This window comes from Rutilus rutilus (assembly GCF_951802725.1).
Source record: "Rutilus rutilus genome assembly, chromosome: 1".
Classification (NCBI taxonomy): Eukaryota; Metazoa; Chordata; class Actinopteri; order Cypriniformes; family Leuciscidae; genus Rutilus; species Rutilus rutilus.
In genome coordinates, this window is record NC_140209.1 from 15,575,773 (window position 1) to 15,645,930 (window position 70,158).

A 70,158-nucleotide genomic window follows, 5' to 3' on the forward strand; every position below is an offset into this window, starting at 1 on the left:
GAGATGAGATGTTGAATGTTCTTTATAAAACATTCTTGTAATGTTATCTGTTAACACAATTTGAACATTTTACTTGCAACATTTTGAAAAAAATTAAATAAACCTCAGCATATAGGAGCTTTACAATGAGTGAACTGAGAACATTGTGTCTTTATACATAACATAAATGTCCTTTCAAAATGAAATTATTTTCAAACCTGTATGACTTGCTTCTGTGAAACACAAGAATGTTGGGAATAAAACAACATTGGAACCCGTTTTATGGAAAAAAACAAAACAGTGAAGTAATTTCTCAAGATATCTTAATTAAGGTTATACAAAATAAATTCATACAGTTTTGGAACAACATGGAGTACCGGTAAATAACGAGATAACTTTTTAGGACATGTTCCCAGGGTCCTTTGCTAAATTAACCAGATTTATATAGCCTAACACTTAAGGAAAACATAAAAAATGGTCCTATGTCACCCAGATCATTAGTCTGTTAACACACATTAACACACTTTTTAAATTTTATTTAGGTCAAGCATTGGAACAATGTTCACGGAGCAGAACAGGCACCAACAGAGAAACAAGTCCATCACTAGTAAGTATCCACTGCATTTTATAAAACCGTAGTCAATTTTAAAGGCACAATGCACTCCAAAATAAAAATGATATATTTTTTTCTCCCTCGTGCCAGATTTATATCTGACTTTCTTTCCACAGAGATTTTTAGAAAAAATTATTATTAAAGAGAATCATATAAAGAGAAATGTGGGAGGAGCTTGAATTTATTGCCTAGCCCTGTTTGTTTGAACCGCGAAAGCCATCAAAGCTTATGCTACTCCTACGTCATACATCGACAAGAGCCTTTTATAGTCTACATGTCGGACGCAAGCAACTTGTAGTTTTGCCCCCACCAACAACGCATAGTATTGCATACAATGGTGTGTCGCGTATAAAAAACTGGGACGACACCTTTTGCTACGCATAGATGCATAATGGCGGCCGAAGTGTAGCGATGCGTAGCCTTGCAGGCGCGTATGCGTATCGATGCGTTGACTATGTAACTCTTTTGGCGTAATTTGACTTGCATATGGATGTCTGCTGGAAGCTAGTTATTTAAGTCGATAAAGTTATAAATATGGTAGGGCTGGGGGAATTAACACATTAATCTTTGCGATTAATTTGAAATGCATAACGAGTAAAAAAAAAAATTACGCAATTAACGCAGCACTTTTTTTTGCCTCGGTTTAATGACTTCCTGTTGCGGAAAAGGCTGCAAAATATGCCGTCCCGCCCCGCAGTGTTCGGCGATCAGGTTTTATTCTCGCGCAGCTTTCATGAGCGGGTCTTTTTCGCGCCGCGCTCTCCATTCCGTGTGTGTGTGTGTCGGCGCACTGACACACACACACAACACTGAGCAAACATTGAGCTCTTTGCTCAATGTTCTGCTCTGTGTTTGCGCTGCGCGTTCTGCTCTGTCGTTAACGGCCCAAACGCTCCAATCATGTACCGATCACGCACTGGAAAAGCAAAGTCAAATAACGTGAATTTTCTCAATAGTAGACTTCTGTGAAATAGCCCTACTGAGCTGGTATAGTCATGCTGGCAACAATGGTAGAATTACCTGCTCTGATCACATGCTCTTGTAATAATAGCTTTGTAGGACTGTTTTATTTTGATAATTAGTAAAAAAAAAATATATAATAATAAATTGTTAAATTGATTATGTTGATTGATTATTGAAAAATAATAATATATTGATATATTGATGTTTAATATTATTTTAATACAGGGCTATTTTCTGTTCCTTTTTTCCTGTGTTGTTTAATTAGGTTATTCTAAGTTTAAATATTGATGATTACAAGCTTGGGGGAAATGCAATTAATTGCATTTAATTACAGCAAATTGTGTAAATAATCAGTTACTTTTTTTTAATCAATTCCCAGCCCTAAAATATGGATATGTTTCTTACACGAACGCATCACTTCGCTTCACCTTTCGCCTTTATTAACCTGCCAGAGCTGTGTGGAGTACTTATATCATGGATGGATGCATTTTTATGGACTTGTCAAAAAAATCCCACAGGGAGCTACAGAATAAGAAATCTTTGAAGTCCTCTTTTTTACTGTCTGTTTCCATCAGTAAAATTACAGTTGTTTTTTTTTCAGAATTGTGAGGCAGGAACACACAAGTGCAAGAAAATTGTGAGCTGTCTTTTTTACTCCCCTCAGAATTCACCCTTCGAGGGAGTTTGATTGACAGGTATTTATTTTTTACATTTCTATTCTACAAAAATTATTTATTTATTTTCTACAAAAATTACACAAATTAAACGTTGAGACTTTGTTTCATATCAAAAGTAACCTGCTCTGTCTTGTCTCGGCATTTAGACGTTTCAGCGTTTTTTCTTTGATCCGCAATGTATTTTTCATTGCGTGACAACATGATGTGTGGCGTGAGAGCGCCATGGCTTGTTGGACATAGCAACAGTAACTAAAGGGGGCGGGTCTTTGCAAATTGCATTAACCATGGCTGCCTGTTAATTATCACTGGACTACTTCACTCTCGCATCTCCCAAAAGTTTTTTTTTGTTTGTTTTCTTGATTCCATTTTAATGGTTTAATTAAATTGCTATAACCAATTATTTAAAATGTAATGATTTAAGCAAAACTTTCTTCAAAGGTTAAACCAAACTTTTATTTGACGGATTGCCGTGTAGACGTGTTTTATGATATGATGATAGTTTTTCTCAAATGAAGCTAAAATGCTGCTGAAGTGACTCTCAGAGCGGCTGTATGAAGTGCATTAATGTGCTCATATAGAAAAGACAGGAAAAACAAAATAAGCCAGAATTGCTTTTTTTTCTCAGGTTTTACTAATTTATCCTGTGATTCTGACTTTCAAACAGCCAATTGCGAGTTTATATCTCGCACTTCTGAGAAAAAAAAGTTTGAATTGTGAGTCGCAATTACCTTTTTTAAAAATTGTATTCCATGGCGGAAACAAGCTTTCATATGCACAGACAGTAGCTCACATTTAACATGCAGATTGTGCGCACACAGAAACCTACTGGAGCACAGAAGGTTAGTGTCAACACTGTCCTGTGATTTCTCAATAAGAAACTGCGTAGAAACAGAAGTTATAGCATATATTTCTTTCTGCTTTTGAAGTAACTAAAACTTACAGCTTAGCTAATAGCAAAGAGACGATACACAGGTATGATTAAATCACACTAGAAATTGTTCCATCGCCAATGCATTCAAATGCAGTTCTACTTTATCTGTATCTGATTTAAAACAAGCAGAAATCTGTAAGAAATGTTACAATCCATAGACAATATAACTGATGAAAATGAGCTGTTACATCAGAGCAAAAGCATCGTGGGCAGTGCTGTGACATGCTGCAGCTGTGCTCAAGGTGACCTGAGTTCAAGGTTCACACTTCTCAAGCCAAGTTTGTAGTTTGTTAAAATAATTTAGCCTCTAGTTGTGTTATTAACATGTATATAATGGATTAAGTATATGTTTTAAATTACAAAAACAAAATAGATACTCATAAGGTATCGTATTTATACTTTTAAATAAACTAATCTAATTTATTTCTGATTAATAATTAGGCTGGCTAATTTTGAAAGTTTTCAAATACTGCTTGTGATCTTAATATGTAATATGTATTTGTATTATTTTTGTTTACACTGTTGCATGATCTTCTTTTATAGGTTATGAGGAAAAACTCTACCATGCACACATAGAATGGAGCTCAATTCTGCTAACTGGGATAGCAGCTGAAAAACAAGAAGTGAAGAACAGTAGAACACCTATTAATGCAGATGACTTTATTCTTTTTCTGCAAGAACCAAGACAACCAAAGACTGATGATGAGCGCTCTGAGCAAACAGCAGTCAAGACGTGTGATTGCACATTGGACTTTACTGAGTTCTTCATGTAATGTTGGGCATCTACTGTACACAGAACTTCTAATAATTTATGTGGATGCCATTCATAATCCTGTTAGATTTTTGTTTTATTTTAGAGATTAATAAAATTGTATGTTTTAACAATGTTATAGCTAAGCATTTTTTATGTTTAAGAGAACATTTTGGGAACAAAAATAAAAACACCCCCTGAAAACTTTCTAAGAACGTTAGAGAATAATGTTGTAAGAATGTTACACCTAAACATTTTAATAATGTTTTTAAATAGGCTAATGTTATCCGAACATTTAAAAGAACATTCTGGGAACAAAAATAAAACTATCTGCTTACAACATTATAAGAACGTTAGAGAATAATGTTATAAGAATGTTACTACTAAACATTTTAAAAATGTTTTAAAAAAAATGTTCTCTAAACATTTAAAAAAACATTCTGGGAACAAAAATAAAACTACCCGCTGAAAACGTTCTATGAACGTTAGAGAATAATGTTATAAGAACGTTATTACTAAACATTTTAATAATGTTTTAAGAAAATGTTCTCTAAACATTTAAAAAAACATTCTGGGAACAAAAATAAAACTACCCGCTGAAAACGTTCTATGAACGTTAGAGAATAATGTTATAAGAACGTTATTACTAAACATTTTAATAATGTTTTTAAAAAATTGTTATCCGAACATTTATAAGAACATTCTGGGAACAAAAATAAAACTACACGTTAAAAACATTATAAGAACGTTAGAGAATAATGTTATAAAAATGTTACTACTACACATTTTAATAATGTTTTTAGAAAATGTTCTCTAAACATTTAAAGAAAAAATTCTGGGAACAAAAATAAAACTACCCGCTGAAAACATTATAAGAACGTTAGAGAATAATGTTATAAGAATGTTATCGCTAAACATTTAAAAAATGTTTTTAAAGAATGTTCTCCAAACTTTTAAAAGAACATTCTAAGAACAAAAATAAAACTAGCCGCTGAAAACATTTATAGAACAATACATGCTAATGTTCTTAGAACATTTTTAGAACAAAAAAAATCTAGCTGGGTCTACCTCCTCACTTTTATTTTAGTAACAATAAGGTAATAAAAGGTATTTTTAGTTGGCTTATGGATATAAGGCCTAAGCTATATTCTTTTAAATTATTTACATCAGTGGTTCTCAACTAAAATTCATTACTAATTATAGCTAATTAACGTTATTCAGTTTCATTTTAATGTCGAGTTAAAATAAAGAAATATATAAAACTAAATTGAAGATTTTAATCAAACTCCCTAGTGTTATTTTTGCGCAATTGCTCAGGGAAAATTTCTCCATAGCGCCATCTAACGTACAACCAGTATAACCGTTTTGAACGCAGAAAACTTAACGGTATAACGTTATACATGTATTGGCTGTATTACACATTTTTTAGGGATAGTTCACCCAAAAATTAACATTCTGTCATCAGTTACGCAAATTGTCTGACCTATATCATTTTCTTTGTTCTGATGAACACTAAGGAAGACATTTTGACGAATATTTGTAAACCAAGCAGGTCTGGGGTAGGGATGGCGAAAACAAAAAATGTTCTTAACCGACCACCGAGCCTCATTAGCCGGTTGAAACCAGTTAACCGATTAGTTTAAAATATGCTACGCGCTATTTGAAATAACAGCCATTTCGCAACTCTGTCGCATCTCTCTGCCGCTCTGCCTCCCGCTCACACACGCGCCCCGGCGCCGCCCTTCCACTCACGTCATTTTTTTTAAATCCCCTACAGCGCGAAACATGAGTCGCGCAAACGCGGCGCCGAGGAGCTTGTGTGTAATCGGAGGACAAATATATGGCAAAAAAAAAAAAAAAAAGATTAAAATCAGTACAAAAATAACAGGCTTGCAGAACCACTGCTATATATCTCATTGACATTCTTCTACCCATATTAGATTCTGATCATGATTAATTGTTTATCCCCATATTAAGAAAATGTATGTGATAGCACATTGTTCTCTAAATTTTAACACCATCTTTTCTGTAAACAAGGATGCCGATTACAACTTATCTGAACTACTTGATCAGCAAAATATGTTTGATGAATGCCTTCAACAGATCAGTAGTGAATGGATGCTTGAGTACTATTGTGAAGATGAACTTGAATACATTGCACCTGTACAAATTCTGCTGGATCAAACAGATAGACATGGTGCGCATTTCCAGTACGTACCTATCAAGGCTCTGCTGAGAAAGACTGCTCATAATGAGGATGTGTGGGCAATGCTTAAAGGAATAGTTCACTTTAAAATGAAAATTCTGTCATCATATACTCACCCTCATGTTGTTTCAAAGCTGTATGAATTTTTTTCTTCTGCTGAACAGAAAGGAAGATATTTAGAAGAATATCAGTAACCAGACAGTTTTTGGGTCCCATTGACTTCCATAGTATATTTTTTTCCTACTATGGAAGTCAATGGGACCTGTCTGGTTACTGACATTCTTCTAAATATCTTCCTTTCTGTTCAGCAGAAGAAAGAAATTCATACAGCTTTGAAACAACATGAGGGTGAGTATATGATGACAGAATTTTCATTTTAAAAGTGAACTTCTCCTTTAACCAAGAGAAAACACCCAAACATCAGGATGTTATGGAGGACTACACTGATGGAGACCAGTTCAAAAGTTGTGAGCTTTCTTCCTTATCCAATGTACGTCTACATTTCTACATCGATGAATTTGAGATCGTCAACCCTTTAGGGTCTAAAAGGGGAAAACATAAACTGACAGCTGTGTATTTTAAACTCGGAAACATCGATAAGAAATATACATCAAAACTTGTATTAATCGGTATATTGAAGAAGATCTTACCAACTATAACAATCTGTTTCAGCCTTTGATTGAAGAAGTGACATCTCTTGAGAAAGAGGGAGTGACTCTGTCATGTAATGGGGAAAGCAGAAGATTCTATGGCACAGTAGTCACCATCTCAGTGGACAATCTTTCAGCTCACTCTTTGATTGGGCTGAAAATAAATTTTTCACATGGGAGAATGTCGTTTTTGCATGGCCATAAAAGAAGACATCATTACCAAATTCAAAGAAGAGGACTTTACTCTAAAAGACAGTGCTAATTACAGATACCACCTGCAGGCTGTCTGTGAAAATCCTGATAATGGGTCCGTTTATGGTGTACATCAGAGAGAGTGCTGTTTCTCATCTCTTAACTATGCTCCTACAACTCACGTTTCCACCTGATGTGATGCATGACATCTTGCAGGGAGTTATTCCTAATGCTCTCAGATGGATTCTACATCAGTTAATCAAGGATAAACACTTCACCCTAGATCAACTGAACTATGAAATTGACAATTTTTCATATTCTGTAAATAATAAAACATCTAAGCCACAAATCTTGACGGAAAGAATGTTGCGAAGCAGAGCTCAAATCTCTGGTAAAGCTTCAAAAACCTGGAAATTGTCTCGACTACTACCACTAACGGTCGGATCTTATGTACCTCCAAACATGCATTGGAATTGCTACATCTTACTGTGTGAAGTGGTAGATTTGATCATGGCCCCAGTGGTTAGAAGATCGTGGATACCCTATCTTGAGGAGAAAATTACAGAGTTTTTGGTAACATTTCATGAGCTTTTCCCTGGTGGTGTCATTCCAAAAATGCATTTTTTAGTGCACTATCCTTCACTTATGCTGAAATGTGGGCCATTAATTCATTTGTCTTGTATGCGTTTTGAGGCAAATCATCAATATTTCATGAAAATGTCCACTGTTGTTTGCAACATCAAGAACACCACCAAATCACTTGCTAGAAGGCATCAGCTGAGACAATGCTGGGAGCAAGCTCAGAAGAAAAGCATTGGATATGAAGTGTGCCATGCCTCAGGAGCTTGTGATGTCCCATCAAACACCCTGCCTTCTTTAGTTTTGGCCAGACTGGAATCACAGATTGGAAGACCTCTGTCAAATGAAGTCCTACAAAAAACAAATTCCATCACAGTTAACAATACAGCTTATAAAACTGAAGAATGCAAAGTGATTAACACTGTACACACTGAAGAGATTCCACTTTTTTTCTCAAGATCAAAGCAATATATGGACACAGTGGTTCGTGGTACATGTTTGGAAAAATACTCTCTCCATTCAAATTTGACAGTCATCTCCATGCATACAAAGTTGGCGAAACATCTTGGTGTGCCCTTACAGTAGTAGGGAAAGAGTTAACTTTCCATGGACTGGACACTTATAAAAACCTGGAAGGAACTCTTTTGATCCCCTTGCGGCATCGGATTACTAAACATTAGGATGTGCATTTATACACAATTCTTAATGCAGTTTTGTGGAAAATGTCAAAGGCCTACTGACTCTTGGTGTTTTTACAGAGAATGAAATTGATGGGGACACTTTTGTAAACCTAACTGAAAATATGATATCAAAAATATTTCCGAAAATGAAGGATCAAGTTAAATTTATAAGATTTCGGCAAAGCCTAAAGACTGAGATGCCTTCTAAGACCACACACACCAATCATGAGTAAGTCTAAATGTACTTTTTTGCACTAGAAGATTGCTAGTAGCTAGGTATGTAATCCTTCTCAGATACTTAGCCAAACAAATGATTGTTAATAATTGATTTTTTTTAACACTTTTTGGAAGGACTTAAAATATTAAAACCACAGATCAGAATCTTGCGATGGCCAGTGTTACACTCACTTATACTTAAAACGCGTCTTAAGCCATATCTTTTTATACAAGCTTTTTTATAACATGTTGTATTGAGTCTTTTAAATGCACTTTATTTGTATATGCGGCTTGTTTGTTGTGTGTATTGTCTTATGCAGTGACCTGTATATTGCTTGTGAGGTGACCGTGGGTGTTATGATAAGCCGCCATTAAATAAAATGCATTATTATTATTACCTACTGGCGTGCATCCGTGCAGCATCATGCAAAAATAACGGTTTACAGTAACGGACGTGACTGTTAAAATGTTATTCGTAGTGACCCATGATAGATTTATTTTGTGTTTTTCATAGAATGGGCAGTTTGTGACTTTTGTCCAGAACTGGGCCCTCATTAAATTATGGAATACTTTAAAAAAAAATAGGCCTATTTGTCACGGTTCATAAATTCATTGCTTCCTTCTTGTCTCGTGTAACTGTTGTTCTGTGTGTGTGTGTGTGTGTGAGTGGGCGTGGCACTCATTCCGGATGATCAGCGATCCAGCTGATCTCATTCAACACTCCAGCTGCAGCTCATTCAACCACCTATAAAACCTCACCGCACTTTTCTCTCATTGTCAGATCGTTGGTTGATGTCTCCCGTGTGTGATCCCAGTTTGTCGACGTTCCTGTTTCATGTTCCCGTTCCTGTTCCTCGTTTCTCGGATTTCGTCTTCACCTGGGTTTCACGGTTTCAGCACTTCACCACGGACATCTCGCTGACCATCCAGTCCTTGTGTCACCAGCTCCTCACTCATCACCGGATCTTCACGTTCATCTTACCAATAAACTGAGTTTACTTGCACTATTGCTTCTGTCGTTTGTTCGCCATGACAGAACGATCTGACCACGTTATGGAAGCAGCAAGTGACCCATCAACTCTCGAGACTTTTGTCAACACAAGTATACAACGTATGGATCAGCAGGAGCAGAATCTCAACGACACAGCTCGGGCAGTTCAAGCGCTGGTGACACAAGTGTCCGAGCTCACCCAGCAATTACAGATCTTGCGAAATCCCACTGCGCCACCCACACCGCCCGTTCCCCCCACACCACCGGAGAGTGCTTCCCAGTCAGAGCCGCGCCTTCCCGTACCTGAGGCTTATGCAGGTGAGCCAAGTTTTTGCAGAGCGTTTTTGACTCGCTGTTCGATGCATTTCTCCCTGCAGCCAAGAACCTTCTCCAGCGAATCGGCCAAGGTGGCCTTCGTTCTCACGCTTTTGACTGGGAAGGCAGCACTCTGGGGAACGGCGGTGTGGGAGAATCAAGATCCATGCTGCACCTCGTTCCAGACACTCTCCGCCGAGATGAAGAGGGTCTTCGACCGCGCCAGCACCGGGAGAGAGGCGGCTCGCATCCTAGCAGAGCTCAAGCAAGGAGAGAGGTCAGTCTCTGATTATTCGATTGAGTTCAGAACCCTGGCGGTAGAGTGTCATTGGAACGAGGAGGCGCAGTGGGACATGTTCCTGCATGGGCTGGCTGACCGCATCCAGAAGGAGATCTACGCCCTGGACCTGCCCACGTCCCTCAATGGACTTATAGAACTGGCACTTCGAGTAGACGCTCGTTTATCCCGTGTGGAACGACGGAGGTTGCCTGGTCGAATGGCGGAAGGAGCCGAGAGTCAACGGTCCAGCGGCGGGGATGCGGTCAGCCCCGTCTACGATCACGAGCCCATGCAGGTTGGGCGGGCTCGGCTTACTCGGGAGGAGAAGGAAAGGCGGAGATCCCAAGGACTCTGCCTTTACTGCGGAGCAGCAGGACACTTCGCCTTCGGATGTCCGGTAAAAGGGCAAGCCCGGCAGTAATTCTGAGGCTACTGTCGGGTGGGATCTCCGCCGAGAAGACCTCATCAACATCTACGCTCCTCCCAGTAAGACTGAGATGGTCAGCTCACGAGCACGACGGGCAAGCACTGGTGGATTCAGGGGCAGAAGGTAATTTTATGGACTACACGTTTGCACACAGATTTCAAGTTCCCCTCTTACCACTCACCCGCAGGATTGAAGTCCGCGCACTCAATGGCCAGGATCTACCCAACATTTCATTCACCACCGGACCCGTCACACTCTACATACTGGACTCCCCTCTCGCACCCATAGTCTTAGGACATCCCTGGCTCATCAAACATAATCCCAAAATAGACTGGCAGCAGCGCACGGTGTTGGAATGGAGTACCAAGTGTCATGAGTCTTGTCTTGTCTCTGCCTGTCCGTCTGTTTCTGTCTCTGTGTTTCAGGAGGAGGCAGGGGATTTATCTAACGTGCCCACGGAGTACCTGGACCTGAAGGAAGTGTTCAGTAAGTCTCGGGCTGCTTCTCTTCCTCCGCACCGTCCCTATGACTGTGCGATAGACTTACTGCCAGGTAAATCTCCGCCTAAGGGCAAGTTATATTCGCTTTCTGTTCCAGAGAGGGGGGCCATGGAGAAATATATTTCTGATTCTCTAGCAACCGGGTTCATCCGTCCTTCCTCTTCTCCAGCGGGGGCGGGGTTCTTTTTTGTGGGGAAGAAGGACGGGTCTCTGCGACCTTGCATTGATTACCGAGGGCTGAACAGCATCACGGTAAAGAATACTTATCCTTTGCCGTTGATGTCTTCTGCCTTCGAGAGGTTGCAGGGAGCGTCCGTCTTCACTAAATTGGACTTACGTAATGCTTATCATTTGGTCCGCATCAGGAAGGGGGATGAGTGGAAGACTGCTTTTAACACCCCCAGGGGGCACTTTGAATACTTGGTCATGCCCTTCGGGCTGTCCAACTCCCCAGCAGTCTTCCAAGCACTCGTCAATGACGTGCTGCGAGATATGGTCGACCAGTTTCTATATGTCTACCTGGATGACATATTGATTTTTTCATCTTCTCTCCAGGAACACGTGCAGCACGTCCGACGAGTGCTTCAGAGGTTGTTAGAGAATGGACTTTTTGTCAAGGCGGAGAAATGCGATTTTCATGCACAGTCTGTTTCTTTTCTAGGGTACATTGTGTCGGCTGAGGGAATTCGGATGGATCCGGAGAAGGTTAAGGCTGTGGTGGAATGGCCAACTCCAGATTCCCGTAAGGCCCTACAGCGGTTTCTGGGGTTCGCCAATTTCTACCGGCGGTTCATTCGCAACTTCAGCCAACTAGCCTCGCCTCTGACCGCCTTGACCTCCCCCAGAACTACGTTCAGGTGGTCAGACGCAGCTAAGGCTGCGTTTGCCAAACTCAAGAGTCGCTTTGTTTCGGCTCCCATCTTGATTACCCCTGATCCATCACGTCAGTTCGTGGTGGAGGTTGACGCGTCAGAGGTGGGGGTAGGTGCAGTGATCTCTCAGCGTTCTCCCTCAGACGATAGAATGCACCCATGCGCGTTTTTGTCCCATCGTTTGTCTCCTGCCGAATGCAATTATGACATTGGTAACAGAGAATTGTTGGCGGTCAAGTTAGCATTGGAAGAATGGCGTCACTGGTTAGAAGGGTCGGGGGTACCTTTTATCGTCTGGACAGACCATAAGAATTTGGAATACATTAAAACTGCCAAAAGATTGAACTCCAGGCAGGCTCGGTGGGCACTTTTTTTCGGACGTTTTGATTTTACACTCTCGTACCGCCCGGGTTCCAAGAACATCAAACCCGATTCTTTATCGCGAATTTTTGATCGTTCCGAACGCCCGTCTACTCCCGAGTGCATTTTACCCGAGAATCTATTTGTCTCCACACTCGTATGGGAGGTCGAATCGAAGGTCAAGAGAGCCTTAGAAGGGGTAACGCCCCCGGCCGGTTGCCCACCGAACCGCTTATTTGTACCGGAGGGATTACGGTCCGACGTTATTCAGTGGGGGCATTGTTCCAATGTGGCTTGTCATCCAGGAGTTAATCGAACCAAGTTTTTGGTCAAGCAACGATTCTGGTGGCCTCTCATGGCTCGTGATGTTCACAGTTTTGTTTTGGCTTGCTCAGTTTGCGCCACTGGTAAGACTTCCAATCGTTCCCCAGATGGGTTACTCCAACCGCTGCCTGTCCCTTCGAGACCCTGGTCCCATATTTCGCTAGATTTTATCACCGCCCTCCCACCCTCTCAAGGGTACACGGTAGTTTTGACTGTGGTGGACCGGTTCTCGAAGGCGGCCCATTTCATTCCCTTGCCCAAATTACCCACAGCCAAGGAGACAGCGTTGACCGTCGTTAATCACGTCTTTCGCTTACATGGCCTCCCGACAGACGTGGTTTCCGACAGGGGACCCCAATTTGTGTCCAAATTTTGGCAAGAGTTTTGTAGATTATTGGGGGCGACGGTAAGTCTGTCCTCAGGGTTTCATCCCCAGAGCAATGGGCAAACTGAGAGAGCCAACCAAGATTTGGAGAGAACGTTGCGATGTCTGGTTTCCAAGAATCCTTCCTCGTGGAGTCAGCAATTGTCTATGGTGGAGTACGCACACAATACGTTACCAGTGTCATCTACGGGCCTATCTCCGTTTGAGTGTAGTGTAGGTTACCAGCCACCAATGTTTCCTAGTCTGGAGTCCGAAGTCGCGGTTCCCTCTGCCCACGCATTTGTCCAGAGGTGTCGTCGCACCTGGACTAGAGCCCGTGAGACTCTACTCCAGGTGGGAGCGCGCACCAAGGCCAAAGCCGATCGCCACCGGTCTAGGCCTCCCGTATACGTCGTTGGTCAAAAAGTGTGGCTTTCTACTAAGAACATTCCGCTCCGCTCCGTTTCTAATAAACTTGCTCCTAAATTTATCGGCCCGTTTACTGTCACCAAGATCATTAGTCCGGTGACAGTCCGCCTCAACCTCCCTCCAGTGTACAGGAGGATTCATCCCGTGTTTCATGTATCCAAAATTAAACCCGTGTTTTATTCCCGTATTAATCCGCCAGCCCCGGTTCCCCCACCGCCGCGTCTCGTAGACGGGGAACCAACCTATTCGGTAAATCGTATTCTGGACATGAGGCGGAGGGGACGCGGATTCCAGTACTTGGTGGACTGGGAAGGTTACGGTCCGGAGGCGAGAAGTTGGGTACCTGCCAGAGACATTCTGGATCACTCCCTTATTGATGATTACAATCGACAGGTAAGGGAGCCTAGGGACGCCAGGAGGCGTTCCTAGGGGGGGGGGTACTGTCACGGTTCATAAATTCATTGCTTCCTTCTTGTCTCGTGTAACTGTTGTTCTGTGTGTGTGTGTGTGTGTGAGTGGGCGTGGCACTCATTCCGGATGATCAGCGATCCAGCTGATCTCATTCAACACTCCAGCTGCAGCTCATTCAACCACCTATAAAACCTCACCGCACTTTTCTCTCATTGTCAGATCGTTGGTTGATGTCTCCCGTGTGTGATCCCAGTTTGTCGACGTTCCTGTTTCATGTTCCCGTTCCTGTTCCTCGTTTCTCGGATTTCGTCTTCACCTGGGTTTCACGGTTTCAGCACTTCACCACGGACATCTCGCTGACCATCCAGTCCTTGTGTCACCAGCTCCTCACTCATCACCGGATCTTCACGTTCATCTTACCAATAAACTGAGTTTACTTGCACTATTGCTTCTGTCGTTTGTTCGCCATGACACTATTTGTGAAAAAAAAAAAAGTGTTATATTTGAGTTACATAAAAGTTTTTGTTTGTTTTCTTCCTAACTGTCCTTGAAATAGTGGTCAAGAACCCCTCCACCCCCCAACAAAAAAATGGTTTGGCCACTGATCAAAATTTGATGTTCAGTACGCTCAAAATGTCCGCTCAGGACAAGTCCGCTGCTCAGAAAAGGAAAGAAAAGAGAAGAAGAGAAGAAGAAAATAGAGCCCTGGGAGATTTTCTAAACAAAAGGTTAAAAAAAGGTGGTGACGGTGAAGCTGTAACTAGTAAAGTCAACGTAGAGCAAGGTAAGAAACAGCGTTTACGAGACTTGTCAGGGGTTTGTTTTCCTGCATTGAATTTTTTTTGGTGGCCTGCCAAAGCAAATTTTTTTGTCCTGCCAAAGCCTTGTTTGATCGGTAAGTGATGTAGGCCTAGAGTAGAATGACTGCTGCGCCTGACAGGGCGATAACGAGCAGAGAGAGCCCCGGCCGCGCGCACGCTCTCTCACGTCTTCAAACAACACGAGCGCTGTCTTGCTCTCTCTCCCTCGTGCATATTAATCAAAGTCAATTGATACGACAGTTAAAGGTCGGAAGACCGCAGTTTCACGTGGAGCATTTGGAGATTTTTTTCTCTTGAATTACCGCGGGGTGTGAATTGTGCCCAAAAAAAGTTGCCTTATCTTCTCTAAATAGCGTTCTGCTATTTTAGCCCATCTAAAATTATCTCATCCCGGACCCAGGCAAGACTGTCAGCTGGCCTGTAACCCACGCCTACTGGGCATACTCAAAAAAATTGCATGGAAGTGGATGCCGGAAAGGGGACATCGATGAAGCACATGCAGAAGGGCTCTCTGTGTCATATAAACGAATCATGGAAGTGAAACAGTCACTGGCACGCACAGTGTTCATTGTTCTTCCTACTAATCTTCGTCGGCATGTCTTTACCACTTATGATGTTGACAACCTTGATGGCCAGAGCAAAGGAAACTTCTCACAGGACGAGTTCCAGGGAACTGCACTGAGTGCTACAAATCAGCTCTCTCGTGATAATCTGGGATTAAGCGTCCTCAAATAAAGGTAGACTCTGAAGATTCATCTACACCCAAACTTCCAGACTCATATACACGCTGCACTTCTCTGTTTAGGATTGACGTTACTCATTGTGCACCGGATAGTTTGTAAACTCTTCCTTAGTTGTTTAATTGGTTTTAAAGTGGCTTTTAAAAGTGAAATTCAATGCAAAAAGTGTGTATGAAAAGGAAAAAATCAGAAGACCGTCCGTTCTGCTGCATTCTCCTACATCGCCACACTGAAAGTCAGGAATCTGTTTTTACCGGTCAAACACAGTAGAATGGGACAACATACTGTATAGGAAAACATTCCTTTTCTTATTATACCCATAGCAAGGGATTGTTAAAGATGATTGCAATATCAACACCGAAACCTAAAGACGGAAGGAGAAGTACATTAACATAATCTCCTCAGCGCATCTTTCAGCAGCTGTGCCTAGACTGTACATTACAATACTTTAATATCTCTAGTTCAACATTCTGTTCAGTTCATAAGCTGTCAGATTAGACCAAGCATGTTAGGACACATCCATAGTAAGTAATGGGAAGAAGCATGTTTGTCCTGTGAAGCAAATGGCACAGATTTGTGTTAGAGGTGTGAGAGACACATCAGTCCTCACTCTGCAATTCCCTCGCATCAGATTCACAGCATTAGCATACTGTGATCATGAGGCCATTGTCCAACATTTAATTCACATGCATACTTTTAAAGTGACAACGGCTGTACTAGGGCAGTAAATGGGCTAGTTATACCCATATTTCACGTCAAAAGTTCCTGTTTTCACCTCATTTATTATGCTGATGTCTTCAGATCTCCTGTAAATGGCCACTTAAAGCTCATTTCATTGGTGTCAACAGGCTGAGGTATTTATTTATTAAAGGGTTAGTTCACCCAAAAATGAAAATTTTGTCAGTAATTACTCTCCCTAATGTTGTTCCAACCCCGTAAGACTTTCGTTCATCTTCGGAACACAAATTAAGATATTTTTTTGAGAGCTGTCTCACTCCTCCATATGCTTCTATTGTAATTGAAACTTGCCGGCCCAGAAAGTTAGTAAAGACATTGTTAATGACTACAGTGGCTCGGCCATAAGTTTAGTGAGTGACGAGAATACTTTTTGTGTGCAAAAAAAACAAAAAAACAGTTGTGTATTAGCATCAGTTACTTTTGAGACAAACAGAAATAAATGCTTATATGTGATATAAGTATAAAAACAAACTCAGTAACTGATATTTTTTATTTTTATTTTGGGCAGATCAGCTCCTCCCACTAAAATTGACTATAATTGAAGCCCCTCCCACAGCAATTACATCATCAGTGAAGCTCCTCCCACTGTAATTCCCCAATAAATGCTGTAAATTCCCATCAGCTACAAGTGAAGACGAGCATCAGAGCATCAGGAAGAGCTGAAATCTGCAAAGACTGAGTTTATTAAAGAGGACAGTGAGAACATGAGTGATCCAGAACCCTGCAGAATGAAACACACTGAAGATCCTGAAGAACAAAGAGGTTGGTGTTTATTCTTCATTCATTCATGATGCTGAAGAACATTCATGTTAGAAATATTCAAGCACTTCATCAGTTTTAGATAAACAGTTACACTATGATATGGGTCAAATGTTATTGTTAGTTTTCAACAAATGGTCAGTAATGGGAAGTTTATACACTTTTATGCTGTTTGTCAACATCAGGTCAAACTAAATATTCTAGCTATGTAACATTTATTGGTAACACTTCATATTACGACCCGCAAACAACTGCGTAAGTAAACTGTATTCTGTTAATATATTCTAGGCAAAAATTGTATGTATGTTGTATATAAAAGTTTTTTATTACATTTCTGGCAAAAATATGTTCTTGTGCAATGTAGTTACAGGGTAATTTTGACATCTGTGGGTTGTAAATTAAACTTTGTTGTTTGAGTATACTGTAGAAAAGACAATGCTTTATTAAGGCGAGACACTACAGGTGAATAGGGTAAAATTTTTAACTAGCAGATATCACCATAAAACTTTCCCAGTTGATTACCTACATTAAGATGAGAAAAAAATGTATTACAAGTTTTCTGTAATTTAATGTTTAAATATGCAAATCAGGCAATATCTAATCAAATATGCACTAATTTGCATATATTTTAAAAAACGATATCTCAGTATTGGATAAAGCCAGGTTAAAAATTATTTTTTCATTGTGTTCACATATTAGATGGGAAAAAAATTACAGAGGGATTTATGGATATCTACTTTTGTTATCCTGTAAATCAGAAAATACTGTCAATAGCCTTAAAAAAAAGATTTTCGCCATGTTTTTTGGAATAAAATGTTATATAAATCAGGCTAGGAATAATATATTTACAAATCCCTCTGTAAATGTCTTCATAATATAACTAGGTACAAGTCTGGAAAGTTTGGTGTATATAGGTGCTACTGAAGTGGAGATTTCGGACTTGGAGAATGAGAGAAAAGTCATTTTGAGAAAACGGGCTTTAAAGATTTTTCATCAGCCAATGAGATTGCGCATTCAGCCCTTTTACTTTCACGATTGGTTGCTGATAAAAAGGAAATGACCATATTTGGATCCGACAGGATTGTACACAACATAGAGAGCTTCCTAACGGTGCTTCTGATGACAGGCTGACGGCAGAGATCGCGGAGCAGCACGTTGATTAAGAACGCGAACTTTTGTTGAATTTATGAGAAATCTACAGACGCAAACAGACAAAGTGTAATAAAATAAAGACCTAAATGTGTATTTCGGACTTTTTTTCAACACAAGTCTGAAAGAAGACATGTTATTGAAGACAAATATCCCCAAATCTCAAAATTGACCAGTAAAAAAAAAACGATGTTTTTGCCTGCCGTGTCTCGCCTTAAGATGAAAAAGTGTTTTGAAATGTTTTTGTAAAATAAAAGTCAGAAATTAAATGGGATCCTTTATTGTATATTTACTGCACTTACCCTGTAACTACACCGAACAAGGGGGTAACAAGCGCCACTTTAATTTACAGCCCGCAGGAGTTAGGGCCTACACTTACCCTGTAAATACACAGTTGAAACGGGTAACAAACACTACTTACTATGTAACAATACGAAACAACACTATTTGCACAGTAATTACAAAAAAAAAAAAAAAAAAACACTTTTAATTACAACAGTATATTTGCCCTGACATTTAAATGTCATTGCAATACAATGTGATAAGGTAAGTACTAAGTACTACATGGTACGTTCTAAATTAAAATCATAGCAGCAACTATTTTTTTTTTGGCTTAACGTTAAGTAGTTTTGTAAGAAAAGCCAATAAATAGCATTGCCAATGTTTTTCGAAATCAGCTGTTTATAAAATTTTATATATATTTTTTTCAAAATACATTTAAAATTCCGTTATTTCAAATGTTGGCGCGTTGCGCGTGGTGAGCGCGCTCATAATCCGCCGGCGCGACCAGGCACGGATTAACTTTGGATATGCATTTATCTAGGCTAAAGTTAGAGCGAGCTGCCATGCCAGACGGATAAGTCCTTTTTATGTTTAACAAATCAAATCAGGCATTTTCTACCTACCGCGAGTAAGCGCTGCACCAGTTTGAAAAAGGTAAAAGCATAACGAGCATAACGAGAGAGCCCCACTAATTAAGGGGGATGCAGAGATCGTGAGCTTAGAATTATAAGGTTCTATCTCCGTTTAGGGTAGTTCCTGAGATATTGAGCATCAAAGTTTTTACATCCCAGCTGGCAATGGAGAGATGGAACCTTTTTATTTTATTAAGAACTACTAACAGAATATTTTTTTACAAAAATAAAATCACACAGGCATTAATAAACACCTAATGGATCAGATTATGTCAAAAACTCAATTTTGACCAAAAGTGGAGATAGAACCTTATAATTCTAAGCTCACGAGATGTTGCTGCGTCTTTATATTAATATTTCTGATTGTTTAAATGATGGCCCTCGGGGGCCCCCTTAAAATGCCTGGCTTGCCTGCCCTATTGCGGAGCCTGTGCATACAGGTGCAACACTGTTGTCCAAAAAATTGGTGAAGGGGGCCTTTGAGACATCCGTGCCCAGGGCACATCATCGCCATAATCCGTCCCTGGGCGCGACCACAACATTGTCCAACATCAAATGGCAAACGTAATGCAAGCGGAACGAAACTGCTCGTTATTGTGTGGTTGACGGACCGTTTATCAGTTTGGACCAGTGCAGCGCGAGCCGATCTTGATCAAGCGACACTGTAATACACAGCGCTAATAAGAGATCCAGTAAAGAAAGCATTTGAATTCGCCACAGAAGTAATAACATCGCTGCGAGATCTAATGAGAAACATTCACATTTCTCCGTTATTAACGGATCAAACAGCGCTGACGTGGAAACCAGGAAGAAATGAATGAACTATCCAGTGTAGATCAGCAACATTCACCATGGCTTTACTGTAGTAACACTAACTGCAACCATGGAAGTTTGGCAGGAATAGTCTGCTATAATGCCTTCAGGTAACATTACGTCGGTTTTATTTTGACATTATGAATACAATTGCTGCCCTCAAATGTTAATCTGAACTAAAATAAACCTTTGTTTATAACTACTACAATATTTTTTCCAAGGAGCTGTTTTGTTTTATATGCTCCTAAGAAGAGTCAGTTATAGCTCCAGAATTGCTCAAAGTAAAAATAAATATCATACTTTATGATGTTAGTTTTAATAAAAAAAAAGAATAAAAAAAAAAGAAATCAAGGAAATTTCTCTGGCATTTCTTTCTTTTTGCTGTATCAAAAATGTACCGAACCGTGACAAGTGTATCGTATCGAACCGAACCGTGAATTTTGTGAACCGTTACTACCCTACTGTTTACACAAGTGAGAGTAAGTGTAACATAAAGCAATTTGGCAAATGTGTTTAAATCTCTTGTTGCATGGGATGCGCCGCATAATCTAAACCGGTTTACTTTCGTTTCGGTTTACTTACGCAGTTGTTTGCGGGTCGCAAAAGTGTTATAAAGTGTTACCCATTTATTTGCAACAATGTTGCCAATATGTTTGACATTTTTCAATATAGTTATCATTATAATTACATTAGCAATTAACAGAGTAAACGACAAACTATAACACGTAAATTAACTTTCCAGAATGGCTGACAGGGTTGTAAGCATAACTTAAGCAAAACTTGACTCATTTTAAAAACAGAGCATTTCTTAAAATTGTGACACAGGAAGTGACATCATCTGGGCTCTTTCTACTGCATGATGGGAGGACTAGAAAATAATCTCAATCCATTGTCTCTGTTTTTACACAAACTGTACAGTGTTGATCACATTCATCAACTCTGTTACCAAAGTTATTATAAGAAGAAATATCTCAATAAATATGACACTTCTATTATTTATAAGAAATACAACCTTATCAGTAACTATAAGGAAAATCATGTCAGGAGTAACAGGGTTGAGTAAAACATGTAGGACACAGATAATGCTAATAAAAATAGCTAATTTAAAACTAGTTAAAGCTGCGGTCACTCTTGACTTTCAGTATGTGGAATTTATATGGACACTGTAAACTTAAAATGATAGTTCACCGATTAGCATTAAGCTTTGTATCAGCAGAAAACCTGCTTATTACCGTGGGATTTTTCTATATTGTTTTAAAAAATAAAAATTTCAAGATGATAATATTATGTAGCAGTTGTCTTACATCATTTTTATGTCCTTTTGATGAATAAAAGTTCAATTTTCTCTTTCATGTCAGACCTGATTGAAGAGAGTGAAGAACTGAGTAAAGTGGAGGAGGAGAGAAAAGAACTGAGTGAAGTGAAGGAGGAGAGTGAAGAACTGAGTGAAGTGAAGGAGGAGAGTGAAGAACTGAGTGAAGTGAAGGAGGAGAGTGAAGAACTGAGTGAAGTGAAGGAGGAGAGTGAAGAACTGAGTGAAGTGAAGGAGGAGAGTGAAGAACTGAGTGAAGTGAAGGAGGAGAGTGAAGAACTGAGTGAAGTGAAGGAGGAGAGTGAAGAACTGAGTGAAGTGAAGGAGGAGAGTGAAGAACTGAGTGAAGTGAAGGAGGAGAGTGAAGAACTGAGAGAAGTGAAGGAGGAGAGTGAAGAACTGAGTGAAGTGAAGGAGGAGAGTGAAGAACTGAGTGAAGTGAGGGAGGAACATCATGTCAAACCTGGAGAAAAACCTTTGAGTTGCTCAAAGACTAAAAATACATTTTTAAAGAAAAGAAGAGCAAAGAAATCTACAACCTGCACTCAGTGTGGAAAGAGTTACACAACCAAACAAAATCTTGAGCGACACATGAGAGTTCACACTGGAGAGAAGCCGTTCACATGTGATCAGTGTGAACAGAGATTTTCAAACAAACAAAATCTTAAGGAACACATAAAGATCCACACAGGAGAGAAGCCGTTCTCATGTGATCAGTGTGGGAAAACATTTATTAGGGCATCAGACCTGAAGAGACACCTGACAGTTCATATGAAGGAGAAGCCGCATTCATGTTCTGTGTGTGGAAAGAGTTTTTCAGGGCTGCAATATTTACTTGCACATCAGAAAATTCACAATGGTGTGAGAGAGTACGTGTGCTTTGAGTGTGAGAAGACTTTTACTACAGCGGAGAATTTAAAAGTGCACCAGAGAATTCACACTGGAGAAAAACCTTACATGTGTTCACACTGTGACAAGAGATTCAGTCAGTCATCAAATCTGAAAAAACACGAGAGGATCCACACTGGAGAGAAGTTGAAGTGTGATCAGTGTGGAATTATTTTCTCTATTAAATGTCACCTGAAGCGACACATGAAGATCCATGTGTAACGTGTGTAACCATCCAACACAATCTGAGATAACGGTAAGTAGTTCATCTTTATGTGCTGAGAAACAATTCTGTGTAAGTTAGTTTCCCAACAGTCATGATGAGCGAGAGCACATTTTGTTCATGTTCACTCATGTTCACACCAACACGAAAGTTCAGTCTGATTTTCACATGCATTTTCTCTGTTCAGACCAATGCAAAAAATAGCAGTAGATGCAAATTCACTCTCTCACTGTAGGTGGCGCTCCTGGAAAAGCAGGAATAAAGCACTATATGAAGCAGCGCAGCGCAACTTTCTGTTTCTGACACCGACTTGTTATGGAGAAGAATGTCAAACAGTGTTTTCATGTTTTCAAACAGCCGTTCAGAATTTTGTATTTGCTATGGGGATTATTAAGATACAGAGATGAGACGCTTCAAGATTATTTCTGTTAATCAAGTGTATATTGGTTTATATGTGTACGCAAGGGTCCGCATACAGTGCATGTGATACAAAATCAATCAGTAAAGAACGTGCGCCACCTGATTTAACGTTGCCACGCAGGTCACACATTGAATTGCATTGTTTTGCAGTAATCAGTTGTTCCACAAGGTGGCAGCACTGGCCTGGCCTGTTTATTCCCAGTATAAAACCAAGGGGGTAATCCAGCATCTGGAAAGCGTACCTTCTATACTATAACTTTACATCTGAGGCATTTAAAGACTCCATTTGTCCATTATTTATTTCTAAAGAAACACGACAATGTATAAAAGGCTCCATTACCTTGTATCTTACGCTATGGCCCCCGTAGAAGCCGTTTTTGTAAAAGTAGGCTAATGATTGCGCCATAACCACGCGACTCTCTGTCACACAGTAGAGAAATGACCGTATAGACAAGAGGAGAAGCGCACAGGCAATCGGGGGGACGTGGAGGCAAAATAATTAATCAGAATACTTAGCAAAAGTAGCTCATGGACAGCTCCTACTCACACTCGCCGTCTCTGCAAGATTCGGAGGGAATGATTCAGATTTCTCTTGGCACAGCTACTAGAAGACTTACAGCTGTCAGACGGGTTGCTCACGTCACATCTACATCATCAAGCTCAGTTTGAGTCTGCGCAGTACGCTAGGCCATCAGGAAGTGAGTGCTTCTAATGGACTTCACTTTTCTCCGTTGAAGTCTGTGGGGTCGCTGTGTCCATTTCTTTTACTGTCTATGTATAAAACCAAACTAAAGGGAAGGAACAACAACAGAGGCCTGCATTGACAAGCGAGGGGGTCAAGAGATAAGTGTAACTTTAGTTTAAAAGATTACAAAACATGGTTTCACTTCATTTTGATGGTCCCTTTAACACATTCTTTTGACTATAAGTAATGTTGTACCTTCATGTCTGACTAACTCTCATTAGAGTGTTAGTAGAGTCAGGAGAATGTCTTGAACGTCACTTTAAACTGCATGAGTAAGCCATGATTAGCTGGTTGTTTGCATAAAATATTCCATAGAAACTCACTTGATTTAATTTGTCTTTTAGACCTGATGGACGTGATCAAGAAAGAAAAATCTGTCTCCTGCAAAGAATCATGCAAAATGGGAGAGGGACGATTTATTGTTAATAAAATTCCCAGTTATTAATTTTATGTGTCAGAATGTGTGTTTCTTGTCTTTAATTTCACCACTGTAAGTTTAACCACCGTGCGCCTCTTCCCTTGATGTGCTGGATCTGTGAAACACGAGTCTGAGGGGATAGAGAAGGGGAGGTGGAAGCAAATGCATAGGCAGAGACATTGGTAAAAGAATTAGCCAATCACCACTGAGTATATGACTTTCAGCAAATAGGAGTATTGAGAAAAAGAAACACGTTATTTACAGAATTTTTGAATTTGTAAAATATATTTATGTTTTACTTTAGTTGGGAATGAGATATTGACAGTCTTTTTTGTGTTATGGTCATTTTATGGTGATTGTTTCTATTATTTATATTTTCAAAATGGTATTTGTTCTTTAAATGTACACATTTCTGAAAGATACATATTTTTCATTGAATAAATTACTTTAATGTTTAAAGGCGTTAAGTTTGTTTTTGCTAGTGACATTTAAGGGATTAAATTCAATAATCACAACAATTTGTATGACAATTCATCGCCAAAGCCCTAAAACAGACAATTAATCGTCACAATCGCAATTATTTATTAGACAATTAATCGTCAGCCAAATGTCATAATCGTGACGGCCCTAGTCCCTGCTTGATATACAACCACTGATGAACATATTTGGCTTTGATTGAAAAAAAAAAAAACCTATACGAGTGCGAATTAGACCCCCGTAACTTCTGACACGCTTGGCAAAAGCTCTAACCACTAGACCAGTGGTTCCCAAACCTGTCCTGGAGTACCCCCAACATTGCACGTTTTCTTTGTCTCCCTAATCAAACACACATGATTCAACTCATCAGCTCATTATCACATGGGTTAATAAGCTGATGAGTTGAATCAGGTGTGTTTGATTAGGGAGACAAAGAAAACGTGCAATGTTGGGGGTACTCCAGGACAGGTTTGGGAACCACTGCACTAGACCATTGAAGAAGCCTATGTAACTATATGTAAGCTATGTAACATAGCCTATGTTAGTAGCAGGGCCGTTTCAAGATATTTGGGGGCCCTAGGCAAAAGAGTGAAGTGAGGTCCCAAGTCCTCCCTCATGAAAATGTTTAAAATTCAGATGGGATTTCTTGTGTTCTGGTGCATTTTAAGAGTCATGAATTACTCTGTAGTACGCTACACAAAGTGGCCACTAGAGTGTAGTAAAGGACACAGTGTCTTCAATGAGGCATTGTTGATGGGAATGACACAATTTGATTAATGTTTATTTTTGTCAACAAGAGGATTTAGTTCAAAGGAAGTTTTCGAACGCTAGTAACTTAGTGATGAGGAGAGAAGTTGTCTTGTGTGTATTTTATGCTTAAATTCTGCAAACAGAACAAAGTTGTGTATGACTATTAGTTTAACTTTTTCACCCTTAAAGCTGGGACAATTTTTGCTTTAGGTCTCCATCCACCTTACCTTCTACTAAGGCTAGCAAGCCTAAGCTGGGCTTACATACTATGTGGATGCCAACTAAATGATATGCATCAGGTGTCATTTGGTTGAGTTTATTTGGGCCCTTCCAGAATCATATGGAGTCAGATGTGCTTCAGGGTTTATTGATGAGCCAGTCTAGTCAAAATACAGCGACCCTTTGGTAGAATGCTGACAAACTGTGAAAGCAGATAGCATTATCCTACCCCAGGCTTATCTTCTCAATCTATACTTTTGCCCACACAACCAGTCTATACAGTACCACTAGCAAAATATAACACAAACTTGAAGCGTGACCTCCAGGACTGAGAGCAAAAACAACTAACTGAGGTTGAACCACAAGTGGCCGGCACTTCCCTCTATTGACTTACATACATGGAGGGCAATAGTCTTGAACCCCAGGTCAGAGCACACCTTTCTTTCTGATCTGTTGGCTTCAGTTCATTACATGCTGCTGTGGTAGATTTTTCCCTAAACCTTACTATCTGGGGCGTCTCCAAATCGATACCCAATTGATCTTACTCTAGCTCCTGCGTCTTCAGTCGACAACTGGCCGAGACCTATTCTAACTAACTTGCTTTCCTGACTTACTTGTTTTGTTGCTGCACAGCATAAATGACAGACAAACTCCAGCAAATGTCCTTTAAATGCTTTAATCACGGCCGGGAGGGTTCTCGAGCAGTTCTCAGAGAATCTCAGTCACATAGAATAATACATCAGGTTTTATAGGATAAAGACATGACACATAGAAACCAAATCACCTGCCTAAACTCATGACTTTAAAATTGTCACCTTTTTCACCCTGTGTTAGTGGCCTATGCAAAAATATCTTGGAACATAGAAGTAAACACAAGTAAGGGGTTAAGAGTTCCGTTGATTACTCAATATGTCATGGGACAAGAGACAGTATATTTTTGATTTTGTTATAGTCAGCATTAGACAATTTTCCATAACTCAAATAGACAAGAACAGAAGGTTTTAGTACAATGTGTTAAAATACAGTTTTATTATTTTGTTCATTAATTTTCCACCACACTGCTGACTGAGCACAGCTGCAGAGAATATAGCTCATAACTGTAATGATATTAGCTCAGAAGGGGGAATATTAATAATAATCCATAATTACCAATTATGATTAATTATTAATATTTGGGTCAGTTAATTAGATTAACTTTGAGGTATGCCAAATTAATATTACAATCAATTTATCAGTTTCAAAGAACTCTTCGATTATTCATTTATTCTAAGAAAAGTGTATCTTTCAGGGTCACTGAAAAATAATTATTTCTTATCATGTACATCAATTAGAGCATGTAACAAGATCAAAATCGTAAAAGGGACTTTGTATGCAAGCAGAGAATCAGAAACCAGATGCATAATTGTGCACAAGTTTTATTAACTAAATCACAAACATGGCTAAACAAACAAACAAACAAACATACATACATTCATCCATACATACATGCATAGGTAAAGGTGTGAGTGTTATGGAACCGGAAACAGGAAGTAGAACTATGGAGCAAGATCTATTTTAGTATGAAAAGAACCATCAGCTGATAATTTTCAGAACACCTCATTAAATTGATTTACTTGCATGATCAGTTGCAACCATGGACAATTCTTGAAGTGGTTGAAAAATTAGTCTGTTGGGGGGTCCGTGAAGGTCAAAAGTCATGGTGCAAGTTGCAATCGTTTCTTCTCCGTTGGATGAAGAAGATAGGATGAACTTGTATTGTCGCTGTTCTCATGGCTGGAGTGCAGATTGTGGCCTACACGCTTAGGGCCGGCAGGACACAAAGAGCACATGGTGAGAGTTGCGAGGCCTGTTGAATGCAGGCCTGATAGCGCTCCCGCGCCACGCCGGATTTCCGGCGTACAGACGTGTCTGCGAGAAAAAATAAAAATAAAAAAATTAATTTCAGTTTAGCGTTCGCGTGATCTGACAATTATCCAAAGATCTGAGAGGCGCTTTCACTAAACCACACCAGTAAGCCTACTTCAGCCAATCGGTAATAGGGTAGGGGCTGGTCTTGGGTTTTGGCCAATCAGATTGATATAGAAGTCACTCCACGTGCAAATTTGTTTGTTTTTCCCATACACTACGATTGTGTTTCCCTCACTGGCAGCGCGAAACGTAGCCAAAGTCATGGAGTGCAACTTTATGAAACCAGGGGAAGACGCCAAACTTGTCGATAAAGGCATAAAGAATAAATGGTCTTGGATAGAGGTGTGGTGGGTAGAGACGAAGTTTCTGCACTTTGTGCGCAAGGAAAATATTATATGGAACTAGCGGGAAAAAAGTGCTGCCATGGCGCGAGTTAGACCCTGGTCATCAAGCAGCTGTAGCTCGTAGCCTGATTTAAGGTCGCTCGCCAACAGGCCGTTCACATATCGCGTCTTTTGCGCGTTCAAGTTCATTCAAATGTAGGCGCGCGGTAAGCGCGCTCATAATTGAAGCGACGCGCTCGTTTTTTTTCCAGGCGTTTTTCGGTGGTGGAAATCCATTAGCCACTAAAACTTTTTTGTCATTGTGGAGAGCGCAGTGCATGGTTGCATAGCAGGGGAAAATCGGACCTAATTTTACTATTAATAATAAAAGATAAGCTAAAGTGCATTGTAAATGTCAGTAATTTATCTTCTTTTTATAAAAATCATTTAAAGTCTGAAATATGTGAGGTTTATCTTTTTATAAACTTTTTTGTCAAAACTTTATTTGAAATTGTACATGTTAGTATATAACATGTTGCAAGACACTTTTAAAATCTGGCTATCATTAATGGTAGGCTATTATTTTAATGTTTATGTAAACAAAAAGTGCATATTGATGCTTATTTGTTATTTGCTGGTTTTCGACATAAAACTTGGTGAATTGATTTCATTGTGTAGTATTAGTACTTTTTGAATAGGATTCTGTGATAACCGTGATAATTTTTGTCACTATAATCATGAAATGAAATGTTCATGCCATTTCATCTCTAGTTATGATCAACTAAAATCAACTAATTATGTGTTTTTTACAGTATAATATGCAAAATGTATATCTGATTCTGTTCTTTTCTCTGACACGCGTTGTTGGGTGTGGAAGGTTACTAATGTGATTGCTTTATCTGTAAATTAAATTAATGCTTTTTCAATTACTGAATTCATTGAAATAAAATTAATTCTTTGATTTGAATATTTTTTGGCAATTTTAAGTAGGTCTTAAATTTCAATCTTTATGGTCTTAAAATGTCTTAAAAAGGTCTTAAATTTGACTTACTGAAACCTGCTACTGTAATATAGGCTTGTATTGGGTTTGTTCATCTCATGTCTGAATGATGTCCATTTATATCCACAAAAGTCACCAGAATCTATCATTTAAGGGACTATTTATCAAAATGTTCTCCAAGGGGAGCACACCCCTGGATCCCGCTTGACAATTATGTTGATCAGGGCATATATCTTGGCTTAGGGGCCGCTTACCTCCCAGGGAAAAAAGTTCAGGCTCAGGATTTTTTTCTACTATCACCCCTGAGAGTGACGTCACTGAACTCCTGAAGTTGTCCTTGATGCTGGAGTGAGCACATGTCCTGGATGCTTCGAAGCCTCCTGCCCTGGGCCTGTTGAGGCCACGCTGGAACACACGGCATCATTAAGGCAAGAGTTGTCCGTTTCCTTCTTGGTTGGATTTAAGAAAGGCAGGCTGACTCGGTCTGCAGAGCCCAGTGGAGTGGGGTGGGGGGTGGGGGATTTCAAAGGGGGGGGGTTCAAGTTTGAACCTGCTACCTATGGATCTGAAATGTAAATATCGTACAGTGAGTTATACCCTATTCCATTAGCCAGACTTAAACCAGTTGACAATGTTTAGACTGTAGCTGAAGATCAACTGCAGATGATGTCCACATACTGCAACAAATACATTCATTGGTTTTAAATTAATCCATTAACTTTTTACACCAGCGATATGCTTACATGTTGTTAGCCTTCCAGAACCGGTAATTACCTTTTTTCCAGGCTTCTTCTTCTTTTTTTTATATTATTGGCGGTTAGCAACTATTTCTTGTGCATTACCGCCACCACTGGACTGGAGTAAGGTACTGGCTATTCTGTACTTTTTAAACAAACAAAAATAAACAAACAAATAAACAAACAAAACAAAAACAAACAAATAAACAAACAAACAAAAACAAACAAATAAACAAACAAAAACAAACAGATAAAGTAGAGTTTACATCCTTTTAAAAATGCCTGTACTTTTCAAAAAAGAAAGTAAGAAACCAAACATTTCCCCTGAACTTCTGTCCAATAATGGCTTATCTAGAGACACTTTCTTTGCTTCCAGCTGAGAAACAAGCCTTTGCCTAGCCTGATTGTATTTATGACAGTAAATTATTATATGCTCTACTGTTTCAGGTGTATGGCTCTGGCAATTCTCACAATTTCCATCACCATGCTTTCTCATTAAGAACAGTGTACTATTCAGCTTTGTATGACCCAACCTCGTCCTAGTCAGCACAATTTCTTCCAGTCTAGATCTGGTTGTGTGTGTGTCTTTTCCCACTTTCCCTTGTATCCTATATAGATGTCTTCCTGTGCACCCATTGTCCCAGATATGTTGCCACTTTTTAATGGTTTTAGCCTTAACTATACTTTTTATCTCTGCTTTACTTCACATTTACAGTGCTATGCATAAGTTTAGACACCCATGCTAAAGTTGACTAAAAAGAGGAATAAAAAATCATCTTTTGGAAATTGAACTTAATGCCTGAATTTAAAAAATTAGGAAAAATCCAACCTTTAAGGACACCAATTTTCTTTGTGAATGAATAATGTATCGTAAATAAATAAATGTTCTTCCTTAAAATACAGGGTGCATAAGTTTGGACACCCCTATGTTAAATTCCCATAGAGGCAGGCAGATTTTTATTTTTAAGTATTTTTTTTATTTTTTGTTTAGGATACTATGCATCCTGATAAAGTTCCCTTGGCCTCTGGAATTAAAATAGCCCCACATCATCACATAGCATTCACCATACCTAGAGATTGGCATGGGGTACTTTAAATAAGATCATCTCTCAATGCAAATCAAACCAGCTATTAGGCTAACTGAAATAAAACCATGCCAATCTCAAGGTATGGTGAAGGCTATGTGATGATGTGGGGCTATTTTAATTCCAAAGGCCAAGGGAACTTTATCAGGATGCATAGTATCCTGGATCCATGAAGTAACTGGCCTTTAAAAATAAAAATCTGCCTGCCTCTATGGGAATTTAACATAGGGGTGTCCAAACTTATGCACCCTGTATTTTAAGGAAGAACATTTATTTATTTACGATACATTATTCATTCACAAAGAAAATTGGTGTCCTTAAAGGTTGGATTTTTCCAAATTTTTTTAATTAAGGCATTAAGTTCAGTTTCCAAAAGATGATTTTTTATTCCTCTTTTTAGTCAACTTTAGTATGGGTGTCTAAACTTATGCATAGCACTGTATATCTATATTGTTTTTCCCTGTTGCTCTCTTTGCATGTTAATGTTTTTCACAATTTTAATCACATTTCCTGCATTTACATACCTTTAGGGACTATGGTGATACAAAATCCAGGATATAATTAAGTTGATTATAATGATAAATTCTGCCAAAAAGAATATAGTAGGCTACTAAACTATGTATAAGAAAAATGTCTTACTTTCTTTATTGTTTAATAGGGGCCAATTGCCAAGACTTGGGAGAATCATTTTATAAAGTCAAAAATGTTCACCATTAATGTTTTGTGTGCAAATAAAATTTAAATAATATGAGACTCAATTTCCACTGCAATATAGAAACAACACAAAGACAGTAAATAATTGTTTAATAGCATTTTTTTTTATGAATGAAGGCCAGTATCACTGTAGCTACTGATGTCTCCAAGAAAATTATTTTTTACTTTTGAAAATTATAACAACTTTTAATATAAGTGAACTTAAAACTATCCTCACATAAACCCAAAAATAAATGTAATATTTACATGTGCCCTTCCTGTGTAACAGGTATGAGATATACAGAAATTGAATTAGGTTATAAAACAGTCTGCACTGCATAAATTATGAATTAAATTAGATTAATCCTTATTAAAGCTGCAAGCGTTCTTTAGTCAAGAGCAGTGGGTGATTTTCTCTGTTCCCTTTGTTCTTTGGTTAACTTTACTGACAGAATTAGTGGTTGCTGTCCCTTTAAAATCTGCCGCTGCTGACAGGCTCTCATTTTACTCTTGTTCATTTAAGACTTTATGTAACTAATTTAAGACTGCTTTTCTGTTATGAGGATACTCGACAAAACGGACATTTTGGCATTTTGGTGTGTGTTATTGTTCGTTCAAGTGCGAAAGAGAACTGCCCAGCAAAACTGATTCTGACGCGCTGTCTGTGCGCTCGATACTGGCGCGAGTCTTTCTGTGCGTCGTGTGTGTGAGTGTGTGCGTCAGGACATTCACAGACAGCGCGATACCTGCTCATTATAACTTTCAGTGAGGTATTTTTAGTGTGTGCAAGCGATGTTCCTGGACGCGGCTGCGCGCTTTGACACAGGCGCTCCGTGTCCTGCTCGGTCCTGCTCCTCTCTGGTGATGACGGCGTGCGGTCACTAAACTAATTTGAAAGTGGGGGAGACGAACGGGATTTCGAAAAGAGGGGGGGACATACCCCCCCCTGTCCCTAGTCTATAGGAAATTACGCCTGTGAGTGAAAGGCACACCATTTTATTATCTGCTTACCTTGATTGTCATCCAAACTTTCAAACACGCATCAGTGGCTCCGACTCCAAACCTATGCTCTGAACTCTCTCTGAACTATTCACACGCAACTGACGTATCAGGTGCAAGGTTTTCAGCGAATCAACGATCAGAGAACACTGCCGTGAGAACGTTGTAGGCAGATGTTACAGCTGTGGGCCTTAAACTCCTCTCCTGTCATTAATACGCTGTGGTCTAGTCATCAACAGAAAATTAACGGATTGAGAGGGGAGAAACATGGATTTTGGCGTGACATTTCTTGCGTGTGCGTGAGAGCGTGAGATTGATGCTGAAAGCTTGAGTGTCACGCCAGATGCGTGAGAGTTGGCAACCCTGAATCAGTGCTGAACTAGAAACAGAGGCAATCACTGCCTGCAAACAATTATTAGACTCTAGCCACAAAAGCCCTAGCCATATGGCTACCAGTTCAGCAGTATACACTGCTAGGTCATCATTTATCCTTTTAGCCTTTGCTATGCCCACCTCAGGGATTACATAAGCTACCCATACTCTCTTCTCAATATTTTTAGACGCATCTGTAAAAACCTTTACATACTGTTTGTATTTTTCTGCTATATAGTTGCTTACCCCATACTTATACACTCCATATTTCTTCCTTTCCTCCAACAGTCCTAAATCAACCTTCAATTCTTCTAATATCCAAGGAGGCACTAGCACTACTGGATATGCCACAGTTGGGCTGATGTTCAGAGAACCAATTCCCATATTATTCACCTTATCTTTTATAACCCACCCATAACTTTTAACTTTCATACTTTCTTTTTCCTGACATTCCCTTAACACTGTCTAAGACATGTGGTTCTCTTTATGCCCCCTGATATTTGCCCAATATACTAGTGCTAGCTGGTCCCTCCTTAGGCCACGTCCACACGAAGCCGGTGCGTTCCCGATCCGATATTTTTTTTTCCTCGTTCTAAAAAAAAATTCCGTAAACACGGCGTCGTCTCAAGAAATATCTGCGTACACACGTAACCACTGAAACCGACTGAAAACGGTGTAGTATATATGCCAGACCAGTATGGGGCACTGTAATTCTGCCACAGAGATACACTATACACGGAGAAGAAGACTTTGAGCATGCGCATAACCTTGCGCGCTGTATACGAACCAAGAAGAAGACAAAGATTATCCCTTTTTGCTCACCACAGTTGCAGAGAAGCAATAGATTTTGCTGTAATAAAGCTAGTAGGCTTAGTAGCTTCTGCAGCACGAATACAATCATATAAGTCCGCCAATATTGTTGTTGCTGTTACTCGTGAAACAGACGACACGTGATGTGATGACATCATCGTTTCACAAAATATACGGATTGGCTGTACACACGAAACCGCAAGGGTGTCGTTTTCAGATTTATCCACTTTGGGACCCGGTTTAAAAAAATAGCGGTTTCAGTCTCCCAAAACGCCGGATCCGTGTGGACGAAACGCCAATACGATAAAAAATGTATACGTATACAGCGAAACGCGTCTCCGTGTGGACGGGCCCTTAAATGCAGTGGCACCTCCCCCACATCTACTTGAATTGCAGCTACTGGAGAAGTTTTTATTGCTCCACTAATTATCCTCATTGCTTGATTGTGCATACCATCAAGTTTGCTTAAACTTGTCTTGGAGGCTGATCCATATGCTATACAGCCATAGTCAAACACTGATCTCATTAGACCTGTATATGGGTCAATGACGTATAAGGATTTTCGACAGGTCAATTTTAAAATACAAAAAAAAAATATATCTGTTGCAATTGTTCAAACATTAAGGATGTTGTGTACACCTAAATTCATTTAAAAATGTCAATTTAAGTGATTTTAGTGTTTTTTCATCTAGATTAATTGTCCGTAGCCTTAAAAAATGTCATGTGGTGCGACTGATTTATCTTAAAATTAATTAATTTCCTTAACATGCTTAAACATTTTTTTTACAAGTTCTTAGTAATTAAAGTGTTTAGAAACCAAGTTTTGCATTTCTTTTGAGTTTTTGTAAATAATGATCTCGTTTTTTGTTCTATAATTTCTGAGTTGCCTTCTTAAATCTAGTTAACAGACTTACTTTTCCTGTAAATCACATAAAACTGATATAAATGTTTTAAAAATATAATTTACTAAAGCATACTGTATCAGTGATTCATATTTCAGCCACAGAAATAAGATATTTTATTTTACATTTAATACAGTGATTGCTTTTATTAGTCGCACCAAATGATAAGTGGTCGCTCCAAATGACACGAAGACCTTATATAGTTAAAAATCTATTTAAAGAGATCAATGACCAATACATTTTATACAAAAAAATTGATTTAAACCAGATTTCATACAAATTTCACAGAATTTTCCTGAACATAAACTTTTTTTTTTAAATAAAAATCACATCAAAAACACAAGTGCACCATTTCTTTTAACTTGACTTAGAATTTCTTTCTAACAAATAATAATGTTATAGATATAAATTATTTCATAAAATTATTGTATACAGGTAACATTTGGGGTCAATAGTTTTTTAAGTAATTAATACTTTTATTAATCAAGGACACATTCAGTTGATAAAAAGTGACAGTAAAGATATTTAGGCTATAATGTTACGAAAGATTCTATTTCAAATAAATGCTGTTCTTTTGAACGTTCTATTCATCAAATAATTCTGACATATAAAATGTATCACAGTTTCCATACAAATATGATAATAATCAGAAGTGTTTCTTGAGCAGCAAATCATTAGTGATCCTGGATCACAAAAACAGTCACAAGTGGCACAGGATATATTTGTGGCAATAGCCAACAATACATTGTATGGGTCAAAATTATCGATTTTTCTTTTATTCCAAAAATCATCAAGTTTCATATTTTGTAAATGTCCTACCATAAATATATAAAATATTTATTTTTGATGAGTGAATATAGCAATATCGCAAACATAAATGGACAACTTTAAAGGTGATTTTCTCAATGTTTCGATTTTTTTGCACCCTCAGATTCCAGATTTTCAGTTGTATCGGCCAAATATTGTTCTATCTTAACAAACCATACATCAATGGAAAGCTTATTTTTTCAGCTTTCATATGATGTATAAATCTCAATTTAAAAAATTTACCCATGTGACTGGTTTTGTGGTCCAGGGTTACATATTAGAATGATTTCTGAGGGATCATGTGACACTGAAGACTGGATTAAAGATGCTGAAGATTAAATTTAGCTTTGATCACAGGAATAAATTACAGTTTACTATATATTCACATAGAAAACAGATATTTTATACTGTAATAATATTTCACTCTTCTCCTATCAAGGTACTCCGCTATTGCTGCAGGGTCAGAATTTTTTCGCTTGGCAGTGGCATCTGGTAAAATAGATTAAAATAGTTTTAAACAAATAAATAGGCAATAATAAATACACTACTAATAAATGCTTAATTACTAAACTGAAATTACATGCTCTAATTTTTTGTTGTTGCATTTTTCTCATATTGTACAAAGAGTAAACAAACTTGAAATATATGAAGAAAATATCCCAAATAACATAATCTATTCCAAATGATACTAAATTAAAGTATTTTTTGTATATAAACTGTCAATTGAATATTAAAGCATAAAACTGCCAATCTAGGACATATATCTATCATGTAAAACAGTCTGCAGTGGTCGCACCACATGATATTTGGTCGCACCACATGATGTTTTCAAATTCATTCAAAATTTACAGGCACAGAATTGGCCACCTATACAAAACAAGCTAGCTTCCCCAAAAAAGGTCACTATGAAGTGTATAATACAAATATATATTTGTAGAAATAACTTTAATATTAATTTTTTTTTTGAGGTCATACCACATGACATCCAAATTTGGCAACTACATACCAACCATTACAGAGGTTTATTTTTTTTCCAATTTGAGAGAATTACAAACCTGCTTGCTGCTTCCATGGGTCCTTGGTAAATTGGTATATGATGTAACGTCCTGTGTTTGAATCGTTTTCAACATTAAAGTCCCAAAATGGTAGTTCCTTGATGGTCACACCACATGATATTTCATAAAATGGACATCATCGGACAAAGTTTGTTTGTATATTATGATGGAAATATAAATACAAATGCTTTGAATTTTTTTAAAGGATTACAAAACATTTTGGAAATCATGCCAAATAGTGCAGAAAATAAATTTGAATAAATTCAGAGTAATTTCAAAGACGTTTTCAAAACAGAAGTTATGGCCGGACGGTCGCACCACATGATGTTTTGACACTTTAAATAACAAAAAAAATAACAAATAAGTAAAGGTGTTTGATGAGTTAAAGTGAGTACATACATGGGAGAGGTACTTCAAATATGCAGTATCTTTTTATGCATTTAAACCCGTTTTTGCCTGAAAAAATGCAATCGGACAGAAAATTTAGGCGTCACGTCATTGACCCATAAATGTTTTTTAAAGGGTCAGGAAACCCTAAACCAAAATGTCTGAGATTTTAACAGAGGTATGTGTGTTGAACACCATTGACGGTGTGTTAGCATCTGTTAGATTTAATAGTAGGGGGAAAATGGTTAAATTTTAGTTTTTATACGCTATTTTCATCTTCCGTGTTTAAAATCTTCATCGTGTCCACATCACAGGCTGTGACGTGGCAGAGCACTATTCATACTTTGCACGTGACGTCACAAGTACTGGCTGGCGGGCAAGAACGTCATTCTCCAGCAACGAAACCCAGTAAACTAATCAAGGATCTTGCCAGGACGTCGCCAGTTTTACTATACAAAAGTTGGTGTTTTGACTTTGAGGTGTAAACGACATGCCAGATAGTTGTTGTGCGATTGGTTGCACTAACCGCAGATTAGATATACAACCTAAACAGTATACACGCCTGTGCAGTGATCATTCCATCACTCCATCAAAGGTAATTTCAACATTTGTTTGAATACAATGGGTGTATGATCATGTAATTAATCGTGAAATTATGTAATTATTCCTTAAGCAAGAAGAATCAGCAGAAAATAAAATTGGTGTAGCGAAACCAGCTCAAATGAGGGGAATGTACAATTATTGATTACTAATCATCAATTATTAATAATCAATAACTAATTATACTGGTTATCACTTACTCACTTTAAATCGCCCAAAAAGTGAATACATAGCCCGTGTGTTTATATCTCTGTATATAAATAATTAACCACAACAAATTACAATCAATTATAAATATACATAAGGGCTATAGATCGAATTTGTGAATGCCTACAAAATTACTGTCAACATCGAATCATTTGTTTGTCGGCCAAACAAATGAATGCGATTTTCTTATCGACTGTCAAGGAGGATTCTTCTTATAAACTTTCAAGAAAGGCTATTCCTCTGGCCATGAGGAAGAACTTTCTGGTTTTACACGATTATTAATTTGTAGGCTGACCACACATATAAAGCTTGAAGCTAAAGATCACACATTTAAGCTTGTAGCTAAAGATCGAACACATTTAAGAGGCTTTGTTGCAGCAAACAGAGACAATCAAACGTGTAATAGGTTTTTAATAAATGAAACTATAAATGTACAACTACATCTAACAAAGAATACATATATGAATAGTAATAATGAAAGTAAATAAGTAAAGAAAGAGCAGATTACAGAATGGCAAAAATATCACAAACAATGAACCTTTGAGAACCAGCAAAGAACCAAATCACCTTAAGCAGGGGCAGATAATCTTAGCACATTTAACACTTGGTAAAAGAATACTTGCATTGGACTTTTGTTGCTGAACAGGAATGTGCGCGTTCTTGTCCGTTCTGGGTGTGTCCGTTTAATTAGAAATATTATTTCGGTTCTTCTGGAGCTTGTGTAGTTCGCGGGAAGTTCAAACGGTTTACTTGTAAGAGTTGCCAGAAACTTAGTTGAAAGTCTGTTTCACTCGTAGGTAGAAATGAATGAGCACAAGGCAAGACTTAAAACAAAACGGAGAGAGAACAATAGCTTGAAGAAGTAAAACGAAGAGCGACGAAAACATGAAGAGACAAAACAATGGAGAAGACCAAACGTGAAGAAGAGCAGCGCTCTGATCTTGTGATCCGTAACCAATGTTAACCAATAAGAACTGTTTTCCTTTGGCGGGAAAGTTTTTATGACCCTTTGTTCGGGCAAACCTCTGAATCATGTAGTTTGATTGGATGTTTAACACAAATCTTTTCATGTCTCAGTTGAAAGTGTTACGGCCTCTTCTTCAGCTCCTGAACATGAAAGTGTTTTTCCGGTGTCATTTTTCTGGTGCTCTTCTTCTGAATGAGAAGGCAGAAGTGATTTCAGATTGAAGGCCCAAGTGAAACTCTTCCCGCATTGATCACATGTGTAAAGTTTCTCTCCGCTGCGGATCCTCATGAGATTCTTCAGACTTGATTTACATTTACACAGATTTTTCCTTTCTCGTTCACGTCCATCAGGTCTAAAAGAAACATTAAATCAAGTGAGATTTCAAATGAGAGACAAACGTGAAATGAAAAGTGAAGCTCAAAGTCAAGATCACTGATGAGTTCAACAGTCATAATCTCATCAAATCTGGTCAACAACGGCTGTGCACGATTATGATCTATTTTAATGCCATGAAGATGATTTGTGTTATAAATAACTAGTTTGGTCATGAAACAGTGTAAATCTGGTGAGCATCAGCATGTTCTTCATCATGAAGAATGAATGAGGAATCAAGAATAAACACCAACCTCTTTGTTCTTCAGTATCTTGATGTTTCATTCTGCAGGTTCTGGATCACTGGCGTTCTCTCCGTCCTCTCCTTCCGGATGCTTTCTGGCAGTTCTGCTAAAAACAAACAAGTTTAATTTCTTACAATCATGATGAGAGAGGAATAAACAATATTTCAGACTTTGAACTAAGTACTAAGTACTGTTGTTAAGTTTTCTTTCATCGACGCAAGACCAGGAGACATTGGGATAAGCACAAGTGATTTATTTGGATCTTCGCTGTGTGTCGTCTGTAGTGTTCTTCCAAGTCTAACTCAAGACAGTTGCCTTGCAAATTTATAGACATTTAGGGGGAGGGATTTACATTGAGGTTGAACAAAGCATGCAAATTAAGTATACAGGTTTAAGGAACCTGCCTGACTCCAGCGTGTTACCAGTCTCAGTCCAATCAGCATAACCATTCAAACGCATATGTTCTAATCCAATCAGCCCAACGATTCAACGTCTGGGCTGTGGCTCTGAGTGAAACTGGGACTCATAATAAAATTAAAGACAATAAGGAGAAAACAGGAATGGCAACTTTGCTGAGCAGAATCATTATCTCAACCTTAAACGCTAAATACAATATTCTTCACCATGATGTTATGTAGAAGCGGTAGAAGATGGATGGATGGATGGATGGATGTTATGTAAGGAAGCATATCTGAAATAGATTCTTAAATTTGTAACCCTTCAGTACTACAGCTAATCACATATTGAAAAATATAATGACCTTGATCATGTAATTTAAGATTATCAGGTTTTGTCGAAGCCACAACAACACAACAAACAAAACTAACATAAATCACCTAGTGCTGAAACAAGCCAAGTTTTCCTAAACATGAAAGTGCTTCATATTCAGAACACGTCGTTCAGATGCATGTGTTGTTTGCTCTGATGTGGCATTCCCTTTGTGTAACTTATTAACCTTTATTTAACCAGGCAAATCACTGAAGAACAAGCTCTTATTTTCACCAACAGCTTGACAGGAGAGTTCAAATTTAAAACATTTATATGTGATAAAAAACACTCACTGGTAGTTTATTAAATGCAGAGATTGAAATAAATGATTGTAATTTCAATGACTTTTGTAGCACATTCTTATATTTAATGGTTATATCCTTATCAGTAAATGTAAGAAAGTCATGTGTGTATTTCCATTTTCCTTCAATGCTTGTCCCGAGAGCGAGTGAGTCTCTGTTCAACTTTACAGATCGAGCTCCAGGACCTCAAGTTGATGAAGAGCAATAATTCTGACTAAAATATACATTTGTTTATTCTACATTAATCTACATTGTTCATAGAAGATTAACATGAAGGATTTAAAACCTACATTTAACATCTATGAAAACAGAAACTATAACTAATGTGTCATATAAACAGAGATGAGTTCTAAAACATTATCAATAATTCTAATAACATGCCAGATGAGATGGACTTGGTAATTGCGATGATGTATTCGTTGATTTGTTTACTTTTCTGACATATATATATATATATATACAGGCTTGGGAGGATTACTTTAAAAATGTATTCCGTTACAGTTACAAATTACTTCATAAAAAAAGTATTCAGTAACGTAATCCAAGTACTATAATATGAAAGTAATGTAACTGATTACTTTTGGATTACTTCAAGGTCACGTATATAAATAAAGTCAAGCAAGAAATATTATATAAAAAAAAATTTGTATTAAGAATTTGGCTCAGTGTACATTACAATATTTTCAAAATATACACACAGGCCTGAATATATATTTATGTAAAGGGCTATACAGACATCATCTATATATATACACACACTCACCTAAAGGATTATTAGGAACACCATACTAATACTGTGTTTGACCCCCTTTCGCCTTCAGAACTGCCTTAATTCTACGTGGCATTGATTCAACAAGGTGCTGAAAGCATTCTTTAGAAATGTTGGCCCATATTGATAGGATAGCATCTTGCAGTTGATGGAGATTTGTGGGATGCACATCCAGGACACGAAGCTCCCGTTCCACCACATCCCAAAGATGCTCTATTGGGTTGAGATCTGGTGACTGTGGGGGCCATTTTAGTACAGTGAACTCATTGTCATGTTCAAGAAACCAATTTGAAATGATTCGAGCTTTGTGACATGGTGCATTATCCTGCTGGAAGTAGCCATCAGAGGATGGGTACATGGTGGTCATAAAGGGATGGACATGGTCAGAAACAATGCTCAGGTAGGCCGTGGCATTTAAACGATGCCCAATTGGCACTAAGGGGCCTAAAGTGTGCCAAGAAAACATCCCCCACACCATTACACCACCACCACCAGCCTGCACACCGGTAACAAGGCATGATGGATCCATGTTCTCATTCTGTTTACGCCAAATTCTGACTCTACCATCTGAATGTCTCAACAGAAATCGAGACTCATCAGACCAGGCAACATTTTTCCAGTCTTCAACTGTCCAATTTTGGTGAGCTCGTGCAAATTGTAGCCTCTTTTTCCTATTTGTAGTGGAGATAAGTGGTACACGGTGGGGTCTTCTGCTGTTGTAGCCCATCCGCCTCAAGGTTGTGCGTGTTGTGGCTTCACAAATGCTTTGCTGCATACCTCGGTTGTAACGAGTGGTTATTTCAGTCAAAGTTGCTCTTCTATCAGCTTGAATCAGTCGGCCCATTCTCCTCTGACCTCTAGCATCAACAAGGCATTTTCGCCCACAGGACTGCCGCATACTGGATGTTTTTCCCTTTTCACACCATTCTTTGTAAACCCTAGAAACGGTTGTGCGTGAAAATCCCAGTAACTGAGCAGATTATGAAATACTCAGACCGGCCCGTCTGGCACCAACAACCATGCCATGCTCAAAATTGCTTAAATCACCTTTCTTTCCCATTCTGACATTCAGTTTGGAGTTCAGGAGATTGTCTTGACCAGGACCACACCCCTAAATGCATTGAAGCAACTGCCATGTGATTGGTTGATTAGATAATTGCATTAATGAGAAATTGAACAGGTGTTCCTAATAATCCTTTAGGTGAGTGTATATACATAGACATACATAGATATATATTCCAGCGAATATACTTTCTTTACTCTTAAGTATAACTGTAGTTTTAAATCTTCGGTCTACTGTTTTCCTACACTTTGAAACATTTAGTTTTACAAATGGTTTAACAATCAATGTTTAGTTTAACAATCGTTGAAGGATGAACAAATCATGGTTTGGTCATCACATTAAAAATAACATTAAAACTGGATAATAAAAAAATATATATATTTGAAGAGATATAAAAAGTGTGATGGACTTCAAAGTTCTTGATTAGTGCTTGAATTTTACTCTCAAAAGGATGTACGAACCCTGAAATGAATAATGTAAAAACATTTGACTATTTCTGCCACAATACCATGGTTACACTGAGCATTACTACATTAAATCCACAGTGAATATTGGTGATTTGTGGACTTAAAAGCCTTATAACTTAAAACTTAAAACTTCATGAACTTGTTCGTTCAAGGCACAATGTTTCTCCTGGTTTCCAAGTCAGTGCCCATGATTTACTCACTCTCTAGTCATACTAGGTCATACTAGGTGTGTATGACATTCTTCTTTTAGACAAATACTATCGGAGTTATATATATAAAAAAATGTCCTGGCTCTTTCAAGCTCTTTCAAGCTTTATAATGGATTATAATGAATTTCCATTAACTCGCAGTCTAGAGCCCTGTATAGTGCTTTATTTCTGCTTTTACATGAGCGCCACCTACTGTCAGAGAGCGCAAGTTAATAGATATCAACCAACAAAGTGTCCTGTGCTCACCACACAACGGCTATACGTGGAGAGGAGAGATTTGGCTATAGAGTGATGTGTCAATTAGATTGACACGATTTTTGATGCGTTGCGACTGAGCACGTTGTTTGTATTTGGAGCTCTGTCGAATTGATTCATAATCCTTGATTTTCTTCTTTACACTCATTTACAAACGAACATTTTCTATTTTTACCGCGTGTGAACATATCTCCGATACTATTCTCTATAAAAAAACAATCGGATTGCTTTGATATTGCTACTTATATCCAACTTTCCGAACTTCCGCTACTAGCTTTAGCCCACTAGCATTGCATGCGTGGTCTCGCCTATCGATAGTCTTATTATTAGAGTGATGTGTGTCTAACTTACACAGAAGAGACTTTGTTGCTCAGCACATGAACAAACTACTTACTGTGATCTCAGACTGTGTTTAAGCGGTTTATCCACCGTATGGATATTCATGTGTCGCTTCAGGTGAGTTTTAATAGAGAAACTCTTCCCACACTGATCACACGTGTGCGGCTTCTCTCTGCTGTGGATCCTCTCATGTGTTTTCAGAGATGATGACTGACTGAATCTCTTGTCACAGTGTGAACACTTGTAAGGTTTTTCTCCAGTGTGAATCCTCTGGTGCTGTTTTAATTGTTCAGCTGTAGTAAAAGTCTTCTCACACTCAAAGCACATGTACTCTCTCACACCAGTGTGAATTTTCTCATGTGCATGTAAAGTTTGTAGCCATGAAAAACTCTTTCCACACACAGAACATGAATGTGGCTTCTCCTTCATATGAACTGTCTGGTGTGTCTTCAGGTGTGATGTACTGATAAATGTTTTGCCGCATTGATCACATGAGAACGGCTTCTCTCCGGTGTGGATCCTCATGTGAACATTAAGGTTTGCTAATTGACTGAAACTATTCCCACATTGATTGCATGGGAACGGCTTCTCTCCAGTGTGAACTCTCATGTGAGCATCAAGATTATGTTTGCTTGATAAACTCTTTCCACACTGAGTGCAGGTGAAAGATTTCTTGGCTCTTCTTTTCTTTAAAAATGTCTTTTTAGTCTTTGAGCGACTCAAAGGTTTTTCTCCAGGTTTGACATGATGTTCCTCCTTCACTTCACTCAGTTCTTCACTCTCCTCGCTCTCTTCCATCAGGTCTGAAATCAAAGAAAAAAGTATGTTAAATAAAATTTTCAGTACATCAAAATAATTTGATGCCTTTTTATAAATGGATTATTTATCAGTTAGTATTAGCTTGATCTGATGTTGACAATCAATATAAAAAGGCATCAAATTATCATAATATTTTATAACAATTGTCTACTTTCTACTATTACTTTAGGGCTCACTTTCATGTCCTTTCAATTTATATTTCTTTCAATCAATTATTTTGATGTACTGAAAATTTTATTTAATATAGTTAGTATTAGCTTGATCTGATGTTGACAATCAATATAAAAATGTCTCAAACCTCCCTTTACTGACCATTTGTTGAAGAAAAACCCAGAACATTCTGCACCATTTCATTTTTGACTGTTTATCTAAAAGTGATGAAGTGCTTGAATGTTTCTAACATGAATGTTCTTCAGCATCATGAATGAATGAAGAATAAACACCAACCTCTTTGTTCTTCAGGATCTTCAGTGTGTTTCATTCTGCAGGGTTCTGGATCACTCATGTTCTCACTGTCCTCTTTAATAAACTCAGTCTTTGCAGATTTCAGCTCTTCCTGATGCTCTGATGCTCGTCTTCACTTGTAGCTGATGGGAATTTACAGCATTTACTGGGGAATTACAGTGGGAGGAGCTTCAGTGATGATGTAATTGCAGTGGGAAGAGCTTCACTGATGATGCAATTCGTGTGGGAGGAGCTGATCTTCCCAAAATCTAAAATATATCTGTTACTGAGTTTGTTTTTATACTAAATGACACTTCTATGCAACATATTATTAGCACTTCTAAAATGTTATGATACATTTGCAGAATGCCTTTTTATAAATTGATTATTCTGATTCTGATTATTCTGATTCTGATTGAAAAACAGTGAATTTATTGTGAGAAATAACAATTCATTCATTGTTTGTATTGCTAATCCTAACATTATTCTGCTTCTTTATTAAAATACAGGCGTTATTAAAATACAAAATATACATAGTTTAAATTCTTCCAAATATAAATAATAGTAAGAAAAAAAAAGTTAAATCATAAACACAGAAATAAATGTAGGCTACATAATGTACCCAACAAATCCCCTCAGTCTGCTGACACCAATGAAATGAGCTTTAAGTGTCAATTTACAGGAGATCTGAAGACATCAGCATAATAAATGAGGTGAAAACAGGAACTATTGTCATTAAACAAAGAGTGTTTTCAGCAGATCTGTTAATATTGATGAGCCTCAGACTATCAACACTCATTCAACAAGCCATTCAGGATCATCAGCAGATCATCTCACTTTATTCTGAGTGTTTGCTGTTAGAAACACATTATTTGAGTCAGGATAGATGATAAAAAGACTATTAAACTGCACTCTTAAAAGAGACTGAACCTTTGGGGTTCAAAAATAACTTTTAAGTGCAAATAACTTCTAACTATAAAAAAGGTACAAAGTTGAACCTATAGGTGCTATAATGATCCATTATTTGGCACATGTTCTCAGTTCATTTTAGAACCTTTGATGTGGCAGAAGGGTTCATATAAGAACCTGCCTCTGTATGTATACTGTATGTCAAGGGAAACTGTGGTATCAGTGGAGTAAGAAGAACAAAGAACTACATCGACCTCAAGTGCAAAAAAAAAAAAACAGAGATGAAGATAATCCATAAAAAAGAGCATGAATGTGACATCAGCATATTTATTATGCAATTAATTGAAGAAATGAATTCAAATGCTAAATATGAGAAGATGTTTTTTCTCAAATGGCTCAGAATCCTCCTGGATGAACACACATCAGCTGACCTTTCTGCTCTACTCCACAAGTATGGTGAAACATGGTCAACAGTCTTGAAACTGAAAGACAGTAATAAATCTGAACAACATAAAGCTAAACAAACACACCTTGAGAAATTATCTGACAATCTTCAAGCTGCAACTTTTGGTTTGGAGCACATCATGAGGGAGATCGGTCAGATCTATAAATCATGTTCATCTGTGGAGAAGAACAAGAAAGGCCTGCAGTTTGACTTCTCTTCTCTCCCGAGTCTCGCAGCAGAGATGATGATCTCTGGATTTCCACTGGAGCTGATGGATGGAGATGCTGCTCATGTTCCTCATGTCTGGATCTCTGCTGTTCTAGAAGAACTCATCCAGAAACTGGGGAACCAGACCAGAGTCTTTGTGCTGTCAGTTTTAGGGCTTCAGAGCTCTGGGAAATCCACCATGCTGAACGCCATGTTTGGGCTCCAGTTTGCCGTCAGTGCTGGCAGGTGCACCAGAGGAGCTTTCATGCAGCTGGTCAGAGTCTCAGACGAGATGAAAACACAGATGAACTTTGACTATATTCTGGTCATCGATACTGAGGGTCTTCGTGCTCTAGAACTGGCTGGAAGATCAACACAGCATCATGACAATGAATTGGCCACATTTGTTGTTGGTCTAGGAAATCTGACATTGATCAACATCTTTGGAGAAAACCCATCTGAGATGCAGGACGTTCTTCGGATTGTTGTTCAGGCCTTCATGAGGATGAAGAAGGTAAATATGTCTCCCAGCTGTGTGTTTGTGCATCAGAACGTCTCAGTGTCACAGTGTTGGTTTATGTTTCCTGGTGTCCACTAGAGGTCCTCTTTCCCCACGGTGTCATTCACATTAGGAACTGCATTCCCCACAATCCTTGTCTGCACTCGTCACTGTTAATTGCATCCAGCTGTTCCCCATTATGATTGTTAGTTTCTGTGTGTATAAATACCCTGTCTGTTTAGTGTTTGTTACGGAGTCCTTGTTTATTGTCACACCACTTCTGAGGTCTGTTTTCTTGCTTGTTCTTGTTTTGTTTCTTGCTTTTTGATAGCCTATTTGGATTTTGACCCTTGCCTGGACTGGATGTATGATTACGGATTACCCTATTAAAATATACTGCTATTGGATCCCCTGTTTTCTGTGTGTGGTAGCGTGACACTCAGGCATCAAAGCTGGAGAGAAAAACATGGAGGGAAGGAGACGACTGCAGGAGACACTGGATGATATGACAAAACTCGCTGCTAAAGATGACTGTGATGCAGAATGTTTCAGTGATGTCATTAGATTTGATGTTCAGAATGATGTGAAGTATTTTGCTCAGCTCTGGGAGGGAAGCCCACCAATGGCACCACCAAACCCAAATTACTGTGAGAATATACAAGAACTAAAGAAAACTCTTATATCTCATGCCTCAAAAACACATGGAATGAAGCTGAGAGACCTAAAAGATCTGAAGGAACGATTTGTTTACTGAAGGAACGATTCGTCTTCAGCTTCAGAAATTCTCTGGAGATTTCAGCCTACAGGAGACTGGAGACCGAATACGGCAAGTGGCCCTGGAGTCTTTGTAGTGCCATGATGGAAACTGAGAACAAACTACACAACAAAATAGAAAATGAAACAATTCATAAGGTTGAGGAAACTGATCTTCAAAGAGAACTGAAGACGACAAGTGAAGAAGTGAAAAAAATCAATGGCAGAGTTCTTTGAGAAAGACAAAGATAAAGACATACTGATTCACTGGAAAACATCATTTGATGAAAACAAAATCAAAGAGCTTCAAGAAAACATTGTGAGAGAATCAAAGAGGAAATTAAACAATATTCTTCAGCAGCGAGACCTCAAGAAAAAAGATTGATGCTCAGAAGATAAATCATGAAAACACTCTCTATGAAAAGAGCAAAGATCTTGCCTTGAAACTAAAAGACAAAGACAAAGATGAAGAAACACTGAAGAAAGAGTTTAATTTGTTTTGGGGACTGAGTGTGAAGAAGATCATCACAGACACTCCTCCAATAAAAGACATTGATGTAATGAGAGATGTGAGAGAAATCATCAGGGACATCTGTGAAAGTGCTCCTGTAGACCACTGGAAGGAGAGCAGAGATCTATCTATCTATCTATCTATCTATCTATCTATCTATCTATCTATCTATCTATCTATTTTTTTTTTATACAGATATAGGCCTAATCTATTGAAACGTTAGGCTATAAATTAATTACTCTTGGATTCTTATAGCAAAAATGACAGTAGTAATATGTCAATTATGCATAACAATAATACTGTTCTGATTAGCCTACTATTTTTTTTTTATATTTGTTTTTATATATTAATAGTAGGTTAATAACATGCATAGCCTACCTATTATTATTATTATTATTATTAAAAGTTTTGAAAATTGTAATAATGTATTTGTTTCCACAAAAAAATCAGAACACATAAATGTTTAGCCACTATATTTGTAACAATAATAATTAATAACAATTCATTAATAATTTAATTACGATAATATAATGAGTGTAGTGAGCTCATTTTGTGACTCTTCTATCGACAGTAAGATCGCAAAATTGATTGGATTCAGAACATTGAAAAAAGGTAAGAAAAAAATAAGAACAATTTGTGGTTTATATTTGTTTTGTTTGTTTTTACCTCTACCTCCTCATTTTTATTTTAGTAACAATAAGGTAATAAAAGGTATTTTTAGTTGGCTTATGGATATAAGGCCTAAGCTATATTCTTTTAAATTATTTACATCAGTGGTTCTCAAATAAAATTCATCACTAATTCTAGCTAATTAACGTTATTCAGTTTCATTTAAATTTCTAGTTAAAATAAAGAAATATATAAAACTAAATTGACGATTTTAATCAAACTCCCTAGTGTTATTTTTGCGCAATTGCTCAGGGAAAATTACTCCATAGCGCCATCTAACGTACAACCAGTATAAGCGTTTTGAGCGCAGAACACTTAACGGTATAACGTTATACATGTATTTAATTGGCTGTATTACAAAATTTTTAGGGATAGTTAACCAAAAAATGAACATTCTGTCATCAGTTACTCAAATTGTCTGACCTATATAATTTTCTTTGTTCTGATGAACCCTAAGGAAGACATTCTGACGAATATTTGTAAACCAAGCAGATCTGGAGTACGGATGGCGAAAAGACCGTCCGTTCTGCTGCATTCTCCTACATCGCCACACTGAAAGTCAGGAATCTGTTTTTAACGGTCAAACACAGTAGAATGGGACAACATACTGTATAGGAAAACATTCCTTTTCTTATTATACCCATAGCAAGGGATTGTTAAAGATGATTGCAATATCAACACGAAACCTAAAGACGGAAGGAGAAGTACATTAACATAATCTCCTCAGCGCATCTTTCAGCAGCTGTGCCTAGACTGTACATTACAATACTTTAATATCTCTAGTTCAACATAATTCTGTTCAGTTCATAAGCTGTCAGATTAGACCAAGCATGTTAGGACACATCCATAGTAAGTAATGGGAAGAAGCATGTTTGTCCTGTGAAGCAAATGGCACAGATTTGTGTTAGAGGTGTGAGAGACACATCAGTCCTCACTCTGCAATTCCCTCGCATCAGATTCACAGCATTTGCATACTGTGATCATGAGGCCATTGTCCAACATTTAATTCACATGAATACTTTTAAAGTGACAACTGCTGTACTAGGGCAGTAAATGGGCTAGTTATACCCATATTTCACGTCAAAAGTTCCTGTTTTCACCTCATTTATTATGCTGATGTCTTCAGATCTCCTGTAAATTGACACTTAAAGCTCATTTCATTGGTGTCAACAGACTGAGGTATTTATTTATTAAAGGGTTAGTTCACCCAAAAATTAAAATTCTGTCAGTAATTACTCTCCCTAATGTTGTTCCAACCCCGTAAGACTTTCGTTCATCTTCGGAACACAAATTAAGATTTTTTTGAGAGCTGTCTCACTCCTCCATAGGCTCCTAATGTAATTGAAACTTGCCGGCCCAGAAAGTTAGTAAAGACATTGTTAAAATAGTCCAAGTGACTACAGTGGCTCGACCATAAGTTTAGTGAGTGACGAGAATACTTTTTGTGTGCAAAAAGCCCCCCCAAAAAAACAGTTGAGTATTAGCATCAGTTACTTTACAGACAAACAGAAATAAATGCTTATATGTGATATATGTATAAAAACAAACTCAGTAACTGATATATTTTATTTTTATTTTGGGCAGATCAGCTCCTCCCACTAAAATTGACTATAATTGAAGCCCCTCCCACAGCAATTACATCATCAGTGAAGCTCCTCCCACACCAATTACATCACCAGTGAAGCTCCTCCCACTGCAATTCACCCATAAGTGCTGTAAATTCCCATCAGATGCAAGTGAAGACGAGCATCAGAGCATCAGGAAGAGCTGAAATCTGCAAAGACTGAGTTTATTAAAGAGGACAGTGAGAACATGAGTGATCCAGAACCCTGCAGAATGAAACACACTGAAGATCCTGAAGAACAAAGAGGTTGGTGTTTATTCTTCATTCATTCATTCATGATGCTGAAGAACATTCATGTTAGAAACATTCAAGCACTTCATCACATTTAGATAAACAGTTCAACTATGAAATGGGTCAAATGTTATAGTTAGTTTTCAACAAATGATCAGTAATGGGAGGTTTATACACTTTTATACTGTTTGTCAACATCAGGTCAAACTAAATATTCTAGCTATGTAACATTTATTTGCAAAAATGTTGCCAATATGTTTGACATTTTTCAATATAGTTATCATTATAATTACATTAGCAATTAACAGAGTAAACAACAGACTATAACAAGTAAATTAACTTTCCAGAATGGCTGACAGGGTTGTAAGCATAACTTAAGCAAAACTTGACTCATTTTAAAAACAGAGCATTTCTTAAAATTGTGACACAGGAAGTGACATCATCTGTGCTCTTTCTACTGCATGATGGGAGGACAAGAAAATAATCTCAATCCATTGTCTCTGTTTTTACACAAACTGTACAGTGTTGATCACATTCATCAACTCTGTTACCAAAGTTATTATAAGAAGAAATATCTCAATAAATATGACACTTATATTATTTATAAGAAATACAACCTTATCAGTAACTATAAGGAAAATCATGTCAGGAGTAACAGGGTTGAGTGACACATGTAGGACACAGATAATGCTAATAAAAATAGCTAATTTAAAACTAGTTAAAGCTGCGGTCACTCTTGACTTTCAGTATGTGGAATTTCAACGCTATCTCACGACCTCACTCGTACGAATTTGTCTAAACCCACATGATGGGTAGGTTTAGGGGCGGGGTCAGGGGTAGGTCATTCGTATGAATTCGTACGAATTGCCGTGAGATCAGGCTGGGAATTTCTATGGACACTGTAAACTTAAAATGATAGTTCACCGATTAGCATTAAGCTTCGTATCAGTAGAAAACCTGCTTATTACCGTGAGATTTTTCTATATTGTTTTAAAAAATAAAAATTTCAAGATCGGTGTACCTCATGATAATATTATGTAGCAGTCTTACATCATTTTTATGTCCTTTTGATGTACTGAAAATAAAAGTTCAATTTTCTCTTTCATGTCAGACCTGATTGAAGAGAGCGAAGAGAGTGAAGAACTGAGTGAAGTGGAGGAGGAACATCATGTCAAACCTGGAGAAAAACCTTTGAGTCGCTCAAAGACTAAAAAGACATTTTTAAAGAAAAGAAGAGCCAAGAAATCTACAACCTGCACTCTGTGTGGAAAGAGTTTCCCAAGCAAACATAAACTTGAGATTCACATGAGAGTTCATACTGGAGAGAAGCCGTTCACATGTGATCAGTGTGGGAAAACATTTATTAGGGCATCACACCTGAAGAGACACCTGACAGTTCATATGAAGGAGAAGCCGCATTCATGTTCTGTGTGTGGAAAGAGTTTTACACAGCTGCAATATTTACATGCACATGAGAAAATACACACTAGTGTGAGAGAGTACATGTGCTTTCAGTGTGAGAAAACTTTTACTACAGCGAACCGTTTAAAAGTGCACGAGAGAATTCACACTGGAGAAAAACCTTACAAGTGTTCACACTGTGACAAGAGATTCAGTGACTCATCAAATCTGAAAAAACACGAGAGGATCCACACTGGAGAGAAGTTGCACACGTGTGATCAGTGTGGAATTATTTTCTCTATTAAATGTCACCTGAAGCGACACATGAAGATCCATGTGTAACGTGTGTGACCATCTAACACAGTCTGAGATCACGGTAAGTAGTTCATCTTTATGTGCGGAGAAACAATTCTGTGTAAGTTATGCCGAGTTCAGACTGCATGATTTTAGCCCCGATTTTGGCTCGCAGACAGGTTTTGAGAAATCACCGACAAATGCCCGAAATCACAGGCAAATCGGTGCTCGTTCACGCGAGTGACAATCACGCAGTGTGAATGAGCAAAGACGTGATCTGAGAGAATCGCCGACGCCCGTGAGATATTTGGCATGCTAAATATCTGGACCTGTCGGCGATTCAAAATCCTGCTGTGTGAAAAGTGTTCTGACTGAAAACTACATCGGCGATGACCGACAACCAATGAGAGAGCAAGATACAGAGCAGAGGGAGTTCGGGGAGGAGTTATAGGCCACAATATCAGTATTTTAATAGATATATTTACAATTATATTAAACAGAAACAAAGCACAAACATTTGCTTGACCAGCAGCAACAGCAGCACATTGCAAAATTATTTATTTACCCCCAACTCTCTTTGCAGAACACACAGTCCTTGCTCCCCTTGTCTTCCCGGCCATTTCCTCACGCATAATATGTTTTTCTTTTTCTCCTTTCCGCTGCAAATCAGTGCACAGACAATTTGGATCGCAAGCTTCTTGCAGGCTATCATTTTTAATAACAATTTCAACTTCTCGCGTGTGTTTGGTTGCAAAACGTAGTTGAAATTACTGGAAAAGCAGGAATAAAGCACTATATGAAGCAGCGCAGCACAACTTTCTGTTTCTGACACCGACTTGTTATGGAGAAGAATGTCAAACAGTGTTTTCATGTTTTCAAACAGCCGTTCAGAATTTTGTATTTGCTATGGGGATTATTAAGATACACAGATGAGATGCTTCAAGATTATTTCTGTTAATCAAGTATATTTTGGTTTTTATGTGTACGCAAGGGTCCGCATACAGTGCATGTGATACAAAATCAATCAGTAAAGAACGTGCGCCACCTGATTTAATGTTGCCACGCAGGTCGCACATTGAATTGCATTGTTTTGCAGTACTCAGTTGTTCCACAAGGTGGCAGCACTGGCCTGGCCTGTTTATTCCCAGTATAAAACCAAGGGGGTAATCCAGCATCCGGAAAGCGTACCTTCTATACTGTAACTTCACATCTGAGGCGTTTAAAGACTCTATTTGTCCATTATTTATTTCTAAAGAAACACGACAATGTATAAAAGGCTCCATTACCTTGTATCTTACGCTATGGCCCCATAAAGCAATTTTTGTAAAAGTAGGCTAATGATTGCGCCATAACCACGCGACTCTCTGTCGCACAGTAGAGAAATTACCGTATAGACAGGAGGAGAAGCGCGCAGGCAATCGGGGGGACGTGGAGGCAAAATAATTAATCAGAATACTTAGCAAAAGTTTCTCCTGCTCCTAGCTCATGGACAGCTCCTACTCACACTCGCCGTCTCTGCAAGATTCGGAGGGAATGATTCAGATTTCTCTCGGCACAGCTACTAGAAGACTCACAGCTGTCAGACAGGTTGCTCACGTCACATCTACGTCATCAAGCTCAGTTTGAGTCTGCGCAGTACGCTAGGCCATCAGGAAGTGAGTGCTTCTAATGGACTTCACTTTTCTCCGTTGAAGTCTGTGGGGTCGCTGTGTCCTTCTTCGCACCCCCCTGGTGCCCGTGAGCGGAAAATACGCACTTGCAATTTTGGGGCGGCGGGCCACCGGCCGCCGCGTCAGGCAGTCTCGCGTGATATCAGGTCTCGCGATGTAAACAACTGCTTTACGGCCAAAAGAAATCTGCTAAAATGCCGTCATTATTGCGCTCCCTCACACTGTTCGAACCCGAATGAAGAAGACGTTTTAAAGAATGTCCCATCTGCTTTGATGTCGTTGATCTACTAGCCTCTGGTGTCTGAGAATCACCAACGAGTTTTTACAACAGTGTTGTCAAATATCTATTCCGAAGCTGTGGGGGGAGCTCTAGAGAGAAACCTGCGAGCAAAAAGCGAGAATACAGCGAAGAAATCCCGAAGCTACTGAGTGCTGCTTTAACACATTCTGTTGACTATAAGAAACGTTGCACCTTCATGTCTTACTAACTCTCATTAGAGTGTTAGTAGAGTCAGGAGAATGTCTAGAACGTCACTTTAAACTGCATGAGTAAGCCATGATTAGCTGGTTGTTTGCATAAAATATTCCATAGAAACTCACTTGATTTAATTTGTCTTTTAGACCTGATGGACGTTATCAAGAAAGAAAAATCTGTCTCCTGCAAAGAATCATGCAAAATGGGAGAGGGACGATTTAATGTTAATACAAGTCCCAGTTATTAATTTTATGTGTTTCACCACTGTAAGTTTAACCACCGTGCGCCTCTTCCCTGGATGTGCTGGATCTGTGAAACACGAGTCTGAGGGGATAGAGAAGGGGAGGTGGAAGCAAATGCATAGGCAGAGACTTGTGCCTCCATTGGTAAAATAATTAACCAAACACCATTGAGTATTTCACTTTCAGCAAATAGGAGTATTGAGAAAAGTAACATGTTATTTACAGAATTTTTTAATTTGTAAAATATATTTATATTTTACTTTAGTTGGGAATGAGATATTGACAGTCTTTTTTGTGTTATGGTCATTTTATGGTGATTGTTTCTATTATTTATATTTTCAAAATGGTATTTACATTTGTTCTTTAAATGTACACATTTCTGAAAGATACATATTTTTCATTGAATAAATTACTTTAATGTTTAAAGGCGTTAAGTTTGTTTTTGCTAGGGATTAAATTAATCAACAATTTGTATGACAATTCATCGCCAAAGCCCTAAAACAGACAATTAATCGTCACAATCGCAATTATTTATTAGACAATTAATCGTCAGCCAAATGTCATAATCGTGACGGCCCTAGTCCCTGCTTGATATACAACCACTGATGAACATATTCGGTTTTGATAAAAATAAAAAAATAAAAAAAAAACTTAGACGAGTGCGAATTAGACCCCGTAACTTCTGACACGCTTGGCAAAAGCTCTAACCACTAGACCATTGAAGAAGCCTATGAAATATGTAAGCTATGTAACATAGCCTATGTTAGTAGCAGGGCCGTTTCAAGATATTTGGGGGCCCTAGGCAAAAGAGTGAAGTGAGGTCCCAAGTCCTCCCTCATGAACATTTTTAAAATTCAGATGGGATTTCTTGCGTTCTGGTGCATTTTAAGAGTCATGAATTACTCTGTAGTACGCTACACAAAGTGGCCACTAGAGTGTAGTAAAGGACACAGTGTCTTCAATGAGGCATTGTTGATGGGAATGACACAATTTGATTTATGTTTATTTTTGTCAACAAGGCAAAAACAAGGTAAAAAAAAAATTATTCATATTGTTATTATCATTCTTAAGAACTGTATTCTCTTTATGCAGAGCAGTGTTTTAATCTTAAGATATACAATGTATGTTGAATTAAAAGAAAGGTATTAAAATGTTTTACATTGTACCATAATCCTTGTTGTACAAAACATTGTACAACAAGGACTTTTTTTTTTTTTTTTTGCCATTTATACTTGGGAAAAAATCTTGTGCGATCGTAATCTGGGCTCGTGCATCGAGGATTTAGTTCAAAGGAAGTTTTCGAACGCTAGTAACTTAGTGATGAGGAGAGAAGTTGTCTTGTGTGTATTTTACGCTTAAATTCTGCAAACAGAACAAAGTTGTGTATGACTATTAGTTTAACTTTTTCACCCTTAAAGCTGGGACAATTTTTGCTTTAGGTCTCCATCCACCTTACCTACCACTAAGGCTAGCAAGCCTAAGCTGGGCTTACATACTATGTGGATGCCAACTAAATGATATGCATCAGGTGTCATTTGGTTGAGTTTATTTGGGCCCTTCCAGAATCATATAGAGTCAGATGTGCTTCAGGGTTTATTGATGAGCCAGTCTAGTCAAAATACAGCGACCCTTTGGTAGAATGCTGACAAACTGCGAAAGCAGATAGCATTATCCTACCCCAGTCTTATCTTCTCAATCTATACTTTTGCCCACACAACCAGTCTATACAGTACCACTAGCAAAATATAACACAAACTTGAAGCGTGACCTCCAGGACTGAGAGCAAAAACAACTAACTGAGGTTGAACCACAAGTGGCCAGCACTTCCCTCTATTGACTTACATACATGGAGGGCAATAGTCTTGATCCCCAGGTCAGAGCACACCTTTCTTTCTGATCTGTTGGCTTCAGTTCAGTTACGATCAGAGAACACTGCCGTGAGAACGTTGTAGGCAGATGATACAGCTGTGTGCCTTAAACTCCTCTCCTGTCATTAATACGCTGTGGTCTAGTCATCAACAGAAAATTAACGGATTGAGAGGGGAGAAACATGGATTTTGGCGTGACATTTCTTGCGCGTGCGTGAGAGCGTGAGATTGATGCTGAAAGCTTGAGTGTCATGCCAGATGCGTGAGAGTTGGCAACCCTGAATCAGTGCTGAACTAGAAACAGAGGCAATCACTGCCTGCAAACAATTATTAGACTCTAGCCACAAAAGCCCTAGCCATATGGCTACCAGTTCAGCAGTATACACTGCTAGGTCATCATTTATCCTTTTAGCCTTTGCTATGCCCACCTCAGGGATTACATAAGCTACCCATACTCTCTTCTCAATATTTTTAGACGCATCTGTAAAAACCTTTACATACTGTTTGTATTTTTCTGTTATATAGTTGCTTACCCCATACTTATACACTCCATATTTCTTCCTTTCCTCCAACAGTCCTAAATCAACCTTCAATTCTTCTAATATCCAAGGAGGCACTACTGGATATGCCACAGTTGGGCTGATGTTCAGAGAACCAATTCCCATATTATTCACCTTATCTTTTATAACCCACCCATAACTTTTAACTTTCATACTTTCTTTTTCCTGACATTCCCTTAACACTGTCTAAGACATGTGGTTCTCTTTATGCCCCCTGATATTTGCCCAATATACCAGTGCTAGCTGGTCCCTCCTTAAATGCAGTGGCACCTCCCCCACATCTACTTGAATTGCAGCTACTGGAGAAGTTTTTATTGCTCCACTAATTATCCTCATTGCTTGATTATGCATACCATCAAGTTTGCTTAAACTTGTCTTGGAGGCTGATCCATATGCTATACAGCCATAGTCAAACACTGATCTCATTAGACCTGTATAAATGTTTTTTAAAGGGTCATGAAACCCTAAACCAAAATTTCTGAGATTTTAACAGAGGTATGTGTGTTGAACACCATTGAAGACAATGTTAGTAGTAGGGGGAAAATGGTTAAATTTTAGTTTTTATACGCTATTTCCATCTTCCGTGTTTAAAATCTTCATCGTGGCAGAGCACTATAGTACTTTGATGACTCATCGTTGTCTCATGATTATTAATGAGACTGAGTTTTTTATCCAATTAGAAGACACTGTCTCTTAATTATTCATGACACCACATGGATCTTTCCAATGACAGACATGTCAAACTGTGATATCGCGTAGTAGATGAGAGAGGCAGTCATGGGACGGAAGTGTTTGTTTTCGTGGTGCAAAAATTCGAATGGGGTGCATATGTTTCCCCGCGATGCTGCCAGGGCTAGACTCTGGCTGCGGGCAGTTGGTTGGCCATCAACCACGGACACTTCTAAGTTAAAAGTATGCAGCAAACATTTTTCGAGAGAGAGGTTCAAGAACTATAGAATGATGGACTTCGGCCTTGTTGATGACCAATGCAAGTTGCGTCTTGCGATTGATGCGGTACCAAGTCCCGAGGACTTTTCTATTCCTTTAGAGGTATGTGAGGTATGTGTGTGTCTAAAATGTAAACCTGATCGTTTTACTTGCCTCTTGTTAAATAAGCACTCGTTATTAAAATGTTTGATATTTCGATAATACCACAATTGTATGCTTAATTTGTGTAATTAAATATGTCATATATTTAAATATTTTTGGGAAATATGTCTTTGGAAATTAATATGTTTGTATTGTCAGCCTAAACTGTTTTTCGAGATGGCGTGTCAGACCGAACAGCCCGCCAAAAAAGATGCTGCATGTCAAACCCATCCCGACATGAAGCACATGTCAACGCAACATCGCTGGAAACCCGAACGAAGGAGCAAGAGTATGTTGCACACTTTACAGTATTAAACAGGAATCGTTAATAGTTTCATATTTTTTTAGATTATAGTGTATTAGGCTCCCATGTATTTATTTCATTTAGAAATATAATGTCATAGGCACTCAGGTGAAGCAACAGAAAAGGCATGTTGGTTGCAACACTTCCACACCATTCATACCACTAGAGAAAGGTCCTCTTGCTACCTCCACCCCCTTGAAAAGGCCCAGAAGAGAGGCTGAGGATTCTGATTGTAGTTTCCAACCAGGAATGACTGACAGCAGCATCTATAACGAGAGGTACTCATAGACTTGTTGTGCTTTTTTTTTATTTACTTCTATTCATCAGACATTAATAATGAATTATTATTATTAATGTTTATTAATATTGCTGTTTGCTGTAGCGCTGTAATTGCAACACCACCACATATAATGAGGAAATTCATTGTTTATGAGGAAAACCTCATGGAGCTGTTCAAAAATTGCCCTGCCTGCTCAAGACACTGTACAATAAAGAGCAGAACAGTGGGTACAGTTCTACATGTGGACCAGACCTGTGCTCAATGTGAACATTGCAAACTTTGGGCCAGCCAACTGTATGTCAAAAACATACCAGCTGGAAATCTGCAGCTTGCTGCTGCTGTGCTCTTTAGTGGCTCATCCTTCTTGCAAGTGTAGCACCCTCTTCCCTTTCAGTAATGATGTACTTGAGCTCTTGGGGCGGGTACTCGGGTTCAAACTTTGCAGTCTCTCGACTAATTATAAGGGAACTCTCTCAACACCCTTTAGCACAACACCCTATTTCCTCTGTTTAGCTATAACCATGCATTTTATGAGAATGAATTAACCCAATAGAAATATTCAATTTAACTTTCAACCAAACCAATCAGTAAGACTTGATGAAATCACTTAAAGTAAACGATTACAATGTTTATTAAACCAAATATGGATTTAAATGAAAAATAGAAAATATAAAACAAAAAGGAGAATAAATAAACAGTAAACTACAATTAACTGCCTATTTTAAAATGATCACAACTGGGCAGTTAGGATATTAATATGATACACAATCTCGGATTAATGTACTTCTAGAATTATATGTCAATCTACAGATGAATATGAATTTGGCAGTTGAGTATGACTCTCTTTACCCAATAATAAATCAAATGTCTCTCAATATGGTTTTTACACTTTTTTAAATGCCCCTCTATTTACATGCAAGCTATATGAAATTTCCCTTTAACAGAAAATGTATAATAATAAATCAAACCCCTCCTAGGAAATACAACGGCAGTTATAATTTGACAGATAAACACATTAACTCACGTGGGCCCACACACACACACACACACACACACACACACAAAAAAATCACGCTCACCCCTCGTTGCAGGCCTGTAACCGTTGATCGCGTGCGTTGTGGCCGCAAAAACAAAAAGATAATTGGCCGCTGCACTCCGAAGAGCCAAATAAATATTAAATGGGATACCTTGTGAAGAGTCCTCCCTCGTTAGGAAACTTTAATCACTCAGTTCTCACTGATATGCGCGTCCTGGCGATCCTCGCGATCCCCCGTTGCCAGGGGAACCCTGAACCTCTCGGTGATTCAGGGCGCTACCTGTATGTCTGATCGTGCAGCTTCTCCTTATCACCGTTATTCACGCTGATATTTAAAGTCCACTTTAGTATTTAGCTACTCAGTCACTATTTTGTTTGTAGTAAGCACTAACTCGTCTGGAACTCACACAAGTGTACTGACAAACAGAAAGTTAACTCAGCTTTCAGCTTACAGCCAGCGAACCTTGCGAAACAAAACAAATACTGCTAAATAAACTGTTTCAATACTTTTCGTTGCTCAAAGAAATAAAAATCAACTAATCCTATTCGGATTAATCGCGATTCTCTCAAACATACAACGGCACGCTTCGACACACCCCTGCACCATTCGCCTCCTCTCTCTTCCTCTCTCTTTTTCCCTTTCACTCTCAAGATAGAACCAATCAAACTTCACATTACATAGATATCAGGCGGGCTTATTCAATTATTCACCAATGAATAACAGACAAACACAAACTTGTTGGTAAAACCCACGTTTTGCACATGTAAATTACAAACAAACTATAACACTAACGATGCTCTTAAAGGGGTAGATACCGATATACACATTGACATTGTAAAGAACTATGAATTCAGTACCCAAGAAACATTATTAAGGGTCCTAAATACTTTTGTTTAACTGTGAGGAGAAATCTCAGGGTTACACAAGCCACCAAGATTTTTTGTTTCTCTTCAAAAATGTGTGTGATTTGTATAATAATCTTTTTTTAACAGTTTTAACTTGTACATTTAACTGTTTTTCTTTTGGGTCAGTTTATTCAGGCATTCAACATTCAGGGGATTTGCCACACTACGTACCTGAAACACCAAAGGGCCTTCCTATTCCCAACAATCAATTGGCAGTGGAAACAGCATCAAAATATTGCAGAAGCACTCAAAGGAAGGAATGTAGTTCTGGGTGGGGACATGCGTGCTGACTCCCCTGGTATGTGCAGTCGTGCAGAAATGTGCTGTTATAAATGACTACTACAGAGTTTATTTCAAGCACTAAAAATGTACATACTAATATGACATTGTTTAGGACACAGTGCAAAGTATGGAACATACTGACTGATGGAGCAAACAAGATCATGGACATTCAGCTCATTCAGGTAAGGTTGTAGAGATTTGTTTATTAGCGTTGAAATAGTGGAAAGCAGATCATAAATTTGTCTTTGAACACAATCATGATTCCCGTTTTCTGAAGAAGGCTGATATGATTTTTCAGAGCAATGAGGTCGGCAACAGTCAGCGTATGGAGAAGGAAGGTTTTGAAAGAAGCCTGAGAGAGCTAGAGACATCCTGGTGTGATGAAGTTCCTCAGAGAGAGTAGACCAAGCATTTTGCACAGATATGATGCATGGCACATGGCAAAAGGTTAATAATTTTGTAGTTCTAATAATAGCCATAGCTAACTGAGAGTAGAAATACAAGGATTCATAATTATATGTTATGTATGTGTTGTTACGTCTATCATATCGTATTAATGCTTTTGCATACTCTAGGTGTTGGCAAGAAAATTGATGAGCTTGCAAAGCAGAGAAGCTGCAAAGAGGTTGGCCCCTGGAAAAAAAGCATTGTGAATCACCTTTACTGGTGTGGAGCGTCATGATCATCAGGAAAGGAAATTGTTGCAAAACGAAGATCCACTGTCAATCATGTACAAGATATCCATGAGCATGATGGGGAATTCCAAAGATTTCAGCATCCTCCTCTTGTTGGTGACCAGGCAAGACAGTGGCTTAAACCCAAGTAATGAACCTTTAACATGTATTGTAGTTTGATTCATTACATTTTTTTATAATGTCTAAACTAGTGATTTATCAATATTTTTTATGTTTTTACTTTTTTATTTTACAATTAGGTACTGCTGCATGTGAAAAGCTCACTCAGGTCATCTTGGCACCCAAGTTGCTGAAAGACAACCTAAGTTCTGACTTCCAGACGTCAGGACTGGAGTCATATCACAGTCTGATCCTCAGGTTTGCACCAAAGAGCGTGGCATTCACTTTTGTGGGGATGCTGTGCCGGTATGATCTGGGTTTTATTCAAATTAAGTTGAATTGCATTCTAATTTTTCTTATAGTTAATTTTTTTTCTACACACATCTCTGCATCTTATCTGTTCATGCACTACCTGACCTAATGTTTCAGCTCCTTCTTTTTAGGACTCAACTTGCAGCCATGCACTACAACGAAAATAGCGGAAGACTACAAGCAACAACAGCTGCAGGGGCGCTCCGATGGCACATACAGTATCCACGCTACAGAAGAGGAGAGTACACAGTACGACTTCTGAAAAGAAATCCCACATTCGGTATTATCTATCTATCTGTCTGTCTTTATCTATCTATCCGTAATGTACAATTTCTTTTTTAATGTTCTGCAGATTGCAGGATCTGCTTTTTGAAAGTGTGTTGGAGCAGCCACAACGGTTTCAGGAATCTCTAAAAGGACTGCAAGTTCCTGACCACCTCTGCACACAGTTTCAAAGACCTGAAAAGAGTGAAGCTGTTGCACAACACACGTCACGATTTAGACCACCTTCTGTCTGTGATCAGTTGTGATCTAAAGTAAATAAACAAATTACATGGACAAATTGAAATGTTAAGTTCTTTATTTTAGTCAAGGGGAGGGGGTTGAAAACCTGAATAGATTCCAGTATTGTCAGGGAACTGCTCTCTGATGAGGGGAACAGCACACGAGGGAATCCCCACCCTAATGTCACCCAAGGTAAAGCCCTGCATTTCAGACTTTTTTATGCCTCTAGGGCCGGGCTTCGGGCCAATTTTCAGGTCATAGTTCACATGCGGGCCGGGCCTCGGGCCTTTTTTGGGTTATCCTTCTTTTTATATTTTTAGACATTAATTAAAAAAATTTCATAATCTTATAATTACACTGACATATGATTGACATGACAGTCTCACGCATGCAAGCACACAGAAGGTTTCCCGTCAGCGCAACCCACAATTCACCTCATGTGCAAATAATGGAGAATATTAAGAGAAAAATCGCAGGGTGATAGAAGAGAGGACTGGGTTAAAATCTTCCACTGTGGATGCTATTCTTTTTCTCCACGATGCTCTGTAAGAGACTGTTCTAACTTTTCGTTTTATTGGACTTTATTTTCGTTTAACTGTTGGAAACTACTGGAAAAAAGAATGGCCATGTTCTGTGGTGCATTTTTGAGGTAAGATAACCTGCAAGTTTGTTTTTGATTTATTTAATTTAATTTGTTTAGATTAGCTATTGCTCATTTCGTTCTCACTGTGGTTTAATAAATAAACATTAAACTAACTGTCTGTGTGATATGCTTGAAGTGTTTTATATCTATGGATTTTATTAGGGCTGGGTAAAAAATATCGATTTCTCGATTTTGATCAATTCTCATTTTTACGAAACGATATCGATTCTTAAATCCCAAGAATCGATTAGTCATCCTGTTTTCAGTTGATGAATGAATAGAACATTTTTGCGCGCATCCCATCCAATAAATCGCAACAATATTTGTGCTTTGTTATTATTGATATGAAACAAAGTCTCAGATTTCAAATTACGTCCATTTTCTTACAAAATTCAAAAACATAATTACCGTTTTGGCGCTGTGGCGTGAGATTGCTCTGGCTCAGCTCAAGAGAAGCAGCAGCACATGATCTTCTCTTCCACCTTAATAATACCAGTTACAGCGCGAAATAAACATGAATGAGCATCTGAAAGTGTGTTAGAAGTCCGTATCATGTCACTCACATGAAATCGCTCAATCAGTCTTTCAACCGTGGATCCAGACAATGTCATGTAACGTCACATTTACCTCAGAAAAAAACATATCCAATGACCATAAACTCGTTAGTCAGCTAGAAAAATTAACTCTAGAGAGGAGCATGTATGTTGTTAAATATATGCACCATATTACATATTCATTATCATTTTTAATGTTCTTCAATATGTAATGCATGTTTGAATAAATATGGAAACTTTTTTATGACAGCCACCATTTAATTTTTTTATATAATTTCATATAACTTTATTATTATAGAAATAAATAAAAGTGTATTTTAAGTGTTTGTATACAATCAGTTATTTTTTACCTTCAATATTATAGTAGGCTAATGAAGCCTATAGGCTACAACTGACTCCCATAGTTTACAATAATAGTTAAGAGATCTGTTTTCCTTGAGAAAATTTGCAATGTAGCCTATTGTACCTGATATCCAAAATAATCAATATTGAATCGAATCAAATCGTAATCGAAATCGAATTGAATTGCAAGCTTGTGAATCGAAATCGAATCGAATTGTGAAATTTGTGTCAATACCCAGCCCTAGATTTTATTGTAGCCAAGTAAAGTATTAGCGTTGATTTGAGAGGCTAAATTGATCAAACATGTTTTACTCGCTGTTGGCTCGGCTTGCTTGGTCGTCATTCTGATGAGCTGTCGGACACGGGTCGGGCTAGGGCCGGGCTTGGCCTAGATTTGAGGCCCGTGCAGGGCTCTAAGGTACCCCCCGCACCACCGGACAAAATTAGCAACTGAGATTGAAACCTGAGTTACTATCTTGAGGCCACGAGTTACTATCTTGAGGCCACGAGTTACTATCTTGAGGCCACAAGATAGTTATAATACATTTTTTTGACAAAGTGGGACTGGGGGGCTCCGTACATGACAGTTCGAAAAAGATATTTAATGCAAGGTGTCTACGCAGTTTTGGGTTTAAAAAAGTCAGTATTTTACACATATCATACATTATTGTTGCTTCTCTATGCCCCGCCTTTCTGAAACGCGTTGATTTGTACAAGCTCATTGTTCTGAAAAGCACGGTGTGCTCTGATTGGCCAGCGATCCAGTGCATTGTGATTGGCCCAAAAACCTTACGCTCCATCAAATGTCACGCCCGTTCCATATTAGGAACATCCGCTCTCAAAAAAGTAATAATGACAGGTTATAATCTCGGTACTACTTTATCAATTCAAGCCTGAATCAGATCCGGATAAAGCTGATCAATCAACTTTGCCAGCGCGACTGGACCAGAATTGATCAGATTGGTAATGTTTTATTTATTTGGGGACATGATTACTGATTATAATGACTTATACTGTATTACGCAGTATATGGAGAACACTATGTAAACATAAAACAATGGGCCCTATCTTGCACCCAGCACAATTGACTTTGGAATTAAACAGAGTAAATATTATGCGTATTTGGCGTGTTGACCGGGGGAGGGCTCCGAGCTCGAAAATTTTGCCCGAACCCAGAGTACTACCCGTTGTTGTAAGAGTATTTAAGAGATGGGCTGGTGGAGGGATTCTGTTAAACTGTCAACGAGCGGAGGTAAGTTTGCAGTATATATATACACCTCTTACCTTGTTGATTGGGTTGATTAACAGAGTGTGGTCCACTCGTGTCTAATTAGGTTTAATTATCTGAACGTGCTCCTCCGGAACTTTGTTAATAAAACATCATTAAAAACGACCTCTTCTCTCCTTTCCTGCGTACCAGCCAAGTCAAGCCAAGCTTCAAGTTAAGTTCTTTAACTCAATATTTTGTTAAAGTTCTTTTCATGTCAATAAAATTAAATAGTGGTGGGCAGATCGAGGCTTCGTGAAGCAATGAAACAGTTGAACCAAATGGGCATTGAGGTTTCGAATCAATCCGACACCCGTCTCAACGATGACACCTAGTGGTCACTTGTAGGTGTTGATCTGAAACAACCTTGACGTGCAAAATTAAAAAAAATCAAGCCACAATATCTCACTTTTTTAGAGATTTTTATTCAAAAATATTAATTTCTCTGCTGTGGAAGGACTTTGCCTGCTTCTTTTTTTACAGATAATTTCTCCAGCCTTTGAAAAAATCCTCTCACAAAAACCCACAAGGTCAATATGCGTTGATTTAACTTTTATACAGATGTGCGATTGTGTGGTCTGTTCCCGACCGTGTCAATCGAACGCTGATTCGGCGGACCACACCTGATGAAACACTTAGGCCCCGTTTACACGAGGACGCTCACGGGTGAAAACGTAAAAATATTTTATCAGATGTGCCTTTCGTTTAGACGGCGACGGCGTTTTTGGGGCTTAAAAACGCAAAAAAGTGAAACCACCCTCCAGAGTGGAAATCTTAAAAACGCTCCACCGTCGCGTCCCCGTCTAAACGGTAAAAACGCAAAAGTAGCCTATGCCAGATAAGGCACCGATCACCGGTCCATTGCCACCTAGCCGCCTGGAGTGCATACTACATCGAGTTTCACACACTTTTGCGTCACCATATGCACGCAGATTTCCCCCCCAAAACGCTCGTCTAAACGCAGAATAAAAAAGTGATAACGCAACGCCACTTTTGCGTTTTCTCTTCAGATCGTTTCCGTGTAAACGTAGCCTCAGTGAAACACTTCGAGACTTCGTTTGGCCATAGTCACATGACATGGGTGTTTTGAATCACACTTTGGATCAGTGTTTCGAAACATCTGCGCTTCGGGATCTCTCAAAGCTTCAGAACGACTGTTTCGCGTCGGCCATCCCTACAATAAAACGGCACTTGGGTTCTTCAAACTTGCCATCAGTGGACTTACTTACATATTTTAACTTAAAAGCTTGGAATGACAGCACTGAAGAGAAAAGCAGTGAGAAAACCTCATGCATAACCAAACACACATTTTTATTCTGAAATGAAAAGTCTAAAATAAAACAGTATTTTCATATTGTTAAAGTATAATTCTATGTATTTATAACTCAATAACATTATCAATTCTGCATTCAAACTGGTTTCAGTTGAATTTTTATTATGAACTATTATTATTATTTTTTTGTCTTCATGGTTTGGTAGTAAAATGTTACGACTACATGACTGAACATGAAACAGACGCTTCTGAACCCCGAGCAGATACACTCATTTTTGGACCAAATGTGAATCCAGTTCCCAGGAATTCTAGCTCCAACCCGTCCACACCAGCAGATGCACCCGTGTCCAATCCAAGTCCCACTTTCACAGCAACTGGACCGGCTTTAGCTGACGCACCTGCGACTTCAGCTCGAGCCATTGCTCCAACTTTTAACACACTGACTTCAGCCTGATCACCGGCGTTAGGGCCTCTGGCTTCTCAGGGAACGAGGGTTACACACGTAACCGAGACGCTATCTGTTTTACATTCTATGTTGTTCGAACTTTAATATTCTGTGTATTCAGTTACTGTCATCCGTGAAATGTACTAGTTCAAATAGTAATTTGAATAATTATATTTCCGTGTGAATTGCATGATAGCCTACCCAAGTCCATATAAAGTCAAATTGAAACTAGTTGATACTGTTTAGTTGTTTATGTTCTGCAGTATAATTCAGATATGTAAGCAAAATTATTTATGCTATCTGTAATACTGTTTATACTAGCAATTTTTCTCTGTTCATTGTAGACCACACATGCCCATGGGTAAATGCCTGTAATACTTCATAAGCTACATACAGAAATAATCAGAATCAAACCTTCTGCTGGGACAGTCTCTCTCTTGCTCCAGTTTCTCTAACCGGAAACCCCCTGCACCATTTTTACTAGTGCTTAACCAATATTACGCCCGTATATTAACTTTAAGTCATTTAAGTTTGTTAGTTTAAAATGATTAAAAAAAGTTGGTTTAATTAAAATATTGTATTTTCAGCAGCCAAATTCCTCTAACACGCCCACACACACCATCACATTACGATGTAGCCTAAGAAAGATCCATATTGCGTCTATATTATCTGCGATGTACTCTTAATCGCAATAACAACTGCCACGTTACGGTGAAAATTTTAAAATAAAGAAAGCATATATCAAGATACTAACTTGACTCATTATTGGCAGTACATAACGTCTCATATGTAATCATCCAAATGTGGTGCTCCGTTTGTTCTCTTCTCTTAAATGTTATTTCAGCTTTTTCATTTCTGTTCAAGTTTAAGTTGTTCTAACTCATGTGTTGTTAGACTTTGTAAGTTCACAAAACTTGACTCATTTACCTAACTAAAAGTCAATCATTTTACAGTGTAGTGTCTCTGATTAAAATTTAAAGTATTTGAACTGAATCTTAATTCAAATGAATTTTGTTAAGATTAGTTTAACTTTTGCTTTCAATTAAATGTGAAAATGTATGACAGCATAATGATATTGAAAGTATTCTGTACACATATGTAAAGTACAATACATTACTATTACATTAAGTACTCCTCTCATAAAGAACATTTTATTGTCAAATAGTATGTAGAAAACTGACACTTGTAGTTGAGCTGGTGATAAAAATTCCAACAACAAGTTGTACTGGAGTATACTGTATAAGCAAATGTATTGCAGTTTAGAGAAAGAATTTTTTTTAGGTGCATTAATGCACACATATTATAGACTAAAAACATTTAAAATACATTAACAAATTAATTTTGGACAACACACTTGAGTTGAAATTAACATTTTCCATTAAAATTCTTATTTCATTTAGTATATTAGTCAATACATCAAAATAAGTGTACTTATTTAAAACCCTATAAAATCATAATTATTTAAAATATATGTTGAAGTAAAATTTAAGTAGACATTATTACAAAGTGCATTTTTAAAACATGCACTTAAGTGTGTTTAGAAATATTGTCATGAAAGTGTTTCTTTAAGTAAAACTTAATTATATACCACTTTTTTACAATACAGATTGTTTCAAAGCAGCTTTACATAGATAACAGGAAAATAATGCAACAAAGTTTGTTTCTGCTGTACAGCCGATCTGTAAGAAAATAGTGTCATAGTCCAGCTTAATTAAGTTCAGTGATGGTTCTTTTTTGTTTTAAAAAAGTTATTAATTTAGTATATATATTCTCCTCTGGCTAATGAATGAACAATGTATGATTATGCTTCAGGCAGCCATTACAGGTCAGAAGTCAGATTGGATCAGAACATTCAGAATATTTATCCAGTTATAATGTCCAATTATCAGAAATATAAGCATAAAAAGAATCTGTATCATTATTAAGAAAGTAATATCGGTCAATCTCTATTATTTATGCAAACATTCTAAATCTCAAGAGGCCAAATCCCCAAAACATCAATAAAAACTGCTCTTTTTTCACATTTCACATATTATGAGAGCATGTACAGCAAAACTGTTCTCTTCATCAAAGAACCCTGAGAATTACTGTTCATACAATCTCTAGGAAGCAAGGTAGAGGGAGAATGTCCAAGGAATGAAGGAGAATGTGAGAGAAAGGGAAAATAAGAGGAGGTTGGGTATGCTTCCGAAGTTGGAGTTGGATGTTGGCTTTTCAGTGGATGTTGGCACTTCAGTGTTGAATTCAACAAATCCAGGTGGGTTGCTGCTCATGTAAGACTTGATCCAGTCCTGGTACTGAGAAACTCGGGAGTACACACCAGGATAATTGGGGTCAGCACATCCGGCACTAAAACTCACAATGCCGGACTGAATCCACAGGGAGCCTTTCCTACTGGCCATTGGACCTCCAGAGTCTCCCTGTATTGACAAACATTCTGCATTTATATCTCAACATTCAGTGAACAACTGTTAGAGACATAAGTATGCAATAGTTAAGACATGTTGAGACAAGTATGCAATAGTTGAGACATTTTGATAACTTAAGAATTAGTTTGACTTAAAGCTGCAGTCTTCAGTTGTTCCTCTTTGTCGCCATCTCTGTTCGAAATCTGCAATTGCAGTTTTCGTGGAATTATGAACTTTACGTGGGTTGTGCCTCAGCACGACACAGCGCGGATTAATCCAATGTTTTGAGGAGAACGTGCAGTTGTCAATCACGCGCCGGTGTGGATACTGTCATTTGCAATCATAGATTATACTTTTTGGAAGTATTACCAACATAAGAATTTTCAACGGAAAATGTCGTCTTAATAAGTAACATCCACTTTTGTTCTGACCAACTAACGTTAAGGGGGAAAAAGCATTGCAGTAAATTGCATCGTTTAAATCTAACGATCACTTATCATATCACGTCAAACCATGCAAATTATACTTTGTTCTCAAATTGTTAATGCTAACAACATCGGCATTGCGTGACAACATTTAATGCCCTTCCGATATTTGTCCTTGTTTTCGCATGGGCCCGGTTGCAGTCTCTTTTTTCTCCGAAGTCCGAAGTCTTTAGCGTTTTACAACGGGTGAATCTCCAGTTGTCACTGGTGATTGTCGTTTGAACCTTTCTGGATCCGCCATCAAATTGATAAGTTTAATCATATCAAGTGCTGTGATAAAAGGCTATAAATCTCCAGCATCCTCACACTCATCGCCTACTAGCCGAGACACCTTCTTTATGTGTACAAGCTTACTATTTTGAATCGAGCTAAGGCAAGCAGAGAGTTTTGAACACTGGCTGGTTATGTACTTGCTCACAAATTTATTTGGGATAATTTTTAACCCAAAAAAGCTATGGACTGCATCTTTAAGGCAAGCTCACACAACACAACTTTTGCTTGAATTTAGCTGTCTGCAGACAGATTTCCAAATTCTGTGACAAAAAGCCAGGAACGACAAATTGTTGCTCATTGCGGTCAGCGATGCTTGTTCAGTATGGGCAAGTCAGTGATGTGATCTGAGCCTGTCTCCAGCAGTCACAGACGCTGCCATATTGGGGCAGTTCTGGCCTAATGGTTAGAGCAGGGGTCGACAACCTAATCACTGGCACTTGAGCAAAAGTGAGAGAGATGTATGTACAGTATTTCATTCAGATAAAATACCTTGTACTTGCATTCAGATCTGCATTTTGAGGAAATTATTCCTCGTAGTATATTTCGCCGAACACAGAGATCCTGTGATAATATTAATCCCATGCAAATCTGCATCTCTGTGAT

At 38.3% G+C, this 70,158-nt stretch overlaps 2 protein-coding genes across 3 annotated transcripts; one reads left to right on the top strand and one right to left on the bottom strand.

Annotated features, from left to right (window-relative positions):
* Positions 1-20,995: 20,995 nt before the first annotated feature.
* On the top strand, positions 20,996-23,641 carry LOC311298544 (uncharacterized protein; the record flags this gene model as incomplete). Its single annotated transcript, XM_084421564.1, has 2 exons — positions 20,996-22,100; positions 23,577-23,641. One exon carries the CDS (start codon positions 20,996-20,998, stop codon positions 22,064-22,066), a length of 1,071 nt encoding a protein of 356 aa, XP_084277690.1. The 3' UTR covers positions 22,067-22,100; positions 23,577-23,641.
* Positions 23,642-37,374: 13,733 nt separating this feature from the next.
* On the bottom strand, positions 37,375-59,698 carry LOC311291474 (uncharacterized protein). Of its 2 annotated transcripts, XM_084410509.1 has the most exons (5): positions 59,219-59,698; positions 44,004-44,166; positions 42,793-43,540; positions 38,575-38,671; positions 37,375-38,300 (listed from the first exon to the last, which is right to left on the bottom strand). In XM_084410509.1, the coding sequence occupies exons 2-4, from the start codon at positions 44,059-44,061 to the stop codon at positions 38,602-38,604; spliced, it is 876 nt and encodes a 291-aa protein (XP_084266635.1). In that variant the 5' UTR covers positions 44,062-44,166; positions 59,219-59,698; the 3' UTR covers positions 37,375-38,300; positions 38,575-38,601. The 2 variants fall into 2 exon arrangements, with proteins under 2 accessions (XP_084266635.1, XP_084266636.1); XM_084410510.1 differs by lacking the exon at positions 44,004-44,166.
* Between the last annotated feature and the right edge of the window lie 10,460 nt (positions 59,699-70,158).

Bases quoted from the DNA above. Each gene is read 5' to 3' on its own strand.
- LOC311291474 (XM_084410509.1), bottom strand. From the start codon at position 44,061: ATGAGTGATCCAGAACCCTGCAGAATGAAACACACTGAAGATCCTGAA. The intron at 43,541-44,003 runs GTTGGTGTTTAT...CTTTGATTTCAG, and splicing joins AGATCCTGAAGAACAAAGAG to ACCTGATGGAAGAGAGCGAG. The intron at 38,672-42,792 runs GTAAGTAGTTTG...GTTTGTTTTTAG, and splicing joins AAACACAGTCTGAGATCACA to CAGAACTGCCAGAAAGCATC.